At 38.7% G+C, this 60,948-nt stretch overlaps 3 protein-coding genes across 4 annotated transcripts in view; 1 reads left to right on the forward strand and 2 right to left on the reverse strand.

Annotated features, from left to right (window-relative positions):
* Positions 1 to 28,419, forward strand: part of shrprbck1r (sharpin and rbck1 related) — a 54,862-nt gene extending 26,443 nt beyond the window's left edge. For both annotated transcript variants that reach the window (XM_039753796.1, XM_039753795.1), the window contains exons 10-15: positions 13,339 to 13,499; positions 14,862 to 14,973; positions 18,430 to 18,609; positions 21,514 to 21,612; positions 21,886 to 22,029; positions 27,621 to 28,419. In XM_039753796.1, coding sequence (XP_039609730.1) covers positions 13,339 to 13,499; positions 14,862 to 14,973; positions 18,430 to 18,609; positions 21,514 to 21,612; positions 21,886 to 22,029; positions 27,621 to 27,701 — 777 coding nt within the window. In that variant the 3' untranslated portion in view covers positions 27,702 to 28,419. The remainder of the gene's footprint in view (positions 1 to 13,338; positions 13,500 to 14,861; positions 14,974 to 18,429; positions 18,610 to 21,513; positions 21,613 to 21,885; positions 22,030 to 27,620) is intronic.
* Positions 28,420 to 32,076: 3,657 nt separating this feature from the next.
* Positions 32,077 to 49,701, reverse strand: gpaa1 (glycosylphosphatidylinositol anchor attachment 1). The gene is given in 13 exon segments (XM_039753797.1): positions 32,077 to 33,032; positions 35,865 to 35,999; positions 36,001 to 36,033; positions 36,346 to 36,542; positions 39,899 to 39,958; positions 40,385 to 40,538; positions 41,216 to 41,412; positions 43,061 to 43,257; positions 44,185 to 44,286; positions 45,281 to 45,428; positions 47,397 to 47,508; positions 47,736 to 47,915; positions 49,501 to 49,701. Coding segments are annotated over 13 exon segments (1,833 nt in total). The 5' UTR covers positions 49,575 to 49,701; the 3' UTR covers positions 32,077 to 32,788.
* Positions 49,702 to 55,188: 5,487 nt separating this feature from the next.
* On the reverse strand, positions 55,189 to 60,733 carry exosc4 (exosome component 4). The gene is made up of 3 exons (XM_039753798.1): positions 60,496 to 60,733; positions 56,571 to 56,777; positions 55,189 to 56,369 (listed from the first exon to the last, which is right to left on the reverse strand). The coding sequence occupies exons 1-3, from the start codon at positions 60,664 to 60,666 to the stop codon at positions 56,010 to 56,012; spliced, it is 738 nt and encodes a 245-aa protein (XP_039609732.1). The 5' UTR covers positions 60,667 to 60,733; the 3' UTR covers positions 55,189 to 56,009.
* Positions 60,734 to 60,948: the final 215 nt, after the last annotated feature.

Raw genomic sequence — 60,948 nt, forward strand, 5'->3', positions numbered from 1 at the left:
TCTTGGCTTTAGTCACTCTTTCCCATTAATAATGAAGTATTTTTACAAGACATGTAGAATATTTGTTGTTGGTAGACTGCATGGCCTGATTTCTAAAACTTTCAAATTAAAACCACAGTAGTGTTTACCTAACAATAAGCAGTAACAGTACTCCCTGATTATCATAGATTATTTTACACACTGCTTGAAATGTCATAATAGGTATAAGAAAAAAAAAAACAAAAACATAATTGGCTACACATTGCATTACTGACTATAATGCCACTACATGGGAGGGAAAATCATGTCATGTCACTGGTCAGGTCATATACTGTGTCTTTGCAAAGTGGAATGGTCCTTCTGTAAAATAAGCAAATTAATAGAATGGGAGCAGCCCATAGTGGCACAGCCATATCAGCAAACATTAGAGCCCCTGCTGAACGAGAAGTGTCCCTGTGTATGTTTTGGAGTCATTCTCTTGAAGATGCCTTGTGTTCCTCTAGCATGGCTGTCACTCACTCGTTATTGCCACCATGCATGTCTGCAGAAGTGTTTCGATTATGCTAATTGGATGGTGAATTGGTGGTCTGTCATCTTCAGAGGAGAAAGCACATTCTACCTGGAGATGACTCGTGGTGAATCTCAACTAATTGTGCCTCCAAGTGGAAAGGGCATGGATTCATATTCCACAGAAGGACATTTATCATACTGTATGTATGATTGTTTGCATGCCAGAGTGAAAGTCTGTATTGCAGCGTGGGGAGGATACACCTGATCTTGATGTGAGTATGCTATAACATTTGAGTTTATGTACCATATAAACCAGATTGTGTCACCTTCAGTGTGTGATCATATTTTTAAGACACTCGGATGATTCACCTACCCGAACTTTATAACATCCATTATTTTATTGTATGTGGCATACATTTGCTTTCATTGAGCTATGCAAATTCCTCAGTCAGTATAGCAGTATCACTGAAGGCTGTGTAACATTTACGTTTATTTATAAACTGGAGATGTAAAACCTCTTTTGAGCCCATTGCTATGCTTACTGACTCTATTCCACCTCTACCTACAACACAGATGTACTGAATATCAGGTGTCTATAGGATCACTTAATAAAGTCAGCTATCAGGCTACCGTGAAGCAGAGAGCCAAAAAGGTCTGAAGGAGAAAGCTTTGCTTTCAGTTATTTAGTGCAAGAGCAATCAAATGTAGCTGTGCATCTGCAAGAGTTTTGTTGCATTAATAAAACAGTGAATGCAGAATATAGTTCTGTTATAACAAATTGATATTTAAATCTCCTAACTGCATTTGATAATTAGTCCTAATCCAGGTCATGGTGCTATTAAATTCCAGTATCATTGTGATATGGAGACCTACAGGCCGTCTCTGGTTGCTGCTAAAACTCTTCTCTTCTTTCTTTTGATTGATTAATTGATTCATTTATTTTTTTATTCTTGAATTGTCAGGAAAAAGCAAGAAGAGAAGACGTTTTAGGGGTCCTGCCAGAGCAAAACATGCTTAACCTGAATTTGGAAGCATCCGAAGACTTCGTACATGTATCTCAGGAGCAGTACTGAAGAATTAATTGGGAAAGCACGCTTACACCTTACAACAGATCCTGCCATTGCCCTACTTCAGCCTGTCGAGTGTAACCATTCAGACTGATTTTATTTTTGGCAAGGTTCTCATTACCCTTAATTGGATGGAAGATTCTGTTCCTTTTGTGCCGACACAATCTCCTCCAAAAAGTCAATGCAATGATATTTCCTTGCTGCTGCAAAGAATGTTGGTCAGCTGTGGAGAATGGATTCTTTTGATTATCCGTGTCAGGATCAAATCTTTGGGTTGCCATCCTTGTGGTCTCTGTATTTTATTGTTGGATTCGCTATATATCCTGAATACCTGTGAAACATTTTCATGAGAATCAAAGCAAGACAAAATTCTTTGAAAACCAATGAAGGAAAGTAATATGAAGATCATTGCCATTCATCATAAAACTGTTCTTCATGCAACAATGCATCCAGTTTTTTTCCTCTCTCCCCATATTACAAAAATCTGAAGTATACCTTTTAACACCAGCTTCCTTCCTTCCTATGTGTTACAGCAAGTTTTGTAAACCCAACAGGCTTGGTTGTAAATATTTAGAATGTTGGAAAATTATTTAGCTGCTATGTTTAATATGTTTTCTGACTTTAAACTTGGTTAAAGTTTAACTTGGTTAAACTTGGTTACACATTACAGCTGCTGAGTTAGCAGAGCAAAACTCACTGGGTTAAACAAATTATTGAATTGGCTGTTGAAAAATCGGTTTAAAATGTGTGAGCACACATATACAGTGAGACTGAAATATATGTGTATATAACACAGGTGTGCTTGTCTCTTGAAACAACCAGAACACATTTGGGAAATCTTAGAAATACATTTTTTATATGTTGGCGATTTGAAAAAGTGCCTAACGTATGACAACACAGTATGTTAATGATTAGAATGCTGACTAGATATTACAGTTTAAACTCTTATCCTGTAAGGATTAAAACCAGCTTTAAACAGCTGAGTGCACTTTATTACAAAAGAAAAAGTCTAATTATGCATTTTATTACAGTAAAGAAACCATGAAGCGTTACTTTTTCACAAAGATTTTTGTTGTGATACTTGTGGGTTATATGTTACACTTTTGGAGTGGCAGATACTACTTTCTATCAGTGCTACTATGGCAGATAGAGCTGTGCTCACTCCTGAGCCAAATGCAATGCATGATATCAATGAAAGAGTTAACAAACATGTTGAAACCTCTCACATATCAAAGCAGTATGGTTCGGCCTCAGTAAATTTACTGCAACCTTCACAGTTGATTTTACAGAAAGTGATCTTGTGTACATGCGAACTATGTAGTACTGCTAAATTAACTTATTATTTTTCTGTTCATTTAGCACAGACAGGGTGATTACTTCTTATGCGGACAATAATTTTCAAAAAGCAGTGTCACTTATCTTAAAAGGCATTTGAGACACACAGAAATGGATTTTACCCTAAGTTGTCATTTCAGTACACGTTATCCAAGGTTGTTAAATAAGCATGTTATGTTTTAATGATTCTGAGACATGCTATATGCCTTAAGCCAACGTCACATTATGCAACTTCTAGTTGGAAGTCTTGCAGGTTGCAGTTGCCGATCTCGCTGCTGGACCAATATCGGTTCACACAAGTGACAATTGCTGGGTGTCTCAAGTTTAGTGACTGCTTGACGACTACTAGCACAGTCTTATTCGATTTTGATTTGGTATGAATGCATATTTGTGTCTCAGGCACTAAATCACATTGTGCGATGACCTAGCTTATGCTTCTTTCAAGTGCTGTCAAACAAATGGTAAATAGGAGTTTCAGAATCGGAAATTCCATGTGAAAACAAAGCTACCCAAATTCTCTGTGGTGTGATGAAATGCTGAATCTCCACCTTTTAATTCTTTAAAATAAAATATGTAACCTGGCAAGGCAGAAATACTATTTTTTTTGGTTAAAATGCATTTGTATTGAAATGATGCATATCTAATACATTTGGCTTGCTCTTTATTTTCACAAATCAACCGCAACGTCATGCTTCTCCAAAATGCCCGACTAGAAACTCATATGAATGTGAAATAGAATGTGAAATCCCAAGTTGAAGCTCCCAAAACTCCAAAAGAATATGAATGTGGCATTTGACCCACAGCAGTTACCCATTTTCCCTTTGTCTTTAATATTGAACATGTGATGTGCATGTTTTGTATGCTAGTTACTTTCCAGTGTTTGTTTTTGGTTGTTTGTTTTTTTTTTAAGAAAGTGTTATCTATTGTTACATCATTAACTGAGGAATAAGTAAAAGATTCATGGTTTCTTTTAATGAAATAGTATTTTTTCACTATTGTTGTGTTCAAGCGAGTTTAACCTTTGTAACTGTTGGTTCACATGTGTTCAGAACTACTAGATTTTGGTTTTTTACTTTTTCAGAAACTGTATATTCTGGCAACTGTCATTTTAACACCGTGCAATGCTAATCCATTTGCAGGAGTCATTAACAACAGCTGTTATTTATGTTGTGTTTTTGGAAACTTTAATATGTCCCAAATGCATTCTGGGTGTTATATAATATTGAAGTGTTGATATTTGTATTCTGTTTTATATTTTCTTAAGTGTGCATGTAGATTCTTTACACAATTTCTTCTTCACCTAACCTGTTGTGTCCTAGTCACTCCTAGTCACACACACAACTGAAATGATTCATTTATCCTGTCCTTTTATCTGCATTGAAAATTTGCATCTTTGTTTCCGTTTATTTGGCCAGAGGGCAGTCTCGTGCTCCTTCCTGAATGATATGTAATAAACTGATGCAAAAATTGGGGAAAAAACACAATAGAACATAATATGAACATTTAAAAATAATTAATGCAAGCGGTCCTTTCTCATAGACACAGTTCACAGTCACAAGGGGGTCAGAGTTTATCATGGCAGCATTGGATGTAAGGCAGTTGCAAACCATGGGCTTGGCACATGTCTGTCGCAGGCGACATTCACTAATACAGGTCTTATTATTCATAATATACTTGGGATGTGGGTGGAAATAGAAAGGAATTAGAGTGAAGGACACACAGACATCTGGAGAACATGCAAATTGTGCACAGCATAGATTGCAGAGTGAAAAAAAAAATCAAAGTGTTGGGGTTTGTGGTGGAGCCTCATTCACTTATGTGTTAGGTAAAACAAAATACAGCAATCATACGTTCAAAATAATAGCACAGTGTTGATTATGCTGGGACGTCGATCTGTCACCTTCAGGGGCAAGTTTGAGAATGAACCCCTGACTTCCTTTTTGAGCAAAGTTCATCTTGGGGAGTAAGGAATAAACTAAATTAATAATTGTAATTTAGTACATATGCAAGTAATTTATAATTATACAAATAATATTTTATATAATTTAATCTAAATTAGGAGGATTCAAGTGCTTGCAGAACATAAGCACACTGTGTGAGTGGACTGAAGATAGTGGTAGTGTACATGTATGGGTACATGGCAATGTTATATATAAATAGACATGTTTTTTTCTCAGACTGAACAGTGGTTTTCTTTTAGTAAGAAAGGCATTCAATAATCACTAGAGGAGAGTAACTCTTAAAGTAAACTCAAACATAAGTAGAATAAAAAAAAACTGGCAACCTGGGAATTCTTTTCTATCCATCCATCCATTTTCCGAACAGGTTTATGGGCAATCTATTTCCAACTGTCAAAAAGCAAGGCTTCATTTCGTCCACACCTCACAAACTTTTTTGTTGTCATTTCTGTGTGTCTTTTCTCTATCCAAACTCTTTCTCAAACAGTAATAAGCCATTAGCACGTGCCTCCCAGCTACAAGCCCAATATAAGCCATAACACACATATGCACTAATCTCCAAACTGGAATTTGCTTTCAATTTGCACCACATATTATTTATTTCCAGTCTTAAATGGTCCTCTTTTTGTTTTGTTGTGGAAAGTTGATGAGGTTGCAGGGTATTTCTTTTATGCATGTAGATTTAGCCATCTGGTTTTTGGGTTTAGTTTTTGAAATGCTGGAATACTACTGAGAACTGTATAGGTGATAGAAATGTTACAGTGTGAGGGCTCATTAGGACCAAAAAGAAATCATCTGGAATCCCTACAATCATGTGCCAGAATTTCAATAAACATTTTGTTTGTAAAAATATGTATTGTTTTAACATTGTTTTGAACCAATGAGAACACGCTGTATGAAGGAGGTTAACATTCTTAATCCATTTCAGGACTGGTGTAGTTACCAGTGCCTATCTGGGAAGCAGTGGGTGCAGGCCAGAAAATGGTCCCAGGACAGGGTAGGGTGTATGATCACATACACTAACAGTCACACTCGGCCAATTTGGAATTGCCAAACATCCTAACATCCATGTCTTTAAGATTTGTGGCGGAAACACACACAGACATAGGGAGAATTTGCACATACCTTAAAGACAACAAGCAGGATGCTGGATCTGTGAGGCTGCAGCTCTAGCCACTGCTTCTGTGCCATCAGTGAAGGGAGCTGATTTTTTTTATTTTGCTGTTTTTTCTTTTTAAGGCCATTCTCTCAACACGGTAGGCACATTCTTTACTATATGTACTGTACATTTCTCTGCAAATTTATTTCTGCCGCTCAAAAACATTTTATTGTGTTATTTTTGCAAAAGAATTGTGTTATTTCACTTTAAGTATTGCACTATTTTGTGAAGATATTACCTGCTATAGTCAGTAACATCATGCACGCACATGCTCCTGTCAACTGGTGACCCCTATTGACGTTGAGGTTAAGGATGTACATAGCATGCAATCTAGTGACGAGCTGAACAGATGTCATAAACATACAGGTATACTGTACATTTAATCTTATATGTGTTGAGTGGTAAATGTAATCTGATCACTATAGTATCACAGAGAGCCAGTGATTATCGCAGCAGCATAGCTGGTGTAAGGCAATCCTTTGCAGGGCTGAGTCTCACAGCTGTCAGAAAAGAATGTGCTGCTTTCAATCCAGCAACAAAAACCTATTAATAAAGTATCTGTTTAGTTCTTTTCCAGTTATTTAATATATAAATATATTTAATATATATATATATATATATATATATATATATATAGATATATATATAGATATAGATATAGATATATAGATATAGATATAGATATAGATAGATATAGATATTTTGAAACTGTGATCTGGTGGCACAGTGGCCAGTGTTCATACCTCAGAATCTTCAGGGGCACTGGTTGGAGATGGACAAAGGGGATGGATGTTATTTACTTTAATAACACATGAAGGACTAAAAATATTTTGTTAACAGAGAATTATTAATGACATGTTTCCAATGTTCAGCATTAAGAAAAGTAATCAAACTGAGATAATGACATCTATCCAAAAATGCACAGAGAAAGTTCAAACTCCATGCAAATCTTGGCGCTGTAATGCAGGAATGCCAGCTCTATGCTACCACTCTGCCAGTGTTAAAAATGTGTGCTAAAGTTTAACATGATTACAATTAAATGTGTACTTGTAACTTTTCTTTAGTTCTTGTCAGTTGATTGTACGCTACACAGGTGCTTAACCTCTCCCTCAACAGCTTTCACTAGATGGCTGAAGCAGGCGTGTGCTTAGTGTTACCAGCAATGGAGGCAACATCTTTGCGAAATATCTTACACAATACTTGTGTCAAGTAATGCAGTAAATTAAAAAAAAAAAAAAAAAAAGCTTCAGTACATTTCTAGTGAACCTCTTGTTCTTAAAAAGTTGAAATTTAACTCCAAAGTGCTTCCAATTGATTTTTTTCTCCTATTATGTAAACATGTTTTCTTTTTTTCTTAATTGTAATTGTGGTCATTTTTTTTTTGTCAGGAGCAAGAATCCTAAGGAATAAGAATATCCTAGTTCTCTTATAGTAAGCAATGTGAGGGAAAAGGTCAAGTAGAAAGCAGTATGTTTTCTTTGTTAATGTGACATATAAATCAGTTCATATTGTCATTGTTTTAATATGGCAGGCTATACCTTGCCAATTTCTTTGTTATTTTTGCATCTGTTATGCAAAATGTCTTTACGTGTCAACCTTGCCTTTGATGTTTTATTGTATTGTAATAGGACTGCAGTTACAAAGTTTTCGTAAGAACATCTTGCATTACTTGATTTTTCAGGATGGTATCCAAAATCTATACCCATCCCCAAGTAATACTAAGAAACATTTTGTAATTTGTGACTTTAAGTAGAAAGATATGTACATACATGTACAGTATGCGCAAATATATGTATGCATTATATTTGTATAACATTCGCTGACCGGTTTGTTCCAGTTCACTGGACTTGCTTGTTTCTTTCTACATGTAGATACACACATTAAGGTCACTAAAAAATTTTAGACACTGAAAGTGGTTTGCAACTTCTGTTTATCACTTTTCTTAACTGTTTATTTAAGGCACAAAGAAAGTTGCAGCCTTCCACGTTTAAAGTGCAGAAAAATAATCTAAAAAGGCAAATTTGGGACCAGAAACAATTCTGGACAGGTGCCGAATTTTCAGCCCAAAAGTTGGGACATTTGCTGTTTGGGGATTAAAGGAAGCACAAATATATCTGTTAATTTAGAGAAAAGCCAAGCAAAATGACACCTTTTATTGGCTAACTAAAAAGATTACAATATGCAAACTTACGAGGCAACTCAGGCCCCTTCTTCAGGCATTTTGCTTGGCTTTTCTCTACATTCATAATGGCTAACACGGTACAACAACCTAGTATTACAGACATCTGTTAATTTATAAACAGTTATCCAGAACACAGATATCTGCATTCATTGAGTTCTGTCCCAATTCATTTTCTCAGTCATGACTGAAATGTCAACAAAATAGCCACTTGAATATGAGTCAGTCTTAAATTCCTGTTAAACGTTTAACACCATTAAAATTATAATCTTCTGGTAAATGGGGAATAAATGCCATGCATTGTTGCTACTAATTATACAAATTTTCTGTCTCCCTCGGTCACCTATGTGCCTCCTTGTAAAATATGAAATACTGTAACATTTTGAGATAGTGCACTTTAATAAAATGAAAATGGGTCTCTAAAATTGTTGCGATGTTTGAGTGACATTAATGAGCGACATTAATATTTACTCTTTTGCAACCTTTTTCATCACTTTTCAGTGTGTTCTGATGAATTATTAAAGGCTAAACAGGCTCAGTATGAGAGTGTGTGAAAGACTGGCACTTCATTAAGGCCTGGTTACTGAACTGTAAATTAATGAATACGTTTGTGTTGGAATGGCTGATCTGAGCATTTAAGATTAAACACGAGGATATTTCACGTTTTGCTAGCAGTTTATACCTGTTTATGTTCATTCAGTTTTAATTAACTGCCTAGAGTATGCATTAACGAATAGCATTCTGTTAACTAAAATGGCTTTTAAAAGTTTAATAGCATTTACAAACATTGCTGCAGTTTTATTTTTTTCTATGCAGTGCCATTGCAAAGTATTCAGACCTCTTCACTTTCTGCACAATGTGTTGTAATTTTAAATGGATACATTTGCCATTTTTGCCCATCAAAAACTGAAATCCCTAATTCATATAAATATTCAGACCTCTCAGTACTTTGTACATGCCCCTTTGGCAGCAGTTACAGCTTTAAGTCCTGGTAGGTAAGGCTTTGCATGCCTGGATTTGGGCAATTTATCCCATTCTTCCTGGCAGATCCTCCCATGATCTGTTAGAATCGGTTAGAAGTGTCTGTAAATTGCCATCTTCAGGTCTCTCCACAGATGTTTTATGGGGTTTAAGTCTGGCCATTGGCTGGGCTACTCAAGGACAGTCAGACTTGTCCTGAAGCCACTCTGACACTGTCTTGGCTGTATACTTCAGGTAATTGTTGTGCTCGAAGGTGAGCCATCACACCAGTCGGAGGTCACGGGCATTCCGGAACAGGTTTTCTGCAAGGTCCTCTCTGTATTTGGCTGCATTCATTATTCCCTCAATTCTAACTAGTCTCCCTGTCCTTGAGGAGCAGGACCATAGCATGGTGCTACCACCACCATCATGCTTCACCTTAAGGGTGGTATTGGGCAGGCTGAAGGCAGTGTCTGGTCTTCACCAGAAATAGTGCTTGGAGTTCTGCACTAAGAGTTCAATTTTTGTCTCATGAGACCAGAGAATCTTTTTCCTCATGCTCTCAGAGTCCTTTAATCTATCATATGCCTTTTATTCAGGGGTGGTTTCCATCTAGTCATATTCCCACAAACTCCTGATTGATGGAATGCTTCTGAGATGATCATCTTCCTTACAGCCTCTCCAATCTCTGCATAGGACTTCTGAAGCTTTATCAGAATGACCATTATGTTCTCGGTAACCTTCCTGACCAACTCACGTCCTGGTTACTCATTTTGGCCAGACAGGCAACTTTAGGAAAACTCTTAGAGGTTACAAATTTCTTCCATGTTGCGATTATTGAGACCAATGTGCTCCTTTGAACATTCATAACTTTAGAAACAGTTTTTATCCCCTTTCCCTGATTTATGCCTTACCTCATTTTAATTATGGAGGTGTACAGAGAGTTCCTTGGACTTCACAGCTTGGTTTTGGACCTGACATGCAGTGAGAATTGTGCGTTCTTATATACACAGTTATGTGCTTTTCTAAGTGATGTCCAATCAATTAATTTTGCCACAGGTGAACTCCAATCAAGTTCTAGACACGTCTCAAGGAAAATTAAAGCTAATTGGATATACCTGAGCACAATTTGGAGCACCACAGCATAGGGTCTGAATACTTACTGTATAGTAATTAAGTATTTTAGTTTTTGATTTTTAACAAATTTGCAAACCTTTCTGAAAACATGCTTTCATTTTGTCATGGGTTATTTAGTGTAGTTTGATTGGTAAAAATGGCAAATTTATCTATTTCAATTAAATTACAATTAAATCAATTAAACCTACAACATAATACTTGTGCGGAATGTAAAGGGTGCTGAATACTTTCTGAATCCACTGTGTATCGGCTTGAGCATTAATAACATTTGACACTTGAGCCACTCATTTCAATTCAGGTTAAAGTGAATAATAATAATTAATAATAAATAATCTTCCCCCGGGGAAGACCCAGGACATGCTGGAGGGACTATGTCTCCCGGCTGGCCTGGGAACGCCTTGGGATTCTCCCGGAAGAGCTGGAAGAAGTGGCCAGCGAGAGGGAAGTCTGGGTCTCTCTGCTGAAGCTGCTGCCCCCGCGACCCAACCCCGGATAAGCGGAAGAGGATGGATGGATGGATGGATGGATAGATAATAGCACAACAGATTATGCAATGGTGAAGGAGCCATGTTATAAACTATAATTGTACAGTAAACATACATTTCCAAATGGTGACCAGCAACTCAAAGGAACCAGCCTTGTAACACTATTGATCATATTATTTTCATAAAAAAAAAAAACTCCAAAAATATTTTGATTTGATATCAGGCAAAGAATAATGAGATGCTAATTTGGCTCACTTTGAACTGCATTATTGTTTGGTTGCTGGTTTCAGTAGAAAAATAAAGAATGACTCTGAATTTTGAAAAGCAAGTAAATTCAAATTAGGACAAAAGATACATGTTCTGTTAGCAGCAGTTGTTATAAAATAAATAAAATAAACATGCAGCCACTGCAGCCATCCTGTTCCAGAGTTTGACACCCCTGTTATATACAATTTTGATGTTAAAAATGAACAAATAAAGCTAACCACCCCCAATTCAAATGGGATGTAATTTATATATCTGCTTCTCAGTCTTTGAATTAGTGAAGAGACAAAACAAAGCTTTTAAATAAAAGATCACTACCAAAAAGTAGAAGAGGTATTGATGTCCAGGTAGGCTTTTTTTTTTTTCGAAAAATGAACCCGTACCTGCCTGCCCACCTGAAATAAAATGATTAAAGTACTGATCCATACCACCATTCTTAGTAATGGTGTATTTCTCAACCTTTATTGTCTCACAACCCAGTCCTGTTTTTCATTTTCCAGTGGTGGCCCCCTTCACCGAAACAAGTACAATTAGAAGAGTGCTTTCCCCCTTGGGTAAATGAGAGTAAAATATCAAAAGTGGGTTTTTGGGTTGAGAAACACTGATTTAACACACTGCTGTGACCTAATCTTGAGTAATGTATACATTCTGAGTCCCCGTAATACCAAAAAGACAAAATAGCCATGCAAGAGAAAGTCCAGAGAAAAACGACTAGGCTAATTCTGTGGCTTAGAGACATGAGCCACTAGGAGAGATTGAAAGATGTGAACCTTTTCAGTTGAAGCAGAGATTAAGAGATGTCATGATCGAAATGTTTGAAATTATGAAAGGTGTTAGTACAGTGGATCCCATTTGTTACTTTAAAATAAATTCTGGAATTCATTCTGAAATCTTGTTGAGGGTTGATTTTACACAAATGTTAGAAAGTTTACTTTACACAAAGAACTATAGGCACAATAACTTACAAGTAGTGTGGCAGAGAATAGGACATTAGGGACCTTCACATTGCAACCTGATGTAATTCTGGACAGTTTAATTGACTAGAACGAACAAGCTTGTTGGGATGAATGGTCAATTCTCTTCACAATTGTTCTTGTGTTCTAATGTGAACAAGGTTACCATTTCAGTAAGTCTTTCCTGAATCTAAGCTGGTTCTCTCTTTTCACTAGAAGGAGGTGTTAAAAAAATCCATTTACTCATAAAAAGTTCATCCATCCATTTTCTGCATCTTTGGGGCGTGGAGCCAAATCTAGCAACATCAGTCATTAGGTCCTGACAAGCAGTCCTAGAATAAATGCACCAAATATAACTGCACATAAAAAGTAAGAGCTAAAGGCTGCACAGCAATGCAAGATATAGATGAAAATACTGTTGTGTCACAAGCAAAGGATGCATGTAATATAGGGACAAATGACACTGTTTCTGTAACACCTCAGTTTGCAAAAATACGTATTTTACCTGTTATGTAATAAGACTTTAGAAAAGGCTTCTTTTAGTCTTAATAACACTTAGAAACCATCAAGAGAGTGGTTATTTATCTGTGCAATGTGGCTAGTGAGACAGATTTCTGATATTGCATAGTTAAGTATAAGATCTGTGAATCCTTCATTTTCACAAATCATTTTATTAGTGTATTAAAAATTACTTAATATGCCACTCTGCAAAGAGATGAATAAGAACTTTATTGATGCTTTGAAAGTGCTATTAACACCAAAGACAGTGCATGAGTAATAGATCATTTTTTTGCACTACCTAAGCTAATACCATTTTTTTCTAATTAACAAAGAATTTTGTAGGCAATCAGCAAACACACTAATTAATCAAAGTGAACCCCTGGCTGCTAAAGAGGTAGGGTTCTACTGTTTCCCTTCCAATAGGGATGCCCTTTTCTGTTCACCAAAGGTTTCCAAACATTTACTGAAGCTGCTTAATACAATTTTACGGTCACGGTCTGTACTGGCCACATCAGGCACAAGACATGAACATACCTGGAGTGGGCAACAGTCTTTTGCAGTCCACACTCACACATGTAACCATAGCAGGTCAAGTGAAGAGTTTCCAGTTAGCATAACACATACAGTATATCTTTAAACGTATTGTGCCTTCTACTTTACCAAAGTACTTTGCACAGATGCACCAATGAGAACTGACATCTTCAAAATTGTGTGTGGTATCTTGTAATTTAAGTAACAGGAAATTTAGGCTACCCTGTCACACTAAATTATAATGTACTAGATGGTAGTTTATAGTAGAACAGGTATTTCCAGGACTTTTAATTATTCTAAATTTTGCCCCTCTACCACAGATACAGGAAACTGAGCGCCTACACAATTTTGAAATGCTGCGGCAGGCGGACTCCCAGAATCTTGTGGCCAACCGTGAAGCAGTGGAATGCCGCATCTGCTACCTGGATTTGGCACCCGGGGAAGGGGTACTTCTGCGAGAGTGTCTGCATTGTTTCTGCAGGTGAGGGCATGGCAGGAGGTGAGGATGCCGACGCTGGTGGGTCGCCAGGCTAACAATGATGGTTTAGCACAAATACAGTCCAGGTTAAGGCTTTACATGCAAACACAAATGAGGAATTGGATATACTCAAGCTAATTATTATGACTTTATTATAATTAAGCATGCTGTAGGTGAATGCTGGAGTTCCCACAGTAAAAGCGAATGATTTTATGCTGACATACAGAGGGTTTTATTGAGCAAACAGCAAAGTCAGACCACCGCAACAAACAGTTGACCACTTTAGAACTCAGTAATGTTTCACAAACACACATTAACAAAACATGTTAATATACAATGAACACTTGTGCACATTTATTGAGATGATCCTAGTACAGCTATAGATTATAACACACACACAGGCATAGACCAGGGCAAGGAGATAAAAGCATTTCTAAATATTTGAATGTTGCAAAAGCACAGTGGCCACAATAATTGTTAAATGGAGTAAGTTTGGAACCACCAGGGCTCTTCCCCTGGGCAAGAAGGGCCTTGATCTGGGAGGGGACCAAGAACTCAATGCTCCATCTAACAGAGCTTCAGAAATCCTCTGCTGAGATGGGAGGACCATCATGTCATCTGTTCTCCATGAATCTGGCGGGGAAGGTGGAGTGGTTAACTCCAATTCGGAGTTTGCTGTACGCCATTTAACGATCTCTGAGAGATTGACCAAAAAAGATTCTCTGGTCTAACGAGACAACATTGAACAGTTTGGGTGCAGACCAGGAACTGCTTATAACCTGCCTTATACCATTCCAGGTGAGACTTACCCAAGAAGCTATAACTGCTGACAAAATGACTCCTGCAAAGTATTAAATTAAGGGTCTGAACACTTTTACATTATTGAGACATTTCAGTTTTTGATTTTTAACAAAGTTACAAACCTTTTTGAAAAAACATGTTTTCACTTTGTCATTATGGGTCAATGAATGTAGATTATTGGGCATAAATTACAAATGTATTCATTTAAAATGTAGTCTACTAAATAGTAAAATGTACGGAAAGTGAAGGGGTCTGAATATTTTCTGAATCCATGGTACACACATTCAAAATATGATCAGACTATACAAGTGACATAACATTCTATAGTATTACCACGACCATAGAGATAAGTAGAACTGACCACACACATTAAAAGAAATGATCACTGCATAAGGAAACTTTAGAACTCATAAACACTGAGGTGAACTCACACAGCTCAGATGGGCATGGTTACCGTGAGCAATCAGCTGCACCTAAAATCCTGCAGAGCAGCATGCTCTTTGTATTTATGTGCTCTAGTGGGTTGACATGCTATATAACCTGTTATCTCTTTTCTGCATCCAGAGACTGCTTACGTTCAGTGATTAAGCTGAGTGAAGACCCAGAGGTATCCTGTCCATATCGAGATGACACCTATGCTTGTAACAGCAAGATGCTGGAAAGGGAGATTCGAGGGGTAAGCAGAGCAGAAAAAATCCAGTCTAATACAGTATATAAAGCTGAATGTGTGTTTGTCTGGTACACAAATGCATACTGTTGAGCCTGTCTCAACAAAATTTTGAACAGCATCTCCCTTAGTACAGGCTATGTTTTGTTCCAAAATTTAATTGGTGACCCTACCCTGACCAGTGCTGTGCACCCCTGTGAGTTACTTACAAAGCCTGAGCGTTTTCAGATTGCGGATGAGGAATATACTGTAAGAAGAAGAGACATGAGGCATGGCAAGGTTTGGGGCAGCAACCCGTTTAATCTGGTTTCCTGGCTGCAAAAGTAATCGATTCATCAGAGACAAGTTTACTCAACAGAGTCCAAAACAGAACTGCCTGCCAGAGCAAAGGCAGGAGGCTTTATAGGACGGAGGACGGAAGTGATGTCGTCCTCTGTGCCGGAACCGGAAGTGACAACGTCCTCGGTGCCGGAACCGGAAGGGATGTGTCCCTCTTCGAGGTGTCAGCTCCTGGTGGGATTTCCCGGGGAAGACCTGTAGAGAACTCAGAAAGAGCGTCAGCGTACCCCGCCTCCCCGGGGCAGATGTATAATCAGTCCTCTCTAAGCCCTTCAGCTGCCTCCCATGCACACGTGTGTGACAATACGTAATCAGCACTTATTAATGAAAGAAGCCATGAATTGTCTAGAAGTTTTACTACTCCAGAAATAATATTAAAGAAGACAAACTGAAACTGAATAATATCGGATGAAGAACTAAACACAATTTAAAGCATTTTAGGTTGAAGGTCCTGTTGGATTGCACAGTTTTTCTGTCATTTTCAGTCACAGATTTAATTCACATAATCCTTATGACTAAGAGTAAGTTGTGTTGTTTGAAATCCCCAGTGGCTCAGTACAACTGGTCGGCGGCTTTCCCCAACAAAATTAAATAGGTTTGATTTTGACTTCAGCTGTAGGAGCAGGTTGTGTGTGTGTGTGTGTGTTGAGCACTCATCTGGAAGTACAATGCATGCAGTGCAGCCTTTTGGAAAAAGGGGAACCTTGTGTTTTAGACCTCACAAACAGAATCAAGGCTTGTCTATCTGATGTCTTGTGTTTTACGTACCATAACAAAATGAAAAAAGAAAAAACAAAACACGAGATTGCAACTGCATCTGCTATACCTGGAAGGCAATTGTGCAGCTCCATCACTGTTACACAGAACATTATTAGCTGTCAAGAATAAAATGTGTGAGCTCGCAATAATCTGTAAATGTGAAACTGTCTTGCAAAATCATTATAGAGTCATACAATTTGTCATCCCCTGCCATAAATAGTCATGTAATTTGACATAGTCAGGCAATGAGACCAGCAACTGCAGTTGTCAAGTTTGATAATCTGTTTGACTAGAGTTCATGTGTTGCCAGCTTAAGGACATTTTTTTCCTTTCTTTAAAATGTAATTTTTTGTGTTTATAAGAATTATTTATGAATGCTTTGAAATCATCTTTGGTTTTTTTTTTGGTTTTTTTTGTCTGAGGCCCCTTGACTCACCAGTACGAGAAATGCACATATGATGTAGCATTTGACTCATCTTCATGTCTGCTTATAGGTATAAAAGCCATCAAGCTTTTTAGTGTTTCCCCTCATTTTTTTTGGCTCTCTAGAATCCTTTTTTCTAGGCCATTTGGACTATACTTTGCACAAGAAATTAAACCCGTATGATAAAAAAAAGTAAACCAATAGGTGTCTTCAGCAAAAAAGATCAGAATGACTTGAAGTTGTGCATATTATGACACATGAATCTACCCCAGGGGTTCACCCCATAATGGGTTACGAGGGGTCAAAGTTACTCCTTTTCATAAAACTTTGAAAAAAGTAGGGGTTTGTAATATAGGCATGTGGAGTGTCATTTTATGCTATTTGGTCACAAATATGATAATATTTTTGATATATGATTCTTTACTGATGGTCCTGGTCCTGTATTTGATAGTCCATTGACAAGTTTCAAACATCAAGTATGTGGGGTAACGTGTTGTACTATTTCCGTGTCATTGATTACGTCTGTGTTATTTTTCATCCTTTATTAGGGATCTAGTTCTCTGTAGACCTCTATCACAGGGTGAAAAATGACAAATTTCTATTATAGTCCAGGATATTTAGACTAACATTTAAATTGAAGCACACATTAATATTTCAAAGATCTAATGCAACTATTCTTGTTTATTATGTACTCTATCTCATGAAGTAAATCATTATATTTCTTATGAACACCCCAAATTAGGGTGCTTTATACTAATTCAGACGTTTTTACATTTGTTTTTATTCTTTTCGCTTTTATCTTTTACATTGTTAGTTATTATTACATGTTCCATTCCATTCCCCTTGTCCATGCACTTTAAACTGCTGGGGTTTTAGTGAGAGAGTAAAAGAAACTGAGGAAAATGCTTGACGCTGTGAGGAAATAAAAAGCTAAAATATCTATTATTCATTCAGGATCTCAGAAGCACAAGATAACTGATGCTTAACAATTAATGTGCACATTGCAATGACCACAGTGACAGACAGACACATAGACCACTGCCTCTACTTGGCTTCAGATGTTTGAAAAATGCTTCTGCCTGCTAAAATATCTGTTTGACATTTTGGCTATTGCATCATTCTATGGAATATCAACAGCAAACAGAGTTTAGAGAAGCATTGTGGTGTATATGTATATGCTATGTGTTAAATAAAATGTTTTGGCTATATTCTGGCATGGCATGTATGTATTTCCAGTTTGACATTAGTGTTAACTTCCTTTAGTTATTTGTTTAGATGTCCAGTAAGAAGGTGGTTGCTATATACAGCTTTGTCTGTGCTTCTACTGGTGTCATTAGGCACATTTACTGATTCAGGTGTGTGAGTACTGAAATCTACATCTCCTGTGGCTCGTCGTTATCAACTCTGTTAACAGCAGTCCTAGTCACCTCTTTTTGATGAGGTGTGATACACCGTTTACTTCGAATGCATATTTTGCAATTTATATTTTCACGGACTTAGCTGCCAATTCTTTAAACCTTGCATCAACTTTGACTCTATCATCGTAACTGAACAACTTCAGTTTCAGATTTTGGAACACTATTGTATTATATTGCCATTATCAAAGGTGACTTATAAGTTCAGGATATAGTGCAAGTTGTTTACATAGATTTTGTATGGTTGAAGCCCAGGCATGTTAAGTGTTTTGCTCAGGGTCACAGTGTGCAGAAGAGGTTCAATACCATAGCCCCTAAACCACAATTATCTGCCTAATTTCTATCAGGGCTAAGAACATTGCAAGACCACTAGGGGTAGCCTGGTCAGTACATTGACACACATTGATTCTGAAGTGTTTTTGATATTTTTTCAATCATCTTCCACTCTCTCTTATTCTTCTCCTTTTTCTTTCTGCTTTCCTATTTAAATTCACTAATCTTACTTTATACCATCCTGATTTCATTTAGCTCCTGTCTGAAGATGAGTACCAGTGCTTTCTGGACCGCAGCCTTGTCAAAGCAGAGTCTAGGACAGAAAACAGTTACCACTGTGCCACGCCGGACTGCCGGGGCTGGTGTGAATATGAGGACAACGTCAACGAGTTTACTTGCCCCATCTGCAAGAAATGCAATTGTCTTACCTGCAAGGTAGAAACCCACTTTCTTTCATCATTCTTTGTTGAAAGCTTTTAACATCTGTTGTTATTCTACAGGGACACTTCTTTCCATACATACAACTATGATTTTAGCCATAAAATATTGTAGACAAATGCATAGTTAAAAAATGCAAAGTTGTTACCTCTGTAGAGTAAAACCTACTATGGCATTTTTTGCTCAGAATTAATAGAGATGTATCATTGTATAATGCTAATAAGTCTTCAAAGATTAATTTGGATTGAGTAATTAGTTTTGGGACTATCGTATCCACTGACTCGCATCGTCACACATACACTGAAACAGACCGACATCACTCCGAAAATGGTTGTATTGTGAAAATCTGCTGAAAACTCAAAATCCAAATTTTGACTGTGTCATAGTATTTTCCCTTTTTATTTACCTACTGTTTGTATGAGAAAAGATTGATTGTCATTAGTTAATTGTTGTAATGTTCTAGTGCTTGTGTGTGCACGCTCTGTTATGGGATGGCATTCTTTTCAGGGTTGGACCATGTTTAGCATCCAGTGCAGCCAGGATTAACTTGAGTTCTCTCGCAATTTTAAAACTGAAGAACTGTTTCTGCTGCTGTATGCACGTAAATGTTCCGTTGGGATTAATACAGTTTATCTATACTAATCTAATTTATTATTACATACAGTCATATGAAAAAGTTTGGGAATCCCTCTCAGCCTGCATAATAATTTTCTCTACTTTCAACAAAAACGATAACAGTGGTATGTCTTTCATTTCCTAGGAACATCTGAGTGCTGGCGTGTTTTCCGAACAAAGATTTTTAGAGACGCAGTATTTAGTTGTGTGAAATTTAATCAAATGTGAAAAACTGGCCATGCAAAAATGTGGATACCCTTGTAATTTTGCTGATTTGAATGCCTGTCACTGCTCAATGCTGATTACTTGCAACACCAAATTGGTTGGATGAGCTCGTTAAGCCTTGAACTTCATAGGCAGGAGTGTCCAATCATGAGTGGTAAAAGGTATTTAAGGTGGTCAATTGCAAGTTGTGCTTCCCTTTGACTCTCCTCTGAAGTGTGACAGACAGCATGGGATCCTCAAAGCAACTCTCAAAAGATTCAAAAACAAAGGTTGTTCAGTCTCATGGTTTAGGAGAAGGCTACAAAAAGCGATCTCAGAGGTTTAAACTGTTTAAACTGTAAGGAATGCAATCAGGAAATGGAAGGCCACAGGCACAGTTGCTGTTAAACCCAGCAGGTCTGGCAGGCCATGAAAAACACAGGAGCGGCATATGCCCAAGCAGGATTGTGAGAATGGTTATAGGAAACCCACAGGTCACCTCCAAAGACCTGCAAAAACATCTTGCTGCAGATGGTGTAATCTGTACATCGTTCTACAATTCAGTGCAATTTGCACAAAGAACATCTGTATGGCAGGGTGATGAGAAAGAAGCCCTTTCTGCACTCACGCCACATACAGAGTCGCTTGTTGTATGCAAATGCTCATTTAGACAAGCCAGATTCATTTTCGAACAAAGTGCTTTTGACTGATGAGAAAAACATTGAGTTATTTGGTCATAACAAAAAGAGCTTTGCATGGCGGAAGAAGAGCACCGCATTCCAAGAAACACCTGCTACCTATTGTCAAATGTGGTGGAGGTTCCATCATGCTGTGGGGCTGTGTTGCTAGTTCAGGGACTGGGGCCCTTGTTAAAGTCGAGGGTCGGATGAATTCAATCCAATATCAACAGATTCTTCAGGATAATGTTCAAACATCAGTCACAAAGTTGAAGTTACGCAGGGGTTGGATATTCCAACAAGACAAAGACCCAAAACACAGTTCGAAATCTACAAAGGCATTCATGCAGAGGGAGAAGTACAATGTTCTGGAATGGCCATCACAATCCCCTGACTTGAATATCATCGAAAATCTATGGGATGATTTGAAGCAGGCTGTCCATGCTTGGCAGCCATCAAATTGAACTGAACTGGAGAGATTTTGCATGGAACGATGGTCAGAAATACCTCCATCCAGAATCCAGATGCTCATCAAAGGCTATAGGAGGCGTCTAGAGGCTGTTATATTTGCTAAAAGAGGCTCAGCTAAGTATTGATGTAGCATCTCTGTTGGGGTGCCCACATTTATGCACCTGTCTAATGTTATGATGTATATTGCATATTTTCTGTTAATCCAGTAAACTTAATGTCACTGCTGAAATACTACTGTTTCCATAATGCATGTCATATATTAAAAGGAAGTTGCTACTTTGAAAGCTAAGCCAATGATAAACAAAAATCCAAAGAATTAAGAGGGGTTCCCACACTTTTTCATATGACTGTATTTATTTTATTTTCTGCAAAATATTTCTCCAAAGCCTTGAAAAGTGATTGAAAGAGTTGTATCTTTTCGGCTGGCGTCAACTGAGATTTGCGATCACATGGTATAAGTAGGACAGTTTTGTGACTCAGTGGTCAGTGCTGGGTTTAAATGTTTCCCCATCCTTGTCTCTTCCTGTAAATAATGAAGGGAGTGAGTAAGCTTGGGGACGCTTGTTCCTTTTAACACAGTTGTTCGTTAAAAAATTGGGGCAGGTTAAGGGTAGGTTTTACACAAATTTTAGAAAGTATTTCTTCATACAAAGAACCACAGACTCATGGAATATGTTAGCAAGCTGATAGTAGTACACTAGTGTCTTTCAAATCACTTTATTTTATTTATTTACTTATTTTATTTTTTTTGCAAAGATTATAGAAATAGTCGTTCGATGAGCTGGTGCTTTAAAAAATATGTTCTTTTAATTTTGAGGAGAACATTTGGACCTAGGTGTATTAAATATCTGACTGTGGACCTTAACATATTTTATTGATCTGTTTCATTAAAACAATTACTGCATTTTTCTTTTTTCTTTTGTTTCTTTTTAAGGCAATCCACGAGGGAATGAACTGCAGACAGTACCAGGATGATCTCCGCATCCGAGCACTTAATGACTCTGCTGCTCAACAAACCAGTGAGATGCTCAATGTGAGGAATCCTGGACTCTGTGATGCCTTTTTGTTGCTTATTTCTGCATCAGTCTGCTTCTGTACATCTATCTATTTCTCACATGAAGTTGCATTCATCTATCCAAGACTACAATCTGGTCCTACCCTGCTGCTTCTGTGCACACGTTTCTGTCTCTCTTTGCTAAGAATTATCTTTATTGATGTCTTAAAAAATAGAATTGTGGTGACTAAGTGAGGCGGTACAAAGTTGTTCTCCTGCTTGTCATCAGCACTTTCTTGTTCCACTTCACAGACCCTCCTCAGAACGGGTGAGGCCATGCACTGTCCTAAATGTCGAATCATAGTGCAGAAGAAAGAGGGCTGTGATTGGATACGTTGCACTATGTGTCACACAGAGATTTGTTGGGTAACCAAAGGTCCACGATGGGGTCCACGGGTAAGTTTCTGAGATGATTCAACTGAAATGGTTAAACTCTCCTTAGACTTAAGAGTAATAGGAAAAATAAGTAAATAAATAAAAAATAAATAGAATAAAAAAGGTAAAACAATCTGCTTCCTCAATTTAAATGTATATTCTAAAATGTTATTGATTAGATCCTGCCAGGTTTTGAAAAAGTTTTGTATAGATCCTCTAAGTGAGAATTAGATTTTTTCCAATTTCAAATAGTATATAACATCAGTTACCCACTGACTGAAAAGAGATGAGTTTGGATTCTTCCAGTTGAGCAAGATAAGTCTACGTGCCAATAGTATAGTAAAGCAATTACAGTTTGTCCTTCTCCCCTTTAAGCCCATCTGGAAGTACAGCAAACACAGCTGTTAATGGGTTAGGAGGGATTGTGACTCCCAAGGCTGTTTGAGAGTGAGAGGTATTTAAAGATTTTGGTCCAAAATGATGTTAATTTGGTGCACATCCAAAACATATGGCCCAATGAGGCTGGAACTTGATTGCAAGGTTTGCAGGTTGGATCTTGCCCTGGAAACATTTTGGACAATTTTAAGTGAGACAGATGCACTCGATATATAATTTTAAGTTGAATAATTCTATGCTTTGCGCATATGGAGCTCGAGTGAATTCTGTGCATGGCTGCCTTCCACTCCTTTTCTGAAATGTTGAGTAAGAAATCCTTTTCCCATAAGAGATTTTTTGTCATTCTTCACTGCAGGGGCTGCATGCATAATGTTGTGCGAAGAATTATAACATGGTGTACGGACAAAAGTAGAAATGTATGTACTCACAAAAAAATCCAGATGCATAAATCTGTGCGAACGCCAACTTCCACGTTCTTCCACTACATAAATCCCAGTCAGCGTGAAAAGTAACACACATGCACACGCCTGCTGTCCTGCCCCGTCTCCTCCCAGAATTATGTCTCTTTGAATATGCAAATCTAAATAAATAGCCCTTAAGCTCAGCATTCTGTGAAAAGGCAATGGTAAAAGCACAGGGGAAATAGAAGAATTTTAGCGAATACCAAGTGGAGGCAAGGAAAAACGTACTATTTGTTGGTTTAAACAGTTGTATAAACAACAAAAGGAAGCTGATTGAGTGACATACTGTAGAATGTCAGAGAAATTCAAAAGCTCAAGTTCACAAAGTCGCACAGTGCCTGAAATAAAAAGAAGCTGTCAGATATCAAAGTCGCTGTGAAAAGGCGAGTTGTAACCCACCGTCTGAGTGTCATATGAAAGCTTACCGTATTAGGGTACAGAGAAAAAAAAAATAGGCACAAAATGTCAACTTTAATCTCTAAATTTCCACTTTAATCAAGTAGTCTATTTTGTCATTAAAGTAGAAAATGATAAACTTCATCTTAAAGTCATGTAATTTACTAGTTTCTCAAATCCCCATCATAACTAAAGTAGCACGTTAAATGCTTTATTTTGTATTTGATCTTCTATTTGCTCTAAGTGTGTAAATCACTACCTGCTTCTTAAACGGGCTTTCTCTTCCTCCAACAGGACACAGAATCCATTACATTCGTGATATTACAGCTCTCTGAATAATTAAAATACTGAAATGTATACTTGATATTTTCATGATGATAGGAGTTAAAGCATGTTATTAAACATGGGAACACGGTGGCGCAGTGATTGTTCATGCCTCACGCAAGATGCTTGCTGCGCTGTGCGCGACCTTCGATGAAATACTTTATTGTAGCAGTACTGTCTCTTTCAGACATACTAACCCCCAATTCCTGTCCTTACTTTTCTTTCTCCAAATACCCAATTGCCACACAATCAGCTCTGTAATAGACGTTAAGCCATCTGTAAGCTTAGAACGCCTATTCTTCAAAACTTTTAAGGAACATTGAAATATCTTCATAGTACATGTTTAATTTTTCTATCCGTCTATCCTTCCAGTGTCACGTCAGCACAAGCAAGAATACAGCGTGAGGCAGGAACAATCCGTGAACAGAGCGCCAGCTTCTCGCTAGCGCTGCGGCACCGTGTCCTCACATGTTTAATTATTAACAATATAGATTATTTAAATGAAGTTAAAGTTTTATCTGTATAATATAATAAACATATTTTGCTGCATTTCATCATAAAAATGATATTGTCATCATATGTAAATACGTGCTTTATAAAGAGGCACAGGTTGTGCAATATTATAACTGTATCGCAAGTTTATAGTGAGGTAATTGTACTTATAAGTACAAACAGTTCTACAAGGAGCACTTGATGGACTGATTGAGTGCATTTAGAGTTCTTGGGATGAAACTGTTTCTGAACGGCGAGGAAAGGCTCTGAAGCGTTTGTTGTATGAGAGCAGTTCAATAGACAGCATGGCTGAGGCAGCGTGTGCTTGATGCTGTATACCGATAATTCTCTTTCCAATCAGCTGCTATACAGCTATGATTCACACTCAGATACAGTGATATTAATTCTCCGAGTGGTGCAGTGAGATTAATATGGAAAAAGATGATCCGCTCTGGCAACCCCTAACGGGAGCAGCTGAAAGAAGAAGAAGAAAAAGGTGCAGTGAGAGTAACAACGCTAAAGCAGCTGTGGTATTTATAATAGTTTGACCATTCTGCGGACAATTATATTGTTACAGGTTAATTACAATCAGATGCATTAAACTAATAAACAATAAGTGGTTAATTTCAGTGTATTTATAAAGCCGCGTCAGGGATGTGAATCTAAAAAAGAAAGAATAACCACACAGAAACAGTAACACTGTTTTGACGCTGGGTGCCACCAGTTTGCAAAACCGAGCGGAGAACTTGTGTACACCAGGGTTGAAGCTACCGTGAAAATGTGTGTGGCTTTACGCCAAGTTTAGGTTTTGTACATTGTGATGCAACATTTTTGTGCGTACGCACCGTTTATACACGAGGCCCCTGATCCTCTCAAGCTCTGTCAGGTCAGATGGAAACCAGGAGTGGACAGCTGTTTTCTGGTCTCTCCAGGCTGTGGCTGAGCCATTCAAAGACATTCCCAGAGCTGTTACTAAGCCTCTCCTGTGTTGTCTTTGCTTTGTGCTTAGGTTCATTGTTCTACTGGGGGGTAAACCTTCGGCCTAGTCTGAGGTCCAGCGTGCTCTGGTGCAGCTTTTCATTAATCTGTTTAGTTTGCTCCGTTCAGCTTTCTCTCAGCCCTGTTTAGTCTCCCTGTTCCTGCCACTGAAAAACAACCCCATAGCTTGATAATGGTACCACCATACTTCACTAGTGGAATGGTATTATGCAGATTGGAAGTGGTGCCTGGTTTCCACCAGACTTGACACTTAGAATTGAGACCAAAGAATTCAATCTTAGTTTCATCAGTCCAGAGAATCTTGTTTCTCATAGCCTAAGAGCACTTTAGGTGTCTTTATGCTAACTCCAGGCTTTCACATGTCATCTGGCCACTCTTCCATAAAGCCCAGATTAATAGGGTGTTGCAGTAATGGTTGCCTTTCTGGAGGTGTCTCCTATCTCTACAGGTTCTCTGGATCTCAGCCAGAGTGACCATCGAGTTTTTAGTCACTTCTTTTATCATGGCCCTTTTCTCCTGTTAGCTCAGTTTGGTCAGACAGCCAGCTCTAGAAAGAGTTGTGGTTGTTCCAGATGTCTTCCATTTAAGAATTATGGAGGCTACTGCTTTCTTTGGAATCTTCAATACTGCAGGAATTTTTTATAGCCTTCCCCAGATCTGTGCCTTGACACAGTCCTGTCTCTTAGCTCTGTAGGCAATCCCTTCAACCTCATGGCTTGGTTTTTATTCTGATACACATTGTCAACTGTGGGACCTTCTAGGGACAGGTGTGTGCCTTTCTTAATCAATCAAATAAAATTAACCACAGGTGGACTCCAAACAAGGTGTAGAAAAACGTCCAAGATAATGAATAGAATGGGATGCACCTGAGCCTAATTCCAAGTGTCATAGCAAATGGACTGAATACAGTACTTGTGTCAATGAAATATTTCAGCTGTTTATCTATTACATAATAAAACGATAAGGGGTATGTGTGAGTGTGTCTGTTCCCTCTGAGAAATCTGATTGGTCAGTTTAGCTTTGGTGATGTAATCAAAATAGGAAGTACAAGTGTGAGACACACGAGGAGAAGTAAAGGCATAGGAGGCACACTGAGAGTCGCCTTCGATGGCAGGAATTCTAAAAGCAGACGGGAGGCGTGCAAGGCGCCTCAAAATAACAGAGTCTGAGAAGCAGGCTTTACGGGAACACACTTGAGAAGGGGAACGCTGATCAAGAGAAGTTCAGACATGTGAGGGTACAGAGGAGAGGCACTGAAGTTACACATCGAGCAAGAGATATCAAATATTTTTAAAATCATTAAATTACTTGTCTTTGACAGGTATCTAGGCTACTTTTTAATGAATTTGTTGAAATTTCTAAACTCCTGTTGTCATTTTGTCATTCTGGGGTATTGAGTGTTGCTTGATGAGGGAAAAATGAATTGAAGTGATTTTAGCACAAGGCTGCAACATAACAAAATGTGAAGAAAGTGAAGGGGACTGAATACTTTCTTTGTACTTTCTTAGAAGTATTGAAATTCTAGTAAAGTCAGTTACTGGCGATTACAGCAACTTAACTGTAACAGGTTACATTGCTTCATTACAGGGAAGTGACATTAGATTACAGTAGCACGTTACTCTCAACTCTGGTGCTTACTATGAAGGATGTCATTAAGGTTGATTTAAACAATTAAGAACACGTTATACAGAAATGGTAAAAAGTCTTCTACCTTGAAGACCTTGATGGCATAGCCATCAGCAGTGTGTCTGTCTGCGGAGAGAGTGTCGACCTCGTCGTGAGGTTTACTTACCTCGGCAGCGACATTCATGTCTCTGGTGACTCTTCCTATGAAGTCTGTAGACAGATTGGGAGAGCATAGGGGGGTCATGAGGTCGCTGGGAAGGGGTGTGTGGCTCTCCTGATATCTCTGCAAAAGGACGAAGGTCTAAGTCTTTAGAGTCCTGCTGCTTCTTGTCTTGCTATATGGTTGCGAGACATGGACGCTATCCAGTAACCTGAGACAAAGACTGGACTCCTTCAGTACTGTGTCTCTCCAGAAAATCCTTGGGTACCCTTGGTATGACTTTGTGTTGCTCATGGAGTCCCGAATGAGGCACATTACTTGCATTGTGAGGGAGCATCAGTTATGGCACTACGGCCATGTGGCTCACTTCCCCGAGTGTGATCTGGCTGTCAGGATCCTCATTGTTGAGGACCCAAGTGGCTGGACCAGACCAAGGGGATGCCCACGTAACACCTGGCTGCAGCAGACAGAGGGTCATGACTGGACCACATGTCTGCCTGTAGGGCTGCCAACTAGGATCCCAAGCTGTTTCCATGTGTAGTGGGTGCGGCAACGTGCTCTACCAGCGCATGCTCCCCAACCTGACCTGACCTCGAAGACAGTGTAATAAAGTAGGCTTGTGAAAGCTCCAGAATTATTTGTATTTTTACATGAAGTATGACTTTGATGAAGTTCAGTTTGTTGCTTTGCACCAGTGTTAACAGCTAATTTACAAAGTTACATGGTACCTTAAATTCACTGCTATTTGCTTTCTGCAGGGGCCCGGAGACACGAGTGGAGGATGCCGATGCAACATTAACAAGCAGAGGTGCCATCCCCAATGCCAGAACTGTCACTAGCCCCATCCTGGCTCTCCTTTTAACAGAAGACAATTCAGTATTACCATTTGTGCTCAAAGGCCTACAGAATTCAAGAAATCCAAAGAATTTCAAACCGTTGGCATTTTCATATACTGTTACTGGCTGATCGGAATTGTTCACAATTTTGTCTGCAAAGGGACACGAGTCCAGTGAGGAGCTCGATGACATACACGCCCTGCAAGAGTGCACGAAGGAGACAACAAACTGACACAACTGACGATGAAGATAAGTTCAGGTGTAGTGCTTGTAAGCGAATTCCAGTAATACGTTTGTCTATGATTGCTTTAATTTCAGCACTTATTTATTTGCCTTAAATTTTTTAATCTCAGCACAATTTCAGGCACTTTATCCTCTGAGCTTTTGCTTGCTTTTTTCATAAGATTGTGCTGAAAGGACTGAAAGTTAGCAGATTTTAGTATGCAAACAGATGGGGAAGCATTATTGTCTTCCTAACACTGAAAACAATTCTGATAAATTCTGGCCTTAATCGCCGAAAGGTATTATTGCAGCATGTAGGGTTCCAACATCTTATGTCATGTACAGTAAATTTAAAATTAGAAGTGCAGGCCTCAAATGTGTTTTATGGTTAATGTGAAATTCAACACTGTTTTACCGCCCGAGTTAAAGAAAACAAACCAAAATTTTTGTATGTTTCTTTGTTCAATAAACTATTTTTTAGAGGAGCAAGGAAAAGTCATACCCCTTCACTCGAACTGTTAATCTGTTATCCAGGTGTTTGATTTTCAGGGGATTTTCGAAACGCTCTTCATGTATGAGTCATGGACGCAGTCAAGTGAAGAGTATGCTGATGTTTCTTCACTGCTGGAACGACTGAAAGGTACAGGACAAAAGTGCTCGGTTATCAATTGTGTGTGGTGACGAAAGCACTCGCTTTCAAGGTATGACTGACACCATTTTTTGCCAGGTATTCCAAATTCTTCTTTGATAATATGCATGCAAAATCTGTCCTCCCAGTGGTGCAGGTGGTGGTGGGTTGTCTTGGAAAGTTGTGGTGGAGAAAAGCACAGGAATTTGATTATTGGACTTTATCAATAACGACAAACAACAAAAAGGTCTGCCTATACATTAAAATGTGATTAGCTTAACGTTTTGTGACTTGTGCTAATGTGGCTGCTGCTTTTGAAGAATTTGTGGATCCTTCCCCTTCAGTATTACAGGTAAGAAGTAAAAATGTGGGATGTCTGAAACTTGAAAGTACAACTTGAGAGTAGTAGTTGACTCATCACTGTCCACAGTATATCAAGACAGTGTACAGAAGTGGACAAGAAGGCTAATGGGATGTTTGGTTATACAGCATGATGTGTGGAGATCAAGTCAATGGAGGCTATGCTTAAGATATACAGTGGAACCCCGGGTCACGACTATAATTCATTCCAAAACTCTGGTCGCACCCCAATTTGGCCGTGACCCGAAGTAAATTTCCTCAATAGGATTGTATGTAAATACAATTAATCCGTTCCAGACCGTACTAGCTGTATGTAAATATATATTTTTTTAAAGATTTTTAAGGACAAAAATAGTTAATTATACCATAGAGTGCACAGTGTAATAGTAAACTAAATGTTTACTTACTACTTCTGGTCACTCCAGCTCCTTGATCGCTCAGCTGGAGCGACCGCTTCCTTCTGCTCCACCAAGTGTCGCACACTTGCATTCTCACGCTCTCTCTCTCTCTCGCTGCACATGTGCGGAAATCATCGGCGCGTGCGAACCGGTAGGGAAACTGGCTTATTGGTTACCCGAGTGTGTGGTCGTGAACAGATGCAAAAGTTTGGCAAACTTTTTGGTCGTAACCCGATTTGTACGTGGTCTGAGATGTTTGTGACCCAAGGTTCCACTGTATTGCACACTAGTGAGGCCTCATCTGGAGTGCTGTGTTCAGCTTTTGTCTCCATATTACAAAAAAGACACAGCAGCACAAGAGCGAGTCCAAAGGAGAGCAACTAGGCCGATTCTCTGATTTATGAGTTATGGGAAGAGATTAAAGGAGCTGAAAATATTCAGTTTAAGCAAACAGAGATTCAGAGGTGACCTGACTTAATAAATATGAAGTATTACACCTGAAAAACAAAAACGTTAGATTTGAACGCACAATTTCCACTTGCTTGCTATCTACATCCAAAGAGTGGCCAATGGTCATTAAGAAAGCTAAAGGTTATGTAGCCAAATGTGTGGAGTACAAGGGAGGTTATACTTAAGCTTTCTAACTCTCTAGTGAGACCTCATCTGGGCCACTATGTGCAACTCTGGTGTCTACGCTACACAAAAGACATAGCAGCACTAGAAGAAGTCCAGAAGAGAGCAGTTAGATTGATCCGACAGAACTGAGAGGTCTGAGCTATGAGGAGAGATTAAAGGAGTTGAACATTTCTAGTTTAAGCAAATGGAGGCTAACAGGATGGCTTGATTGAAGTGTTTAGAATTGTGAAAGAAATTAATACAGAGGATCCCAGTCAGTCATTATCCAACCCGCAATATCCTACCACAGGGGTCTGCTGGAGCCATTCCCAGCCAGCACAAGGCAGGAACAAATCCCCGGGCAGGGCGCCAGCAAAGCAGTGCACTGGGGCCCCTACCTACACAACCACTCAGCAAGTCACAGCATACATAGATTCACGTGGGACCCCCAGGCAACTGCCCAGCGTGCCCATGCATTAGGACGGCCCTGGTCATGGGGAAGGCTGGTGCCTGTCCCAGTAATAATTTAGTGCAAGACGGAAACAATCGCTGGGCAAAATGCCAGTCCACTGCAGGCTGAACACATATGGTACACACATTAAGGCCAGTTCACCAATGCCAAGTCTACTCATTTCTAAAGTTTCTTAATCCGGTTTAGGCTTGCAGAGGGGCTAGAAATCATTCTAGAAGCACTGGCCAGAAGGGTAATTCCATGTCAAATCATATCATCACACTTTGGACCTCATCGTCACGGCTGATTTGGTCACATGAGTAACCCATGGAACTGAAATTGCATGTGTCTTGGGTCAATATTAAAGGAGATTTAAGCTAACAACGTTTGAACTTATTTTAGGGTTATGACTTTGACTGACTATATCTCCCTAAATAGAAGTTGCACAGAAGTGTTTCCCACATTGTTTTAAAGATCTTTTCCAGCTCTGTATTTTGTGTAAATACCATGCTATCCCCAAAATGAAAAATGACTGTGTTATCAGGTCAGGTGAGCATGCTCAGTTGCAGTTACCCACCACACAACGAAACAACCCAACAGGCAGAAATGCGGTCCAGTGCCACCCTCTGGAAATGACCATCTAATCTGCCACGTCTTATGTGGATGACCTCTTACGGTTAATTGTAATATTAAAAACTGAATAGCGATAAAAAAAAATATATATATATATTAAAATTGGTCCAATTTTTAATTAAAACTAGCTTATAATGTCATGAACATCTAGAAAATTTGGTCTTTGAGTCATTGCTGAGATATCATTACGTATCGGTGGCATCACATGGTTTCACATCACTAATGGGCCTTTTTCATAGCAGCCACATTGAATGGACATGAAATGACCCAAAAAGCAGTCAGCCTTTGATGAGGCAGCATCCCTTTATAAGGCTCGCTCTTGCACACAGTCTCACTGGGTCGCCTTATAATGCAGTGGGCACAGCTTATTCTAGCGGCAACTAAATGCCATTTGTAATGGCAGGTCACCTAATCACCATTATTGTACAGAAAACCGCTGCTGAAAGGGAGAACATGTAAAGTCCACAGACTTGTGCTTGGACTGGGCATTAAAAGAAAGGTCTCAGGATCTTTTGAGATGGCAACCATAAGCCCTGCATCACCATGCCACCATGTTACTTTAGAAGTGCAAATATGTGAATATAAATCTCATTGTTCCTTGGCATCGACAATGTGAACACAGATTGGTTTGAGGGCTTATTCATGTTATTTGCCTCAATAATCCTTCCATCCATTATCCAACCCACTATCCTAACTACAGGGTCACGGGGGTCTGCTGGAGCCTAATCCCAGCCAACACAGGGCGCAAGGCAGGAAACAAACCCCGGGCAGGGCGCCAGCACACCGCAGGGCACACATACTGTACACACTAGGGACAATTTAGGATCGCCAGTGCACCTAACCTGCATGTCTTTGGACTGTAGGAGGAAACCCACACAGACACGGGGAGAACATGCAAAGTCCACACAGGGGGGACCCAGGAAGCGAACCCAGGTTCTTACTGAAAGGCAGGAGCGCTACCCACCGCGCCACCATGCTGCCCATTGGCTCAATAATGAATTCCACAAATCAAAGACAGTATGCATTAGAAGTGGGATGGAGATAATTATGACACCATGATTAATGCAAAACTTGTTTCTGCATCAGACTGGAATATTCTTTTAATATTTAGATATTCTCTTCTTTATATCACTTACTTGTGTAATAGAGTATTTATCATTCTGAATATTTGGTATTCTTACAATACTGTGTTTATATTAATCTCATATCCATCAAAGTATACACTTTATATTTGTTTAACTTTCAAAAAGGTTCTCCAGAAAACCTGAACCATCTAATGTTATTTTAAGGGAATGGGACATAAATTTCTCTGAAAATGTTCAACTTCCAAAATACACTGCTAGTGTTATTTAGTATTTTACATTTGGTTTCAAGTCCTGAGATGATAAATGATCCAGTAACCACAAGAAACTGTAAGGAGGTTTTTTTGTAAATTCACCAGTGGAAAGATTTCTGCATTCCAAGTAGGACAGCTGCCAAGTAAATCCTGATCAGGTCACACTTTGGACGGAGTGTCAAGCTGGACTTCCTGGAAACAAAAACACTAGGCAGAGACCGACCTCATCTCCTCTTCTAGAAGAATGAAGAGGACTGGCTGTGAAGTCAAAAAAATAACACTGCTTCCTTTCAGATGATCAGACTCAAGCTGCAACATATTCTTTCGGGAAAGTCAAACACATAAAATGTGCTCGAGATGTAGTAAGTTCCTTCAGTTAACGAGTCTTCTCCAGCAGCAGATGTTCTGCCAAGTTCAGCTTCAACCAACACTGTTACTACAAAAGCTCTACTTCCAGAAGACAATGTTCCACAATTGCAGCCAGCAGGGATAAATGAAGAGAGATATTAGAGGGTACACCAATGACCCATAAAGGTGGTGGTCTAAGATACCCTGCGAAATGGCCATCAAAAATTGCTGCCAGCACTCTAGAAGTGTGATGGGATATTCGAGGAGATAATGATAAAAGTAAATGCTCAGAAGCAATGTGCAGGCGGGGCTGACGAGCACAAGTCCGAATGCATACAGAACCCTGGAAAGAGAGCAGGAATAAGGGTGAAAATGCAAGCATTGGTAATGCAACCTACTGATAAGGGGTACAAGTGATATTTAGTTCAATTTTCAGGATTTGAAACAGGAAAAGGTCTTAAAATCAGAATGAGGAGGTAACTCTTCATACTAATGCCAGCTACACACACACACACATATATATATATATATATATATATATATATTCATTCAACGGGGGACCCAAGAATTCACAAACCAGTCAATAGCACAAGAATACGGTGTAGTTGTCAACTATGCTGCTGGGTATTGTATGCCTATAATTTAATCAGAAGAAAGTAGGGTGAAATGACACCTTTTATTGGCTAACTAAATAGAGTACAAACCTATTTAATTAGCCAATAAAATGTGTCATTTCACCCTACTTTCTCCTGCATCAATCTATGGTTAACACGGTACACCACTCTACTGCTACAATTTAATCAGTCTGCCGCGTGGCATTGTGCTAATTTGACCAATGGCATATATCTGACATTTATTCTACAACTGTGTGAGTGACTTATGTGATTTTTTTTATCCAAATAAAAAAAAAAAAAGCACATCGGGTCACATCGAACATGAAGGCAACAATGATTTTTTTTGACAAAGGAATGTGGTAATAAAGAGTTTGCTTTCCCTTTAATAGACTATTAATTAGCAACTTTACACTGAACTACTGTGGTATCTCTGGGAAAGCACCATAACAGCTTGCTTTTGCACACATCACATCATCAGTCAGAGTTTTGTTGTTTTGCATCCCCCATAGTCACTAGATCTCACTCCCTTTTGACTTCTTTTTGTCCCATTAATTAAAATTGAGACTGAAGAGAAGGCGATTTGCTACCATGGAAGAAAATGCAGGAGGCTCTAGACATGGTAAAGGAAATGTTTCCAGGAATGGAAGAAGTGCTGGAACTAGTGTAATGCATTTCATGGGGAGTATTGTGACGGTTACTAAAATGGGACTATATCATTTTTTTATTTTTTTTTTTACAATTCTGGGAATTTTTGGGAACCCCTCATACACAGGATTCAAAAAAGTATTCAGACCCCTTCACTTTCTGCACACCGTATTGTGTTGTAGATTTAATTTAAATTGATACATTTTCCATTTTTGTCCATCAATCTACACTTAATAACCCATAATGACAATGTGAAAACATTTTTTTCAGAATTATTTGCAAAAGGTATTAAAAATCCAAAACTGAAATCTCTCATTCATGCAAGCATTCAGACCATTTGCCGTGAAACTGCAAAACTTGGTCAGGTACATCCTGTTTGTTTCAATATGTCGAGAACTTGATTGGAGTCTGCCTATGGAAAACTGAACTGACTGGAACACAGGAAACCACTTCTTCCTGCACCAAACTACTATCAGGATGCCTCCTGTATGTTCTAAGAAGGGAAGATGAACTGTGTTTGACATTTTGATATGCCTATAACATTCTTCCTTAATCTTGTGCCCTCTATGAATCAAATTCTGTTCCAAACATTTCATGTAAATGGGCTAGCAACCTCCAAGAAACCTATTTCAAGATATAGGGGCTCTGAAGAAGCTTATCTTATTACTAGCTGTGTAAGCCCGGGTCCAAGAAACTATTGAAACTGTCAAGAAAAAAACTGAAATGTAGAGATGTCAGGTCATTGAAAGGAACTACACTGGGCGTCTCTCTCCTAGGAGGATTCGTTTTGCTAACGTGCTCGCCTTGCTTGTGTATTAGCGGCGGGAGGAAAAGTAAAAGGGATTCTCTTTTGCTGATGTTAGCGGCTAAGCAACTGTCTTTCTTCAGAGGTTTAATTTTGCTGACGTGCTGCCCTCGCTTGTGTTATTAGTGGCAAAGCACGTTTTCTGCTTCCTTGGAGGCAGAGCCCTTACCCAGACTCCACCTCTCACTTCCAGGCCGGACAGGCGCACACACACACACTTCCACGTGTAAACGTTTATATATAAGTTAAGTGTATTTCCTCCTTAAATACCATATAACCCCGAGCTAAATAGTATGCTTCTTTTTAACTTGTCTTATACTCGTTTGGATTGGAGGTCTCTGCTCCTTGTGTCCTTCACTGCTTCGTTGGTTCTTGGGGCTCTTTTCCTTAGGTTCCACTACTTTGTTGCTTCCAAATCTGAGCAAATTCAAATCACCATTTCTTCTGTGGGTGTTTTGCTGCTTTCTCACCTGTTAATCCATACTGTACCTCTGACACACCAAATCTCTCATTCTACAGTGACTTGACTGCTCTCTACATCCTGTAAATCAGCCGTCAGCTCTCAAGTTTATGCAGCAACGCTAATTCATCTGTTACAAACACAATCTACTTATCCCTTTAGTCAAGTTGGGTTCTTTCTTCACTTAAAATTTCAAGGGTTATTACTATACTGAATAAATTAACCAATGATTTTTCATACTCAAGATTATCTTGTATCCAATTTATCAAGTTTCTGGGTTTGAGTAAATAGATGGAGGAAAATGAGATTTGTCCCAGCTTGCCATATTTATGAATAAAATGGTGAGAAGCAGACAGAGGGACAGCCATCTAATGCTACCTGGCTAGAAGTTCTTTTCTGGAAATGCGTCCGCTCTGTGCCATGTCTGATTATTGTCTCATATATTTGTATTATTTTATAGATTCCTCTGATATTTTGAACTTTGAAATTCAGTTATTAAAACTTCAGTGACTGATGGATTAAACCAACCTGATGCATTTTAGATGTCAGACAACCCCCTTAACGAAACTTTTATAAATGCCTTCATAATAGATAATGGTATATTTGCAAAGAATGACATGATAACTATAATAGCAATGAGAAGGTATATACCTGGGTCCACTGGGCTGGACAAATGCTGCCATGGGGACCATAGTGACAGCTAAGATGAAGCCCAAGGAGAAATTAATCAGCGCTGTACAGCCAAGGAGCACAGCAAGGTACAGAAGAGATAAGAGTTTCAAACTTCCAGCCGCACTCTGTGCCATTTCCAGACAGTGCCCTGAAATCAAATGGTAGTTAATTCCTTAAATCTGTAAACGTCCACCTGCTACTGTGCCTACATGAATCAAATCTCACTAGAATGAGCTTTTTTCATTATCCATAATAATTCTGTTTTTTTTTAACTGTTCAGTTGTCTATTAAGTTGTTCTACTAAGCAGCAAGTGATACAAAGAATTCAAAACTGTTTTAAATAGAATAAAAGCAACATAGTGGGTAAAAGTGTAAATATACAGTTTTCTGAAGGGATACCACCAAACTTGAGTAATTCTTCAAATGGTTATTTTGTTTCTAGACATATAACAACAAATACCTGTGAGTGTTATGTGGTAAGGCCAGACCCGCTACATATATGGCGATGGCAGTGAAAACCACAGCCTCTGTCTCAGACACTGGAAAGTGTTGGGTGGCCATATCCTGACTCAGTATGGGCAGAAAGTACAAGGCCAAGCCCGTCAAGTGGCATATGAAGATAGGGGTCGCAAGAGACAACATGCTGGGACCTGGGTCCTGCCGAGAGAAAGAGACAAAATGAGACAAACATATCTGCTGAAAATCAAGGGATCATTCTTTGGAATGGTCTTAACTACTTGAAAGAGACAGCATTTCTAGGTCCTCAAGAATAGCAGAATTATGTTATTTGAGTGTGCCAAGATCGACTAAAAATTTGAAATGATTGCCATGATCAGGCTTTTTCAGGCCTAAAATAGTGGATAGCTAGACAGAGCTTTTGTATTTTAATGTAAAACCGAAGAAACAGTCTCATTGTGGTGAGCCTGCAAGTTACATACAGTGGAGGAAATAATTATTTGACCCCTCACTGATTTTGTAAGTTTGTCCAATGACAAAGAAATGAAAAGTCTCAGAACAGTATCATTTCAATGGTAGGTTTATTTCAACAGTGGCAGATTGCACATCAAAAGGAAAATTGAAAAAATAACTTTAAATAAAAGATAGAAATTGATTTGCATTTCATTGAGGGAAATAAGTTTTTGAACCCCTACCAACCATTAAGAGTTCTGGCTCCCACAGAGTGGTTAGACACTTCTACTCAATTAGTCACCCTCATTAAGGACACCTGTCTTAACTAGTCACCTGTATAAAAGACACCTGTCCACAGAATCAATCAATCGAGCAGACTCCACACTCTACAACATGGGAAAGACCAAAGAGCTGTCCAAGGATGTCAGAGACAAAATTGTAGACCTGCACAAGGCTGGAATGGGCTACAAAACCATTAGCAAGAAGCTGGGAGAGAAGGTGACAACTGTTGGTGCGATTGTTCGAAAATGGAAGGAGCACAAAATGACCATCAATCGACCTCGCTCTGGGGCTCCACGCAAGATCTCACCTCGTGGGTGTCAATGGTTCTGAGAAAGGTGAAAAAGAATCCTAGAACTACACGGGAGGAGTTAGTTAATGACCTCAAATTAGCAGGGACCACAGTCACCAAGAAAACCATTGGAAACACATTACACCGCAATGGATTAAAATCCTGCAGGGCTCGCAAGGTCCCCCTGCTCAAGAAGGCACATGTGCAGGCCCGTCTGAAGTTTGCCAATGAACACCTGAATGATTCAGAGAGTGACTGGGAGAAGGTGCTGTGGTCTGATGAGACCAAAATAGAGCTCTTTGGCATTAACTCAACTCGCTGTGTTTGGAGGAAGAAAAATGCTGCCTATGACCCCAAAACACCGTCCCCACCGTCAAGCATGGGGTGGAAACATTTTGCTTTGGGGGTGTTTTTCTGCTAAGGGCACAGGACAACTTAATCGCATTAACGGGAAAATGGACGGAGCCATGTATCGTGAAATCCTGAGCGACAATCTCCTTCCCTCTGCCAGGAAACTGAAAATGGGTCGTGGATGGGTGTTCCAGCACGACAATGACCCAAAACATACAGCAAAGGCAACAAAGGAGTGGCTCAAGAAGAAGCACATTAAGGTCATGGAGTGGCCTAGTCAGTCTCCGGACCTTAATCCAATAGAAAACCTATGGAGGGAGCTCAAGCTCAGAGTAGCACAGAGACAGCCTCGAAACCTTAGGGATTTAGAGATGATCTGCAAAGAGGAGTGGACCAACATTCCTCCTAAAATGTGCAAACTTGGTCATCAATTACAAGAAACGTTTGACCTCTGTGCTTGCAAACAAGGGTTTTTCCACTAAGTATTAAGTCTTTTTTTGTTAGAGGGTTCAAAAACTTATTTCTCTCAATGAAATGCAAATCAATTTCTATCTTTTATTTAAAGTTATTTTTTCGATTTTCCTTTTGATGTGCAATCTGCCACTGTTGAAATAAACCTACCATTGAAATGATACTGTTCTGAGACTTTTCATTTCTTTGTCATTGGACAAACTTACAAAATCAGTGAGGGGTCAAATAATTATTTCCTCCACTGTACATGTCTATTAGACAAATATGAGTGTGTCTTCCTGCCGGCCTGTATCACTGCAGCTGGCTCTTGGGTTTTGCTGTGAGACTGATTTTCCACTTGGCTCACAACACTCCTATAGATACATCAATTAAATTACTGAATTTCAATAATTCAGGTGTTTATAAATACATTGTATAACTTTCTTCTTTAAAATAAATACATGTGGTTCAGTTACTTTGGTTTAAGAACAGCAGTTGAGTATTCTTGTCCATAAAGTAATGTAATGTATGTGTGATGGTGAAGAAAATCCCATTGTTAAAAACAAAGCAGACAATTACATAACAAAATCATTGCACCCTTTCTTCATAATAGAGGACAATTGCTGAATCCAGATAAGGATGCTGCGATATCAACTATATGGCCTTAAACCCTTTTACTTCATGCCTGTAATGGGTGCATATTAACAAATTTGCAACAAAAAAAATCAATAGGCACAAAATAAAAAATGAATATCCACCATCATTCTTACTTTTTGATTTGGTTAACTCTGAAATAAAAGGAAAAAAAATGGTCTAAGGAAAACAGCTTAGACCTATCCATTTACATTTCTTTTTAGATTAGATGTTTGTAAGTATGTTATTTTATACTTTTACATATACAAAAAGCACGGGTGGATGAAAAATTATGCATAATGCCAGAATTTATAAATTTAAACATTACTCATTCTGTACTGTGTTATTAATGCCAATGTGATTAAAAGGTGAGCTTGCCTATTGTACTATTCATAGCAGTGTAAAGCCTTATTTTAAAACATTAACAATAAACTAGACACACGACCTGTTTTCTGTAAAACTTTACGTGCCTAGCTAGTAGGATATGTTTTGCACATGCATGATTGAGCCTACAAAGTTTCTCAGTATTTGGTGGCAAAAGCCGCTCCAGACACCAAAGCCTTGACAAGACAATCACAGATGTCAGACAGTCCACAATATGTACAATGAAGAAGTAATCAAACTAAAACTTGAAAAATATACTACAAGTTTATTTACTAAAGAATATATTTCCTTTTTTATTTGTGTTGCTCTCTATGCAGAGAGGTCAGATACTTACAGTATGTTGCTCTGTGTTAACATTTTATCTACTCTGCAATGTACAGGTTACACAAGACAAATTTAATAAATTAACCTTTAAACCTAATCATTTTACAGCTACCCTCGAATTCAATGCAAGACCTCATGTTAGGATGTACAATATTAAAGGGTGGCAATGATGACCAATGAGAGTTGTTTTTGGAGCACTCATCAAGTCACCCTTTAATATTGTACATTCTAACACGCATAACTCGGTATGTAGAAAAATGGTGCGCATTTTACAAGAACTTCCACTGTAATATACTGAAAAGGGAACACATCAGAATGTATTTCTGCAGTAATCTGTCCTCTTTTTTCCCCTTTGTATGTTGCCTTATGATTACATTGCAAAAACACTGACCTGTTCTTCATCATCTTGAACACGAGGAGTATTACTCAGCTGAACCCAAAGATCAAGTGCCTATAGAGCAGTCAAGGAAAGATGCTGAACACAAACTGGCAAGAAACAGAAACGTTGCTATGCAGCACTGCTCTTGAAAACCTGCATTAGATCATTAACTATGATTTCTTCAGTTGGCTTTTTTTTATAAATATGCCCATTTCTGAAAAGAAAAGACTTATGGTTTTTGCACCTTCTGAATTATATAGGTGAGAAAACAGTGTATGGTGTTACAGATTATTATAATCTTGCCTTGTTATGATTACATAATAGGACTTGTTTTAGTATTTCTGTGTGAGATTCACATGATAATATACTGATGTAGAGTTAAGGGTAAAGCAGGCATTTTAATCCTAACCACCATAAGCTTTCAAAATACAATTGTAATTATTGGCTAAATGAGTTTTTGAAGTAGTTTAAAATTTGACATAATTGTAAAAAGGATACTCGCAGCATCAAAATAAGAATGAGAAAGCTGAAGGCTGGCATGTAGTAGCCAATGGAGACAAAACGTGTAAGAGATGGGAGCAGATAAAAGAAGTAAGACTGGTGAAATCTTTCAAGAAGATTGTTAAGCTTTCGGAACATTCCCTCAATGAGTCTGGAAACAAAAAGCAACCTCTGAGAAATGTCAGTCACTTTCACATGACTTGCAAACAAAAGACACCATGACAAGCATTACACTCATATTAGCTAGACCACCAAAAATAAATAAAACAGGTTTTTAAATTACAACTGTTAATTACACAGTAGTGTCTATGTCTGACTTTATAGTATAACAGCAGAAACAAAAGGTAAAAATTACATTTGTATGAAGACAGTAAACTTGCTTGGAGCACAGCCTATCTTTATGATACACAGAGCCTATTTGATAGAATAGTCAGGAGTCAGATTTACAGGAAACATAACTCAGTCTTAACAGTTACTGCTGTGCTGTGCTGTGTTGTTGGCTTACTTAATTTATTCTTTATTGCACTTTGAAATAAAATCATGCAAACTTACTGACCCTTTACTAAAGTAATTAAACAAAACTCTATTGTAGCTCTTGGTACGGCTGTGCATTAACCATACCTTAAATCAAAACTGAATATTCACAATACCACAACTGTAAGTTTGGCTTTTAATGTTACATGCTGTAAAGCATGTCCTGTTAGTACTCATTATTCTAAAACAGGATTGGTTGATTAGAGTCAGAAGCAAGAGTATGAGGAAATAAACTGAAAATAAATGTATAGAGGTGTGCCAAATATCATTAGAAACTCGGGGAAATATACTGACTTGCCAACAGTGGACATGTCAAACTTGTACTGACGGAAGCTGTTGATTCCACGTAAGGTTACTGCCTCCACGTGGTAACGCAGGAAGAGTCCGTGGTCACCTTGTGGTCGACCAGAGCTTTGCTTCAGAACCATCAATAACATGGTATTTAGAGAATGAGAATACCCTGGCAATGTATCCCAGTCATTACGCTGGAGCTGTAAAGGCAAGAAAAGACATCATTTCAATAAAAGGTGACAGTGGGATACGTAGGAGGTAAGGAGCTGAGGCCAGGAGAATAATGAGTAAAGCAAGCACAGGAGTTAAACACAAAACATATATATTAAATGGCACATCTCTCAATTACCTAATAATCTGCTGTCAGTCTGAAATATTTTTGCATTAAACTGGAGGTACTTTGCACACTGTGACCTTTTAAAATAATACATATAGTATTTGATATTTTGGAAATTGCAGAAGAATTATGCACTTGCAACGGTTTCAATTCATAAATTTCTCACTGAGACGGTGAATATGGCAGGTAAAGAACAAAGTACTTTGCTAGAAAAAGTATATTCTGAACTGCCAATGGAATAAAGATATTGCCAAGGTGCAAAAATGATGTAATTAAAACTCAGCAAGACTGCTCAACTTAGACTTAGTTTGGTTGGACAATAGATCAGTGGTTGACACACAAGTTTGTGTGTGTAGATGAGGAACTAATAGATTGCATCTCATATCACATACAGGATGGTACCTTTTAGAATTCAGTTTGATCAAACATCAGTCCTTAAATTTTGTGTAGACTGTGCAGCACCAATTTAAAAAAAAAAAAACCCTCTGTCAATTTATTTCTCAATGACATCACTGCTGTTTTAAATTATCAGGTAATCACAAGTTACCGGAGTGCAATATAATTCAAAATGAATATTTCAACAATAATGTTAATAGCATAACATTCTGTAACCCAGTTAATCCAATTCACAGTTGTGATAATGTTAATGCTGCACATTGAAGATAGAATGGTATTAATTTAATATTTGAACATTTTTTTAATAATTTAACAGTGGATACTATAATCATCCATCCATCCATTACCCAACCCGCTATATCCTAACTACAGGGTCACGGGGGTCTGCTGGAGCCAATCCCAGCCAACACAGGGCGCAAGGCAGGAAACAAACCCTGGGCAGGGCGCCAGCCCAACACAGGGCACGCACACACACACATACATACACACACCAAGGACAATTTAGAATCGCCAATGCACCTAACCTGCATGTGTGTGGACTGTGGGAGGAAACCCACACAGACACGGGGAGAACAAACTCCTAACTGCGAGGCAGCGGTGCTACCAATGCGCCACCGTGCCGCCCATACTATAATCATTTAAATTTAAAACTTATTTAAATTTAAAATATTCTTGTAAATAAAGTGAAGAAAACTGAAATATAAAACCCATTTAATATTTACTTGTGTGCCACATACCATAAACAAAATTAACTTATTAAAGTTTACAATGACAAGGGGCCTGATTCCACCTTGGCAGCCTTAGGCATAAAACACCAACCAACCATGGATGAGTTAAGAGTACACTGCACAGCACTCTCATGCACACACCAACATTCACTAACACCAGGTCAATTTCTACCTGCTAATAAACCTAACCTGCACTTTTTTGAGATGTGGAAAGACTGTGGATTATGTAACACGAAAACCCATTTGAATAAGAAAAGAATGGACAAACTCTACACAGACAATGATCTGGTCAACTTGAGTCTCTTGAAGTTGTGAAGCAACAGCATGAACTACTGTGCCATACGCTGCTGTTTGGAATTTTTGCTAGGAATGCTCATCGATTGTTACCTTGCCCTGAATAGTGCACAGCATGCCGATCTTTTGACAGAAAGCATAAAAGAGGTTAACTAGGTCCAGATTAGGAAGCTGCCCGTTCAGTCCCTCTACAACCACATCAAAGCTGGTAATGACATCACTGCTCAACTCAAGAGAGACAGCAGCCTGGATAGCACCAGCACGACCCTGCATTGGGGATGACTGGATACCTAGGAAGAAGAAAATAAGAATAAATTAAGTCATTTGAGATAATATGAGAAAGAGACTTGGTTACTAAACCTGGTTATGGACGGCTCACTAAACTAACTCACTAGATCCAGAGCACGAGACAAAGCAGAACTAGACTACACAGACACTTTAATAATGGAAATTCCAAAAGTGGGGATTCTATGATACAGAACACTGCACTAAAATAAATTATAAACAGTTAAAGTCAGTATAGAATTCTAACAAACATAAATAGTTGCAGTATGCACCTGCTACTTGAAAGGACAAAAACACATTCATTTTATAAAATTAGGCAAAAACTGTAATTTGACTTAACATTTCATTGTAAATAGCACCTCAGTATGCATTTTATATACAGTCATCTTTCTTGGAGTGGTGGCTCTGAGGCTAAGGATCTGCACTGGCAATCCGAAGGTTGCCGGTTTGAATCCCATAAATGCCAAAAGGGACTCTGCTCTGTTGGGCCCTTGAGCAAGGCCCTTAACCTGCAATTGCTGAGCGCTTTGAGTAGTGAGAAAAGCGCTATATAAATGCAAAGAATTATTATTATTATACATTTGGACTCACATTTAGGTGCCTTCCTCAGGGCTACATGGAAAGCAAAAATGGGACTAAACATGTGATTTCATACATTATTAATATTCCCTTCTGACAGTAGATTACAAATAAAAAAAGAATCACTATGTTTACCATTTATGCTTAGTGCTCCTCTGATAATTAACATATCATAGGTTCATAACACAAAATATCAGAAACTAATGTTTAGATTAAATAAAAGCTAAGGCAGACTTCTGTATTACAGTCGCACAACAAAATGAATTTTTTGGACATAGCCACTTTATAAATCAAAACACTTTAAACTACATCTCTCCAAAATCAGTACTTTAGCAACTGCATCAAACACTCACCTGTCATGTTGACATCATGATAGGCTTCTAGCCAAGCCTCCATTCCAATCAGGTCATGCTCATTCACCAAGAATATGATGTCTTTGGCCCAGTAAATCTGACCTATAGTGAAGAGATTGAACATAATCAAATCTAAATTACTGACTGTAAGCCTGACTTCATCTTGTATATACTGAGAGAGTATGAACATGTATTGGAAAAAAATGCATCAGAGCCACAATATTACATTACATTAACCACACAATGTGAGAGGTTAGGAGCATGCACTGACACATCGCGTTTCTGCACCCACCACAAAACGAACCATCCCAGAATACCAAATTAGGAACTGAATGCAGACGGGCACTGAGTGACATCTCAGCACCATACTAGTTCAAATGGAACAGGGTGTTTTTTTTTACAGTGGCTGGAGTGCCAGTCCTGCCACCAACCCCTGAATTTTCCCTTGCAAGTGGACGATGTGCTTGCAGGACACGAATGCAGGTTAACATCATAACCAGAACGGAGCAATTGTAGGTCAAGGGCCTTGATCAACAGAGTGGCATTTACAGGATTCGAACCAGCAACCTTCCAATTGCTGGCGCAGATCCCTAGGCTCACAGCCACAGGCTCACCCCACCCCACAATGTGAATATCAACCAAAATAATTACTTCCACACATTCATTACTCAATATAATATAGAACAAGGTGATTTAATTACTTAATGTTGTATTCTCTAAAAGGTTGAAGTTATTTCCTTTTATTTTAATGGGGAGAAGCGGAAATATGAAATAAAACCTACTTTCACATCATTAAATGGAAAAAAAAGTGGTAACAGTCAGAAAAGAAGCCATAAAACAAAATGGCAAACCTGACAGCTCTAAAACTTTAATAACAGCCAATAAAAAGACTGAAGGAAAATAAAAGATAACTTTTGGGAAAAGAATATATTTTTTTCATATTCAAAAGTTACTGCCAGCTTTTCCAGGGTTTATTCTTTCCTTGTCCCCAGTTCTTCTGGGATAACTTCCTGCCTCCCAACATCACAGCCCCCAGCAAACCAAAAACTAGAGATACGGGTTCATAAATGGATGGATGGAAGAACTCGAAACTAACCCCTAAAATATGAGGCAAGTGCCAGCAGTAACCCCACTGCCTGGTTATTGTTGCTTCCTTCACTGCATGTGGCACTCAGCAAGATGGACTCAGTGCGTGGTGCACGTGGGGCACGCAAGATCCCATAGACATTTGTACCTTTCACCATCTAGACAGAAAGATAAACATAAAAAGATGTTTAGACATACATGTCACCTCTGGGAAAACTGAGTGTTGTTAAATATCAAACCTTAAATATAGAGTGCCTTAGAAAACATCACACAAATGACTTAAAGTTCACAAATAGTGCATCCAGAAAGTATTCACAGCGCATCACTTTTTCCACATTGTTATGTTACAGCCTTATTCCAAAATGGATTAAATTCATTTTTTTCCTCAGAATTCTACACACAACACCACATAATGATGTGAAAAAAGTTTACTTGAGATTTTTGCAAATTTATTAAAAATAAAAAAATTGAGAAAGCACATGTACATAAGTATTAAGAGCCTTTGCCACGAAGCTCAAGATTAAGCTCAGGTGCATCCTGTTTCCCCTGATCATCCTTGAGATGTTTCTACAGCTTCATTGGAGTCCACCTGTGGTAAATTCAGTTGATTGGACATGATTTGGAAAGGCACACACCTGTCTATAGAAGGTCCCACAGGTGACAGTTCATGTCAGAGCACAAACCAAGCATGAAGTCAAAGGAATTGTCTGTAGACCTCCGAGACAGGATTGTCTCGAAGCACAAATCTGGGGAAGGTTACAGAAAAATGTCTGCTGCTTTGAAGGTCCGAATGAGCACAGTGGCCTCCATCATCCGTAAGTGGAAGAAGTTCGAAACCACCAGGACTCTTCCTACAGCTGGCCGGCCATCTAAACTGAGCGATCGGGGGAGAAGGGGCTTAGTCAGGGAGGTGACCAAGAACCCGATAGTCACTCTGTCAGAGCTCCAGAGGTCTTCTGTGGAGAGAGGAGAACCTTCCAGAAGGACAACCATCTCTGCAGCAATCCACCAATCAGGCCTGTATGGTAGAGTGGCCAGACGGAAGCCACTCCTTAGTAAAAGGCACATGGCAGCCCGCCTGGAGTTTGCCAAAAGGCACCTGAAGGGCTCTCAGACTATGAGAAACAAAATTCTCTGGTCTGATGAGACAAAGATTGAACTCTTTGGGTAAATGCCAGGCGTCACGTTTGGAGGAAACCGGGCACCGCTCATCACCAGGCCAATACCATCCCTACAGAGAAGCATGGTGGTGGCAGCATCATGCTATGGGGATGTTTTTCAGCGGCAGGAACTGGGAGACTAGTCAGGATAAAGTGAAAGATGACTGCAGCAATGTACAGAGACATCCTGGATGAAAACCTGCTCCAGAGCGCTCTTGACCTCAGACTGGGGCGACGATTCATCTTTCAGCAGGACAACAACCCTAAGCACACAGCCAAGATATCAAAGGAGTGGCTTCAGGACAACTCTGTGAATGTCCTTGAGTGGCCCAGCCAGAGCCCAGACTTGAATGTGATTGAACATCTCTGGAGAGATCTTAAAATGGCTGTGCACCGATGCTTCCCATCCATCCTGATGGAGCTTGAGAGGTGCTGCAAAGAGGAATGGGCGAAACTGGCCAAGGATAGGTGTGCCAAGCTTACGGCATCATATTCAAAAAGACCTGAGGCTGTAATTGCTGCCAAAGGTGCATCAACAAAGTATTGAGCAAAGGCTGTGAATACTTATGTACATGTGATTTCGCAGGTTTTTTTATTTTTAATAAATTTGCAAAAACCTCAAGTAAACTTTTTCACATTGTCATTATGGGGTGTTGTGTGTAGAATTCTGAGGAAAAAAATGAATTTAATCCATTTTGGAATAAGGCTGTAACATAACAAAATGTGGCAAAAGTGATGCACTGTGAATACTTTCCGGATGCACTGTAGATAGACAGATAGATAGATAATTAATACCCAAGGAAGAATTCACATATTCCAGCAGCAGCATACTGATAAAAAACAATATTAAATTACAGAGTGATAAAATTGCAGGTAAAACAGACAATAAATGGTTATAATCACATAGTGGGCATTTTCACTACAAATGAAACAATAGTTAGCTCAAAAGTAGCTCGACATACTTACGTATCTCTCCTTACTTTCATCGGGAAAAGGCAATGTGCGGGAAAATGTTTGTTTATAAACTTCAAGACCTCTGCTTTTCATTGTCTTCCCCAGCCAATCTACTGGAAGTCCTCTGTTAAACAGAGTCAATAATTATGCATCAAGTTCTTATTGAAGACAGAAGTGTGTGTCTGAAATTAATTATTTTAACAAAAAATGATGGTATACAAAATATATTTTGTGTAGACCAGCATTACAAAAGATAATACAGATTTAACAATGTACTTAACTGTGCTGAACATACCAGTAATTTCACACATTTCAATGCCAAAAATAATGAGTTACGAGTCGTTTACTCACCCGACCTTCTTCCTGTGTCCTGAAAATTCACGCGAATATGAAAGTGCACGATCTCCATATACAAATTTCTCCTCCACCATAGTAGAACCCATGGCGTTCTCTGACATATAAGTCCTTAGTGTGAAGGGTTCAAATGCAAGTCCCAAGAACCATGTTATGCCCACAATGTAGCACATGACACTAGTAAACAAAAGTAATGATAACTTACTACCAGGATGGCTGCTAGGCAGATGATAACATCAGAAATACAAAAATAAATAAAAAGAGACATCTGACTAAACAAAAGTTAACATAAAAACATAAACAGGACATTGTAGGGATGAGTAGTTTGAGTTGTAGACTGCTGTCGAGGGTGTCTTTCCTGCTGAGAAAAATATTCATTTACTGTGATGAGATAACAACACTGGAGAATTTTAGGGATTACATACACACCTACAGTATTTTTCTCCCATTAACTGCTGCCTGACCTCTCCAACTCATCCTGATGATCCACCTCTTCCTAAAGTACCTCAAGAAAGGGTTAAGTTCTGTGCCACTCTGCTCTCCTCTAGATATGCAGTATGTCCTGAGCCGTAGTATTATGGTTTTTGTGCCGTACCTTAAATGTGAGTCTTTATGCTCCACTAGCTTGTACATCTTGCCAAACAACCAAATCTACAACCTGATTTTATTACCAACATTTAACATTATAGGGAGCTGGCATGAGTGACATAAGGCAGGACCAATCCTGGATTGGGTTCCAGTAGAACATGGGACACAATCACTTACATGGCATCATGTCAGAGTTGCTAACTAAACCAACCTACGCCATCTTTAAGAAATCAAAGGAAAACTGGAGCAGGTAACTGGAGTAATCTATGAAAAATCTACGCAGGCATGGGGTTAACATGTAAATGCCACAGAGACAGTGAATGGGCAGAATTCAAGCCTATCCCATTGGGACAGAGGGGCATGCTATTCCCTGGGCTAAGTGTTATCCAGTTTTCCGATGACTCTGCTCAGAATAACAACAACATTTATTTCTATAGCACATTTTCATACAAAGGTTGTAGCTCAATGTGCTTTACAAGATGGCAAGGAAAAAGCTGCAAGAATAGAAAAACAAAATAAGATTGAATAAATGACATATAAAAAAAATAGAGAAGATAAAGAAAAAAGTCAATACTTCAATAACTCAGATATATAATTAACACAAAAAGTGCAGTTCTTACATACAGTTTTCAAATCTGTAATGATGAATCTAGTGCTATGGTCAGATGACTTGGATAGGTGGAAAAATATATTATGCATCACTTATATTAGTCAAAAAGTGTCACAATTGTTTCATTTGGCATATTGTGATGGTTTATATGCACGCTCTTAAAACTAGAGTAACAAAATTAATTGTAAAACTGCAATAATAAAACACCAGCAGGGATGAGAAAGGCATAAACTTAAAGCCTGGAACAGTCAGTTTACGAAAAGATCCGTGAAATGGGGGTCTTGTTAAAGGGCGTGTCACTCTTAAGGTTTCTATACAGTACATATAAAACATCACGGTGATAGCCAGCGCTCTGGTCAACATAATCAAAAAATATCAAAAGAAGTTTGTTAAAAAATGACACCAATGCATGGAAATTCAGCAACAGCAACGTAGCACTCTCGCATTTAAAATACCGAGAAAACAGATAACTGCAACAACCAGCAGCGCATGAGATCCACAAAAAAGCGATTTTTTGGCCCCTATAAGGAAAAAGCTTAACAATAAATTTAAAATATAACTCACCACAGTGGGGTGTTCAGTCGGGTCACCAAGTTGGTGAGCGCTCGTCTGCGGTTAGGGTCCGAAAGCAGACCCATCGTATTGCCACAGTTACTTTAGAAGCCAAAGATGAATGTCCCGTAGCAGATGAACTAGGAAACACTGCCGTCGCCGGGAACAACTGTCAAGACAGAGCGGAGCGTTAAGCAAGAGACAGGAAGTAACAGCACGGAAAATATGTCCGGATAGAAACTACAGGGAACTCGCAGGGGCGGTCCCACCCTGCGAGCTTGGAAAGGGTATTCACTAGCTTCACCAGATAATATGTCAATTAACTTATTCCTTTACTCACGAAAGGTTCAACTAGATAATGTTTAAAAAAAAAGGAATCTTACAGGACTAAAAAAATTGTTCAGTTTCTGGCTACTGGTCGGACTGTAATATGTGAGCACTCACTTCCGGCATCCTGTGAAACGGGATTGTCTATTCGAGGAGCCAGCGCGTTCTGTTCTTGTTTATAATCGCTATACCATATAGTAATGAGTGTTAATAAAACATAGTGATGAATTGTATTTAGCAAAAATATAATTTATGCATCAAAAAACAAACTTAACTATACTTTGGCATTTAAAGCTTTATTGTTGAACAGATGAGACTCGATGAAATATGGTAATGCCAAAAATACAGCACCATTTGTTTTACAGATTATGTTGTTCATGGTGCTAAATTTGAAGTAATGGGCGGGTGAAGTCCCTTGAAACTTCTGAAGGGTCTTTCTGATTTTACCGAAAAAAAGATTAGAAACTTTGGAAATAGTGATATGTTGGTTTATAGAGAATCATTAGAACCATGAGCTCGAGGTAGCCAGCACATGAAGCGCACATACAAGCCCGTGTTAATCGCATAGTTTAAATTGGGCAGGTGTGCTAAAAACCCAAGAACGCACAGTGTGTTCATTTTGGTCTTATGGTTATCACGTTGTCATGGAAATCCTGCACTAGGTGTACCAATTTTCAGCAATAAAACAATGTATACTTTGTTGTTATAAAGATGTCATTTCTTGACATCATGAATATTTTAGCACTGCGCTGAATATCGATGGATGCTCACTCATTCCATCTTTCTTTTAGGTAGCTCACAATCCTTGGAAGGACGGCTCGCTCTTGCCGCTCTAGTTGCACTTTATTTGCAACTTTGCCAAGCTTGCCTTTTATTTACTGACTCCTCTGCAGCTGGCACTTAAGCTGCTCATTTGTATGATACAACTTGACAGCGCTGTTACAACTGCCAAATAAATGATAAAGATAAAACGAAAGAATCCACCAGCAATGAGAGCCAAGGAACACCGGTGAGACGCTACTACTGCCGATTCTTAATTATATATCATGTCAGAGGATTTTTGCCGTGAAACAATGCGAGTCATATTTTAATTTCAATAAGATACAAAGACAAGAATAGCAGGGGTTAGGAAATATGCTTGTGGAGCTGAGCACGATAACAGGGTTTGGAGATTTTGTAGAGTATTAATGATACATTATAAGTTCCAGTACAGAAGAACAGTATAGCACAGTATTTACTTTGTCACATAATAAGTTCCACCCTTCTCTACTCCATATTTCCTTAGCTTTTGGGGCAGTGGAGATCTTTGAAGTAGACATCTCCAGCCATGTGGTAAACAAGCTCCGATACACTGCTCCAAAACAGTGTTCCTCATTAAAGCAATCTAAGTTTCAAAGCCTCTGTGTCAAATGGCCAGGGCCGGATTTTCCTATAGGCTAACTAGGCTTCAGTCTAGGGCCTCAAGATCAAGAGGGGCCTACATTCAAATTGTTAGCAATTTGAACAAACTTAAAAATGGGAGGTGAAAGGGCCTCATAAGTGGAATAGCCTAGGGCCTCTTTTCATCTAAATCCGGCCCTGCAAATGGCCCATCCCTGAACTTTGTTAATCTGTATATATAGTAGGTGTATTAAAGCAGTCATATTTATAAGTACTTTGCAGCCTGTGATTCACAGACATCACCAGGTTGACTATCTTATCTGAAGGTATCCTGTCAAGCTTCTAATGCAGCCATCTTCAGCTCCTGTTTCCCAAGTACCATTTTTTTTCAAACTGGGGTCTGTTTACAAGTAAATAAAATCTGTACAACATCAGACAAGGAGAAGTATCTCTCTATTACGAGTATAAAAGAAAATCTTGAGTAAAGACGAGACTATTGCCAAGAGATTTTTTCAAGTCCCGCCCTCCTCTCAACCATTTAAGGTTAACACCCCATGCCCACAGTCCTCTCACCTCTCATTCGTGTGAACGCTTTTTTCAGACACAGTTCCTGCGCTCTCAGCTCTTAATTTTTGTTTTCCTCATTTAAGTTCCCAATAAAAGAAGACTTATGTCCAAATCTTATTGAAGAATTTCATCCCAAAGGGTTATCAACAGAAGAAGTGAGTACACGGGCAATCGCAGAGAAACGAATTAAAACGAAAATTGTCGATTGGTTACACGGCAAATTGGTTAAATGCGCATCAATCGAGTATGCTGAAACAGTTGGCGGTGATGGTGCAGAAGATGAAAATATCAACTTACAATATCCCGTAGAATATGTACAACCGTTAACACCGCCTGGTCTTTTACCGGCTGAATTACTGTTGAAAGAAGGATGAATCGTAATGCTATTGTGTAATTTATGTCTGAATGATAGGCTATGCAATAGGACAAGATTAGTTGTATTTAAAATTGGTTGAACAATTCTAACATGTCAAATTTTAACAGGAGAAAAGAAAGGTATAACAGACACCAAAGGAGATCTTTACATGCCATTCATATTAAAATGTTTCCAGTTTCCCTTTAAAATAGCTTTTGCTATGGCAATTAACAAATCACAGGGACAAATATACAAAAAAGTTGCTTTATTTATTAGAGAAAAAGAAACAATATTCACTCACGGGCAGTTATACGTTGCATTGTCATGAAATCAAACAAATCACCAGGCTGAAATCAAACAAATCACCAGGCCCAGATAATATTTATCCTCGTGTTCTTAAGGAGGCCAGTGAGTACATATATAAACCCTTGACACATATTTTTAGGAAGTCACTGTGCACTGGAGAGATTCCAAAGGACTGGAAAATGGCAAATATCATCCCATTATATAAAAAGGGTGACAGGGCAGATCCAAGCAACTATAGGCCAGTAAGCTTAACAAGCATCACAGGAAAATTAATGGAAGGAATTATTAAGGATAAGATTGAGCAACACATGGCAAGGACAGGAATTATTCTGAACAGGCAGCGTGGGGTCAGAAGAGGGAGGTCGTGTTTTACTAACATGTTGGAATTCTATGAGGAGGCAACAAAAGGATACGATGAAAGTGGAGCAGATGATATTATTTATCTGGACTTTCAGAAAGCATTTGATAAGGTGCCACATGAGAGGTTGGGCATCAAGTTAAAAGAAGTGGAAGTTCAGGGTGATGTTTTTAGACGGGTGCAGAATTGGCTCAGACACAGGAAGCAGAGGGTGATGGTGCGAGGAACCGCTTCAGAATTGGCCGATGTTAAGAGTGGTGACCAGCAGGGGTCAGTGCTAGGGCCGCTGCTATTTGTAATATATAGAAATGATTTAGATAGGAATATAAGTAACAAGCTGGTTAAGTTTGCAGATGATACCAAGATAGGTGGATTAGCAGATAATTTGGAATCCGTTATATCATTACAGAAGGACTTGGATAGCATACAGGCTTGGGCAGATTTGTGGCAGATGAAATTTAATGTCAGTAAATGTAAAGTATTACACATAGGAAGTAAAAATATTAGGTTTGAATACACAATGGGCGGTCGGAAAATCGAGAGTACACCTTATGAGAAAGATTTAGGAGTCATAGTGGACTCAAAGCTATCAACTTCCAAACAGTGTTCAGAAGCCATTAAGAAGGCTAACAGAATGTCAGGTTATATAGCGCGATCTATGGAATACAAGTCCAAGGAGGTTATGTTCAACCTTTATAATGCACTGGTGAGGCCTCATCTTGAGTACTGTGTGCAGTTTTGGTCTCCAGGCTACAAAAAGGACATAGCAGCGCTAGAAAAGGTCCAGAGAAGAGCGACTAGGCTGATTCCAGGTCTACAGGGGTTGAATTATGAGGAAAGATTAAAAGAGCTGAGCCTTTTCAGTTTAAGCAAAAGAAGATTAAGAGGTGACATGATTGAAGTGTTTAAAATCATGAAGGGAATTAGTACAGTTGATCGAGACTTGTATTTTAAAATGAGCTCATCAAGAACACGGGGACACAGTTGGAAACTTGTTAAGGGTAAATTTCGCACAAACAGGAAGTTTTTCTTGACACAAAGAACGATAGACACTTGGAATAAGAGACCAAGTAGTGTGATAGACAGTAAGACGTTAGGGACTTTCAAAACTCGACTTGATGTTTTCTTGGAGGAAACAAGTGGATAGGACTGGCGAGTTTTGTTGGGCTGAATGGCCTGTTCTCGTCTAGATCGTTCTAATTCATAAGGAAACTCCAAACACGGAACCAAAATTCAAAGCAATATCGATGAAAACTTAATTCCAAATATTGTTTTTACTGAAGTTTTACAGTAAAAGTGTAAGTTTAAAAAGTATTTGCATGTTAATTTCAAAGCCAAACAGAACGAAAACGTATAACGCAACGAATACCTCTAACGTAGCATGAAACAATTTTCTTTCAATTTATTATGTTTTGCTATGGTTAATTACTCACTGTAATTTAAAATAGTTCTATTATGAATATGTAACAATTCCCATGAAAATAATCTGTTTAAATTGTACATCTGCTTCCCCATACGTGAGCGGCAGAGCCGCAAAGTGGCTAGCACATAGCACCCACCCGGGGGTTGGCGAGCAAAGCGAACAGAAGACAGAGCCCCCTAGTTTTATTAAAGATTAAACTGAAGTGTCTCATATTTTATTCTACTTTAATTCAGAATATAAACGCAGTAATTAGTCCAGGTACACCAATGAAAAATATCAACATTAAGTTCTGCAGTTTCATTCTGTAAATCTGTGGTAAATAGCCCAACTGTTATGTTTTCCCTTTCAATTAATACTTAAATTCTTTAAATTATTTAAAAAATATTTTTGACCAAGGAAACTACAATTGAAAATTCTGGGTTTTCACATGAAGTTCATCCATCCGTTTTATAACCGGTGTAATCTGACTCAGGGTACCAGAATATCAAGCCAACCTGCCACCTTACAGACCATAGGTAAAAATTATTCCCATTCTGGAAAAACTGAATTTTGGAAAATGATAAAGAATTCTATATAGCTGATGTGTTTATTTTGCAGCATGGGGATAACATTTACTTATTTTTCCCTTTGCAGGTGCATGCTGATGTAACCCTTCAATAGCACCATCATACACATATCCTCCACCTGTTTGTTCATCAGCTTTCTATGACAACTTTTTCCATTGTAGGTTCAAAGGAAGCGACAGCCCATCTCTGCAGCATTCAGCCTTGGAAAGGGCCTTTTCCATTCAAAATCTTGCATTGTATTACCAGTTAGTTTTAAAGAGCATAGCTGGACTGCTGGAATTCAACAAGGATCCAGGCACTGCAACAGATTTAGAGTGCTAGCAGCTCTTACTGGTTTAGAACCTCCTGCAAGATAATTAAAGCACACATTCACTTGCTTATTAGTCTTATTCAAAAAAAAAAGAAAAAACACAATCACTGTGTGAAAATACAGTTTATTATTTAAAATCCAAAGCAATAAAAATAATTAGCAAAAATAATTCGGGTTAAGTATGTATCTACTGCACCACTGTGACTGTGGTGCTGGGGGGGAAAAAAAAAAAAACCACAGTCAACTGCGTAAGCAGTTCATTACACAATATTGGCATGAGGATGCCAGATTAGTTAGTTTATTTAAGTACTATGGTATATTATAATCTACCTAACTCACTTGAATTGTCCCTTTGAAAATATGTATCAGAATAATCAGATTTATACTTTTTGACACTGAGCCTAAAAAAAAAAAACTGCAAGTACAGATTTAAATATTATACTAACAATAATCATTAATGAAAATCTACAACAATCTGACCAAACAAGAAATGTATCAAATGTCCATGTTGACAAGTGAGCAACATCTGAGAAACAACCATCCCGCAAAGAACTTTGCAGAGAAAACCCATACATGGTAGAATGGAAAGTCATTTTAAAGATTGTGTGATCAACTAAAAATAGCCTTGTTCAAAAGACAATCACATAAAAGAAGAACATTCTCGTTTTGTAGTTATGGGTAACAATAACCCATGAACACAAAGCATAATGTTGAAAGATGAATCAGAACATACCTGGGCAGCAGTGCTCTTAATTTCACTCAGTAGTCACTACATATTTCTCAAGAGACAGCAAATTATGCAGACAGTTCCATATGTCTCTGGATATAGACCATTACAAAGGTATTTTAAGATAATTCATTAGAGAGAGTGTTTATTAAGGAGAATATCTTGGTTCAAGCGAGTCCATATACTCATTCTCAGTGCATTTTCACTCCCCTATTGATGTGGTCACTTCTTGAAGGTGGTCCCTTACTACCCGATCTAGAACAGCATAAAGATCTTTGCAAGCCTGTGTAGCTGCATCCATCATACTTTCAAGATGATCCTGGTGTAGTCGAGAGTCCATCTCTATCAAAGCTAGATGTTCAGCCTTGGGCAACACAGCAAGGGAGAGTTGGGTGCCACCTGCTGATTCTTCTAAATGGCTTAAGTCCACTAGTGGTGTGTCCTCAACAAAGCCTGCAGAACAGGCACATACATAATCCCGCAGTGGAATTCCAGCATCCACCACAGCAAGAGTAGCAGCATTGACACATGCACTGTAGTTGCCCCCATCAGCCTGCAAAATCTGCAAAACAATCACATTGACATCACCACTGAATGCCATGAAATATTTATACAAAATAATCATAATCACTCATTTGCAAATAAATGTTACTTGAGATTAGGCTGCTCATGATAAGCAAAATATTTGTATTGACTGAACATATCAAGCATACAGCATTGGTGAAGAGACATGTACTTTGCACTAGAAGGGGATGCCATTTACCTGCACGTAAATGTCAATTTGTGATCGTGGATACAGCTGTGTCAATATGGCTGCCTCAAAAGTCTGTTTGAGGTGAAGAGTCATCTCACTGGACTTACGATCTCCATGTGGTCGACGTTTCCGCTCACCAGTACTAAAGGTGGCCATGCTGTACTGACAGTTAATGATGGCTCTGTCATGTTGGCTCTTGCTACGAGAACCTCGAATCTGTGTATTTATAAAGAAAAAAAAAACCAAGTATTTAGTACTTCAACTTTGTATTAGAATTTGAAAGAAAGAAATGTCATCTTTAAGCAGAAACCTGTATATGTTCAACATTAATTTTTAATGCAGACTATTTTTATGCCCAACAATACACACCATTCATAGTTTTTTTTAAGCATGGAAATTATCAGAACTAGCACTCCAATACAAAAGTGTCTGTAACTGAAACTGGTGTAAATCAATTCAGCTCATTTGTGTAAAACACTCTTCACTTGGTGCAGGTTCAAAGTGTTTTAACAATGTCACTGGTAAAATGCAATTACAAAATTTTCACATTACTAATAACTATGCATGCACAAAGATTTCAACTAGTTTCAACATTAACTACCACAAAGCAATTACAAATTCATTAAAATAACACCGATCCTAATAAATTAACCACATTTATATTTATGCTAGTTATTTGAGACAGTAGTGATTAGTTTAAAAAGACTGATGAAATTTAAACAGGTATCAACAATACCAAGAATACTCCTTCATGGATGTTCTTGAAATTCTCCATAAGCATTTTTTGGCTCAAAGCCAGTCAATGTGTTAAAACAAAAAAGAGATACCTTTGATAAACCATGAAATTTTTTTTTTTAGAAAATTTGTTTAGAAAACATTTTGTTAATAAAATAAAAAACGTGTTTTTTTTTTTTTAGAGCAAATCTCTGAAAGACCACAATGAAACCTGCCAAAAACCACATATATCATGTCTGCATTTGCATATCTAAAGATAACTGCTACACACAGCTAAAACTGTCGTTCTTGACTTGACTGAAGATGACAGATGCCATGCTGAGTAAGAGACATTCTAAAAATGATACATCTTTCAAATTGCACCACTTCATGCAGAACAGGTAACCATGGTCTAAGTCAGGGGTGGGCAAAGTCATTCCTGGAGGTCCGCAGTGGCTGCAGGTTTTTGTTCCAACCAAGTTGCTTCATAAGAAGCCTTTATTGCTCAAGTAACACTTCTACTTCACTTTAGTTGATTTTTAGTAAGATTTTGAACCCTTATTGCTTATTTTAGTCTTAAACAGCTGTAGTCTTGGTTTTGAATTGCTTCTTTTTAGCAATCAGATGTAAATGACAAAAGAAATTCAGCATTTCTCCATTTAGCTGGTTTCCATGTACACCTGTGTGTGTTTATCATGCACTATTGGGTTGAATTAAATACTTGGAATGAAAATGAAGAGAAAAAAGTGAATGACTGAGAATTACTCATCTGTTTTAGATTTCAAATGATTTGGATGATATCCTTAGAAAGAAAAAAAAAATCTAGGATATGAGAATGACCTGACATGGCAGAGTTAAAGCATTAACGAGCCCTGAAATTAAATAATTGAAAAGGATTTTTTTTTTAAGTAAGCAACTTGGTTGGAACAAAAACCTGCAGGCACTGCGGCCCTCCAGGACTGACTTTGCCCAACCCTGGTCTATGCAATTGTGAAGATCCTTATGACAAGGCTTTGGTTTTCACTCAGGCTTTACAAATATGGTTACATTATTAGTAGGTTAGCCTCAATCGGTCTCTCTCATACTCCTCTAGCCTGGTTTAAATCATACTTGTCTGATCGTACTCAGTTTATTCGATTGAAATCATTCACTTCTCAGTCCTTTCCTCTGGTCGCTGGTGTCCCCCAGGGATCTGTCCTGGGGCCCCTTCTTTTCATTATCTACCTTCTCCCGCTTGGATATATTTTTCGTAAATAGAATATTCAGTTTCACTGTTATGCTGATGACACCCAGCTTTATCTGTCCACCAAACCTGATTCCGCTCTCCCCCCATCCTCCCTCCCTCTCTGTTTAGTTGAACTAAATACATGGTTCTCTTCTAACTTTCTGAAACTCAACAGCAATAAATCAGAGCTTCTCCTGGTAGGCTCTAAATCAACATTATCCAGAACTAATAGTTTTTCTATTGCTATCAATAACTTGCCGGTCTGTTTCCCCATGTGTGAAAAGTTTGGGTGTCATCCTTGACAGTACTCTGTCTTTTAATTCACACATCAATAATGTCACTCGGTCTGCTTATTTCCTGTTGCGTAACATCAATCGTCTCCGTTCCTTTCTTACTCCACAGGCCACTGCCATTCTTGTTCACAGCCTTGTTACTTCTCGGCTTGATTATTGTAATTCACTTCTTTTTGGTCTTTCTCAAAAATCAATTCATAAGCTTCAACGTGTTCAGAACTCTGCTGCCGTATATCACCAGGACCCCTTCTATTCACCACATCACCCCTGTTCTCCAGCAGCTCCATTGGCTTCCGGTCAAATATCGCATTAATTTTAAAATACTTCTGTATACATTCAAGGCTACTCATCATCTCTCTCCTCCATATCTCTCTGAATTGGTACAGATCATCATCCCATCTCGGTGTCTCAGATCCTCTTCTTCTCTTTCTCTCTCTGTCCCTGTCCCTGTCCCCCGTTTTGCCATTATGGGGAGCAGGGCTTTCAGTTGCTCTGCTCCTCGACTTTGGAATTCCCTACCTCCTGAAATAAGAAACATCACCTCTTTCTCTCTTTTTAAGTCTAGACTAAAAACTCACCTATTCAAAATAGCTTATCCCACATAACTTTCTCCATTTTCCTATCTTGGAACTGTTTTATGTTTTATGATCTTGTAAATTACCTGCTCTTTTGCCTGCTTTTTATTTTCTTACTTTTATTATTTTTACTGTGTACAGTGTCCTTGAGTGTTCTGAAAGGCGCTTTCAAATAAAATGTATTATTATTATTATTATTATTACTGCAAAGACTTAGCTTGGCACCATTCATGAGATATGAAGATTGTGATAACGACTTGGTCATACTTGGTGACACTAATAATGGACACATTTTAATAAACTCTTATCTCGGAGTTGCTTAACCTGTAGGATTATGTGGCACTATAGAAGTCGGGGGTCGGGCTGGGGGCTGGAGCCTATCATGGCAACCACTGGAGGCAAAGCAAGAGCAAACCCCGGAAAGGGCGCATACATAAGTTCAGAAAGTTGCAACTATTATTTTTACAGTACATTGTCGATTAAAGGGGATACACGATTTATGGAGCAAATATGATAGTGTTAACCCAGTCCAATAGTAAAAGGTTTGCCAGATCAGACACCATACGTCGGCATTCTTTTCTGCTGCGGACTGATCCGTAAACGGCGCTGTAACTGGTTTCGCGTTAACTTGAACCATAACAGACGAAGCTCCATATTGATTTTCTGATATCATCTTTAGTACTAGGGTGTTGTAACGTTTTAGCCATTATGGATGTAGTGAGAAATCAAGCAAAATGACACATTTTATTGGCTAACTAAAAAAATTTCAATATGCAAGCTTTCAAGGCAACTCAGGCCCCTTCTTCAGGCAAGATGTGATCATTACATCTTGCCTGTATTACATATTTTAATCTTTTTAGCCAATAAAATGTGTAATTTTGCTTGACTTCTCACTTGGTACCATCTTTAAATTTACAAATAAATTACATTAAACTCTCCAAGTGGGTTCTCCATAGATTTACTTTAAGATACATACAATGCGTTGTATTCATGGAATGAGGTATGTCTCCACAATAAGAACTGGCATTAACCCATTATTAATAGCTCAAGGAAAACGTTCATTTTGAAAGGTGTAAAGTATAACTCTATGAGACACGTGCACGAACCACTAAGACGGCTTTCCTCACCTCGTGCGGCCCATATACCACCGCTAGCGCCTTCGTGTTGCCCTGCTCGATGTACGCCGATCCGTCGGCTTGGCTAAACACTCCCATTCGGGCTTGTATTTTACGCAGTTCGTTCGGCTTCCTGCCATCCACTCTGTAGCCCTGATCAGAGAGTAGCTCGATCCCAGCCATGTCTTTTCCTACCCGACCAGTACACGAGAGGGGAGGAAATACAAATCCCAGCAGCCTCTGCGATCGCGTGGCTGGGCGGGGTTTAAAAGGAAGTTTAGCGGGCGTTTTAAACCGCGGCTTCTAGGCAGGTGAGGCGTGTTGCTGTACAAATAACTGTCATAAGTCTTGTACGAGTGGCACATATCCGTGATTCAGGGTGACAAACGGGCATTCAGTGATCGACAGCTGGTAAATTTATATAAAAGTAACTTCATTTTCTAACTTATTTACCTATAGATGTGG

Source organism: Polypterus senegalus, chromosome 5, assembly GCF_016835505.1.
Source record: "Polypterus senegalus isolate Bchr_013 chromosome 5, ASM1683550v1, whole genome shotgun sequence".
Classification (NCBI taxonomy): Eukaryota; Metazoa; Chordata; class Cladistia; order Polypteriformes; family Polypteridae; genus Polypterus; species Polypterus senegalus.

Coding starts and splice junctions, on each gene's coding strand:
- exosc4 (XM_039753798.1), bottom strand. CDS start 60,666: ATGGCTGGGATCGAGCTACTCTCTGATCAGGGCTACAGAGTGGATGGC. Junction 56,778..60,495: donor TGGTATATGGGCCGCACGAG/GTGAGGAAAGCC, acceptor ATAAATACACAG/ATTCGAGGTTCTCGTAGCAA. Junction 56,370..56,570: donor AAATTGACATTTACGTGCAG/GTAAATGGCATC, acceptor ATTGTTTTGCAG/ATTTTGCAGGCTGATGGGGG.